Source organism: Ammodytes marinus (genome assembly GCF_949987685.1).
Source record: "Ammodytes marinus genome assembly, chromosome: 17".
In the NCBI taxonomy this organism is placed as follows: Eukaryota; Metazoa; Chordata; class Actinopteri; order Uranoscopiformes; family Ammodytidae; genus Ammodytes; species Ammodytes marinus.
Window position 1 is genome coordinate 15,407,424 of NC_137221.1, and position 55,673 is coordinate 15,463,096.

Here is a 55,673-nt window from a genome sequence, read left to right on the forward strand (position 1 = left end):
CATGTAACAGACAGTCTTGTATGTAACAGTGACAAATACCCGCCCTCAGCATAATAGCCAGGAAAAGAAGAGAGAGAGAGGATGGATGGATGGGGGAAGGAGCAAAGGGTAAAGGAAAAGTGGTAGAAAGGTTGAGTTCTTGAACGGGCGATGGGCTAGGCAAAACTGTGTCCATGCCTCCTTTTCTTTCTTCTTTTCTAAATCCCTCTTTCTCTCGACATCTTTGTGATGGAGTGGAGGGTGAGAGAGTGAAGAGGAGGGAGGACAAAGGGAAGTAGGCAGTGGAAGGTGACGGAGGTGTAGGCAGAGGGGGAGGGAGAGAGAGAGAAAGGAGAGCAGGGTTGAAAAAGTGCGTTGTGGTCCTTCATGTGTCTTGGCCGTCGGCGGCAGGGTTTTCGTTGGCGTTGTCCGAGTCAGTGTCCCGGCTGGAGATGCGGTCCAGCTCCGCCTGTACGTCGCCCAGGCCCAGCTTCGAACCTGCCATCGAAAACACACACACGCAAAAACATAAAAACAAAATTAGAAAATAAGATTACAAGGGGAGGAGGGAAATAAAATCAAGTAGTGACACAAGTGCGTGTTTTTTGACAGCACTGAGTGGTTGAGGCACAGTGCAACATGCACAAAGGCCATTACACCTGGTTGAAAATAAGAGCTGGGGGAAATACCGTCGGAGTCTTTTTCAAGTTAGAAAGAGGTGGGCATACTCTGATAGAGAGATGCATAAACAATAGTTTTACTTAACTTTGTTATTTATTTTTGAGGGATTCAATATTTTTTAACTATTTCAATTGTATTTTGCCTTATTGCAACCATTTATAATTTATATTGCCATACTACAAATGTGATTCTATTTGTGCTTATGTTGTATAAACAGACCTTTGTTGATACTTAATGCATTTTCATTTATTTACAGTTTTTTTTTATTGCGGTACATACGTTAAACACATGCCTTCAGTGTAAAACTGTCCGGTTTCTATGTTGCAGTCGTACCAGTATGATATACAGGAATGACAAATCGTATTTACCATTACTTTTAATGGATCTTTATCTACAAGGAAAAAAAAACTTGTGTTATATGTTAAACACTTTTGTATAATAACAGTATCAAGATGTTTTTTTTCCACCTCTGTATTGCCCAGCCTTAGTTAGAATCATGTGCAATGTTTGTGGCAGTTATTAGTAATGAGAAATGCAACGCAACATGCCAAAGTGGAGCAGATAGGGTGAAAACATTAAGGGTGGAATGGTCATGAAATCATCGGACAATCAAATTACAGAGGGTACTGGCATGGCCGGCACTTTTAGGGGGGGAGGTGCCAAACGGAATATAGGGATGCTTTGAGAATAAACAATGACATACACAAGCAATAGGAAATGAGGAATGTTTCTTTCACACACACCTTAACGTGGCCAGCATCCTCCGACTAGTACACACACACATTATGAGTGATGTTAACAGTGAGACAGACTATGCACAACAGACTATGAACATAGTTAAGAATGAGAGGACAGACAGTCACACAGAGCAACAAACAAACAAACGGGCATATATAACTATGGGGTGTTTGTGTGGATGCTAAATGCTAACTCAGACCCTTTCATCACTTTCTTTACCATCTGATATGTTCATGTCTGGAGTAGAGGACAGGAGAGCAGAGAGGCGATGAGAAAAATGAATGACAGCAGATGGGAGGTTAAAAAAACAAAGAAAAAAGCCAATTTATGAGGAGTGCTCACTGAAAAATAACTAAAAATGGCTTCAAATCCATAAAATAATCACCATACCAGAGCATTGTAACAACAGCCTCTTACACGTAGTATTGTATTCTCACCTGACTTGCGTACTGTTCCTGGAGTGTTTCCGCCGCCTGGCGTCCCCGGTCCCCCTGTCCCTGCTTTCTTTGTCAGTAGACTGTTGAAGAAGTTGGCCAACACGCCCTCACTGGTCTGACCTGCAGCACACAAGGACTCATAGTTAACACACACACACACACACACACACACACACACACACACACAAACCTCGCAAAAGGTGGCTATGTGCAGTGGTAAAATGAACAACGTACCCGACTGCGGCATGGCATTGGCTACGTTGGCCGCGGCGGAGCGATTACTCGTCCTGGGGGAACCACTGGGTGCTCTACTGGTGGTGTCCTGTAAACAACAGTTTATTTCACACGTATGGCAGGGCACACTGCAGGGAACTTTCCCTTTTAACTTATGAGCCAAAAACTGAGGGGGAAAAAAGGAGCACTCACCACTGGTCGCCCTGCCGTCGCAGCAGGCTGTTTGGCCAGCAGCGACTGCAAATTAGAGCACAATATGCACACTCACTCCAATTAGTATTGAATTAACATATCAAGAAACTCCAGTCAGATTTAATTGGGGAGTACCCACAAGCACCAAACCAACTGGCATTAACACAACAGAGAAGGCTTTTTCTGACCTGCAGTTTTACCAGAAACACTTGGTCATCTTCCGCCTGAATCTCCTTTTCGTGCACAATCTGCTGACAAACAGGAGAAAATAAAGACATTTGTTTAAAGTCTATTCTTTCAGACAAGGCTCCCTTCACAGCTGTACAACAGCAGGTGGTGTTTAGGTTGGATAAAACTCTCATGGTCCCTGCAGGGATATTGGCCAAAGCTTAGTACATTGGCTGTGAAAACTAATGCAGAAGTTAATGAATGATAATCAGTCCATTGCACTGGGAGCTTAGCATGCTTAAGAGGACTTAGTGGGCTGTTCTCTTTTCTTAGTGGGCTGTTCTCTTTGGCGGGGGAGCCTGTACCTTTCTGACTGGTGGTTTGACTACTACTTCCTCAAAGCTGTCGTCTGCTTTTACTGTCTGGAAGTTCTCGTGAAGTATGGCGATCTTCTTCTCGTTGTCCCAGCCTGACGGACTGATAGAGCAGAGGAGAGGGGGTTACAAACCAAACAGGTGGCCTCAGCAGTCCTGCTAATTATTATGCACACACACACAATGGGGCAGGCTTACATGAACACGGCATCTCTTTCCACCACTTGTGCCGGGCAGTGAAAGGGAAAGCCGTAGAGTCTGTGGACCAGGTATTTGTACAGAATATCCAGGTTTTTCATCTCCTTCACTGATGTGTAAAGCAGAGATGCCCCGTCTTTGAGATGGCTGTCAAGGACAATTTCAACACCAGCGTTTCTAAATACACGAGCCAAAATAGAATAATAGTAACAGCAGCACCACACAAAAAGAGTAGTTTTAATTGCTGCCAGTTCACAGAAGAAATAAGTCATTGTGTACTGGATTTGGATCATTTTAAAACACAACAACCCTTGATAACATGATGTGTTTTTTTTCCACCAAGAAATAATTCTAAAAATCTTATCTCTAGCAATACCTCTATCTAGCAATATCTGATTTATGAATTTTAGCAAACTCTCTTTGCAACAAAGCAATACAGTACATCGCACAACAGTTCAGATACATCGTACACCTGGCCAAAATACTGCAATAATAATAATAATAATAATAATAATAATAATAATAATAATAATAATAATAATAATAATAATAATAATAATAATAATAATACTGCTGGCAACTTGGCCTTTTGCCTGAAACCAATACATCTTATAATGCCGATCTCTGGGCTCTGATCTCTGTCCGAAAGCCTTAAAATCTGAGCATCTGGCAGGATTAATGCAACGTCAGGGATATTGATCAACAGCTCCCATTTAAACCCCTGTGTATGCTGCACTGGTCGATAGGTTCAGGGCTTTTTCTGACAATCAAAAGTTTTTGGTTTGTGCGCCTTTTTTTTTTTTTTTTGTAGCTCCCAGCAACCGAAAGGCAGAAACAATGTTTTAGTTGAAGGATACACTGCAGACAGAAACGTCTGATGTGAGACTGGATGAAGTCCAGGTGTTCGTCTCTGTAGTCGTGCTCCTTCTCCAACGTGCTGATGGCGTCACACTGAGGGCGGATAAGAAAAGTGTCAGGCGGTACACGAGGGAAATGTGTGTGTGTGTGTGTGTGTGTGTGTGTGTGTCAGAAGATGCCATGCAAAAACAATAGATGTTTTGATAGGTTTCAAGGTCCCAGAATAATTTGGTTTTGTATTACTAGATTTTAACATAAAAGTTCAAATGCTTCCAGACATAGGGGTATGTTTATGAGCATTGAGTGTGTGTGTGTTGTACCTTTGTACAAACCACCACCATTGGTATTCCCAGGTTGTGTGTGAGTGTGTTGTCTCCTAATGGCAGCAGCACACACTCCTCATCTTCACTCCTCCTCTGCGGGGTCCCATCCTCCCCACTGCCCGGCTCTGTGTACTCCTGGAACTGTTTTACAACTACACATACATACACACAACATTTAAGTATGCATAATAACATGTGGCAGGGGTTACAAATGTATACAAAAGTGGCGCTATTATTCTCATAACACTCATAACCAATGTGAAGCTTTTTACAAAGGCTTTGATAGATAGGCTCAGTCTACAAAAACTATTTTCATATAGCTACTGTAAGAGCATTTTTTCGGAGAGACACACCAATGTACACTTTCATTTTCAAATGTATCTACAAGTCAGTCCGACTGCCAAGGGGTGTGACTCACGTCTGTGTTCCAGCTCCCGCAGCGTTTCCGGGGCGACCCGGAGTTTGTCGATGTGTTCCCTAGCGACGGCGGCCCACTTCTGGAGAGAGTCCAGTGCGTTCCACGGCCGCGACATGTCCAACGTCACGAGCAGCAACGTGTTACCGATGGAGTCCACCGGCACAGCCACCCCCTGCAAACCTTTGTGGTAAAGGTCTCCGTCTAACACCCAGGCATTACACCTAGTGTGGTCTAAACAAACACACACACACACACACACACACACACAAAACAGAGTGAGCTAAATACACACACTCCTATACAACCATACCGCAGATGTGCTCTGTAATTGATCTCCACACTTCATGCAAATTCTGGTTACCATCTATGTCGTCATCATGGACATTGAAGTAGAGGTATTCCAGCCCACGCCCTTTCATGTATTCTTCAATCCCCTGGAGCTTTGCAACCAAGGTGGTTTTCCCCGAACCCACCTCACCTAATAAACACACACAGGAAAAAAATCTAATAAATCAGTATTCAGAAGAATATAACAGAGTTCTGGGTAGAATACTTGACCATGCAAGCATCCACTTCTTAAATGATAATATTGCAGTAAGTAATTAAACGCTAAGTATAACAACAACAACAACAACAGGTATAATATATAGGAAGCAGAAAACGATTATTTTTTAAAATGTATTAATCTGAACATACTTTTTTCAATAATTCCTTGATAATTTGATCTATAAAATGCCAAACATAGCGACAATTACCCACCGAAATTCCCTAGAGCCCAGTGTGACATTGAAAAAATAGCTTGTTTTGACAATCCAAAACGCAGCAAACTGGCATTTTTTTTTCTTTGAAAATTGACCTAATTTATTAAGTCTTTAGCAAAAGAGTTGCAGATACATTTTATAATCACCTAATCAATTAATCGTCTTAGCGATACACAAAATGTGTTGTAAACAATACATTCCACTGATAGCTTCATCATGTTGAGTTTGCAGTTAAATGTAAAGGAACAACATACCTAACTCATATACTATTATTGCTTACGTGAGAGCTGACAGCAGCTGACTATTGGTACAGTGTGTGATGTAAGGCCAAGGGCTGCATCCATTCTTGCACCGTGCTATGTTCACTTAAACCGACAGGGGGACTCGATGCATCATACATAAAGCAGGGCTTGCTGCTGTTGTTATGGATAACATAACAGACAAATGGCTTTACGACCACATCGGTAACAATGTCGCTGATTAGCTGGAATGGGTGGCAGGCAGAGGATTAACCCAAGGCGGATGTGGGGAGTGTGTGTATGTTTTGTATGTTGGCAAGCAGCACGAGGACCGAGCGAAGCGGACAGGGAGCCACCCTGTCTGCTTTTAGTCACATAAAGCCTCGTGGTGTTGTTGAGAAAAATAAATAAATAAACCCACACACACAGGCTGATGGTTTTGTCTGGTCCCTTCGGCATCACCCTACCGCCGAGCTGCTAGAATGACTTGCAGTGTTCCAAAGCGGCCCGTTTTTCTCGGTCTATATTTAAGCGAGGTAGTGTGCGCGAGCCCGTGCGCCTATGTAGTCTCTGAGATAAATACACCTGTCTCTCTCTTTGCTAGCCGACGCACCCGCTACAAGGTTTCAAACAAAAGCACCATCGGTCCAGAGAAAGCTAAGCTGTCGAGCAGAATTAACTCTACCAAGATGATGTGATAACCAGCTCCTTGGCTATTTAAGCTAACGATGCCTATTGGCTAGGCAGGAGACTGCAGACATACACACACAGAGAGATACCCACCCATGACCAGGACATTTTTCCCAAACGGTAGCTTAGATCTTGAATGGGTTGACACTTCACTCAGGATGGTGGACCTGCAGAAAGAACAGCTCCGTTACAACACGGCCAAACAGGGCTCCATTCATTCATTAAATATAACAATCGACTGACTGCTAAAGCGAGCAAGTGCCGCTGTGTCACCAGGGTGTCCAGTCAGTCTGGTGCTGATGCTAGCTAGCCCCGTTAGCAAGAGCTAGCTGTCAAACCATCCTCCTCCCGGCACAATGGACCCTCCGCGCCCGCAAACCCCACACCCAACGACCCAGCTCAAATAACACATCGCCCACCACAAGTCCTGTCCGTCATCCTCTTCGGGGTTGGGGTTCTCCAGTGTGCTCTTGGATCCAGTTGACGTGGAGGATAATAGTGCACTCCTCCCTGAAGTCGCCATCTTCGCAGGGTTTGTAAACGGAGCAGAGCGCCCGGATGTAGCAGCTGATTGCTAACCAACCTAGCCTGGTGCGCGTCGGGGCCGGGGCGTGGTCCACCCGCACAAAGCTGCGGGGTCCCTACATCCAAAGATGATCTCATCCACAATGTGACCATCCACACAAAGTTATGCACAGGAAAGAGAGAGTCCACAACTGACCCTGCGTTCCAAATCACATACTTTTTTCATTTTACTTTACTAAAGTAGCCTAGAAAAAAGAGTTGTAGGGCCACAGGAGAGAAAAAAAATCAGCATAAAAGGAAGATTTGTTTTCATTATGTCGAGAAATGTCAAGAATAAAGACGACTAGCTTACTCCAAAATGCTATTGGAGTTAGTGGGGCATATGTATTCTATGTTCAGCATAGGCCCTATATGCTACTACAATTGACGTGCATGCCTTGGGACATCCTAAATTTTTTTCTGGCATTCTAAATAGTAGGGAAGTATGGGGATTGGAACGCAGGGTATTTCATTTTCATTTCATTTAACTTTTATTTATCCTCGAGAGACCAATTGAGGGGTGACCCTCATTTTCAATGACGTCGAGTTCAAACAAATTCAAAGGAAAAACAACAATACATAAACAATATTCAACGCAAATACATCAAATACACAACAACAGGTGAAGAGAAAAACAATTGAAACATTTACACAGTGGTGAAGATTAAAGCTGGGGTGGAGGATTTGGGGAGAAAATGGCATTTGGGATAGAGATTCGAATCCAAATACCTCAACCGCTCCACTTGTTCTCTTTGGGCCCTCCCCTATGGTCCCTCCCTGACATGCTCTACACCAACAAAGTCGTGTCAAAGTGAATGGACAGTCCCAACAGCCAATAAGGACAGAGAATCGGAGCCTCGCTCTGATTGGTCAAAGTGTCAGCTCATGTTAACTTTGACCAATCAGAAATAATATACCCCAGCTTTAAGTGGCAGCAATTAAAATTAAATGGGTGAAAGTACAATATAGCCTAATTAAAACAGTTACAGGTAGAGTTTGGAAGATTTAAGATAGTTTGTTTAAATTGGTTAAAGGATATGAAGTTATTTATTTTAATTTGTTGCTGTAAGTTGTTCCAGGAGTCAGGGGCACTGAAGCTAAAAGCTGTCTTTCCCAGCTCAGACCGGGCTTGTGGGACATAAAGCATAAGCATGTCAGTGGAGCGGGTCTGATAAAGCCCATCTGAGATTTGCAGCATTTCTGTTAAATAACGAGGAAGCTTCCCGGTCAAGGCTTTGTAAATAAAAACATGCCAATGTGCGTCACGTCTCTCTTTAAGGGAGGACCACCCAACCTTTTCATATAAAAGACAATGGTGTGCAGGGCCGACGATAGCCAGGGGCCAGGGTGGGCCGTGCCCACCCAAATGTGGGCTGTGCCCACCCAATCAAAAAAATAAAAAGGTGGAAGTCCAGACCCACTATCGGACGGACCTGTTCATTCGCTGTCCAAGAAAATGTCAAATAAAATTCAGACAATTAATTAATACTAAAGAATATACCATTACCATGCATTGCTTCTAATTGTATTATTGGGTGGGCAGGACAGCCTGCCTCCAAGTTACCCACCCGCTTATAGTGGTCACTGGTCAGCAGAGCCGGCCCGAGGCATAAGCGAAATGAGCGGTTGCTTATAGGGTCCCGACTGCCAGGGGCCCCCCCCAATTTTTTTTAGTTTGTCTGTTTGATATCAACATCATATTATGTAAATATAAATTATCATATAATAAAAGGAATACAATGTAGATAGTTAATAGCTTAATAATTTAATCAGTTCATCTGGGAGGTTAACTGATCACGTCACGTTCAAGTCCATGGCATGCACAGTGTGTATTGAGTTTATTTAAAAATATTTGAAATTGGGGCTGCCCTCAGTTGCCCATGCACTGTGTATAGTCTATAGCCTATTTCAGCCTTGTCTGTGGAAAAAAAGATAACTGGACAACAGAGTTCTTCTGCTTCGTTCCTCTCACTACATTTAAATGAATTCATTATATTACAGAAAAATATGTCCCGTAAAAGAAAAAGAGCACCAAGCCCATCCCAGAGGACCCTGCATAATATTTTATTTCAAATTTATATATGGAAAATCCATGTGTCTTTCTTCAATAGCTTCTAATCTTCTTCATCCGACCCAGTGTCTCCAAATTATTTGTTCACACAAAATTCCTCAGATTTAGCCTCTTAATTTTCCTATCAAAGTGCACCAGATTCATGCATTTCACTTTATAAAAGTGAAATACCCCCGGCATACCCCCGGACCCCCCTAGCAGGGGCGTGACCTCGGCTAGCTACTATTTTCACCCAGCTGGACATCGGAGGCAATAGTGGAAAGACTATATCTATATACTGTAGTGTTTATACTAAACTCAAACGGATTATCGACAACGATTGCAGAATGTGTCTGCGGCAAAGTATGCAAAAACCCGCGTGGCCTGAAGATCCACCAGACCAAGATGAAATGCTTGTTGAAGGAGCAACTGATACAGCGCACAGGGATAACCCCTGGTGAGACGCAGGAGGAGCCAAGCCCGGAGTCACCCCACAGTGCTCGGAGCCTCCACGTACCAGTAGCCCCAGACCCAGGCAGAGTAACCGAACATCGTCGGGTCAAGTGGCCTCCGGCCAGTAAGGAGAAACAGTGGCTCCAGTTCGATGATGATGTGGATACGATCCTAGAATCAGCAGCCAAGGGCGACGCAGACAGGAAGCTCAAAACCATGGCAACCATCATCATCAGCCTTGCTGTCGAGAGGTTTGGTACAGTGGAGAAGTTGGGTACCAAGACCTCCTACATGAACAACCGTAGGGCAGAGAAGATCAGCCAGTTAAGGCAGGAGCTGCGGGTCCTGAAGCGGCAGTACAAGGTAGCGCGAGAAGAGGAAAGGGATGCCTTATCAGAACTTCGCGGCATCCTCAGGAAGAAGCTCACCACTCTTCGAAGGGCAGAATGGCACAGACGGCGGGGGAAAGAGAGGGCCAAGAGGCGGTCTGCCTTCATCGCAAACCCCTTTGGAGTCACCAAGCAGTTACTTGGGCAAAAACGAAGCGGCAACCTCGTTTGTCCCAAAGAGGAGATCGACAACCATCTCTGCAACACATACAGTGATGCTGCTTGGGAGGAAGACCTAGGTCCCTACAGATCTTTGATAGACCCCCCTGGACCCACCACAGACTTCAACAGCAAGGAGCCCAGTTGGAAGGAGGTTCAGGAGGTTGTCAAGGCAGCCAGAGCCAGCTCAGCCCCTAGACCAAGCGGAGTGCCATACAAGCTATATAAGAGGTGTCCCAGACTCCTTCACCGGCTGTGGAAGATCCTGAGGGTTATCTGGAGGAGGGGAAAGGTAGCCCAACAATGGAGATTTGCTGAAGGTGTCTGGATTCCCAAGGAGGAGAATGCTAAGAACATCGAGCAGTTTCGAACCATCTCGCTGCTCAGCGTTGAGGGGAAGATATTCTTCGCCATCCTATCCCGTCGGTTGACGGAGTTTCTCCTGAAGAACGAATACATCGACACCTCTGTGCAGAAGGGTGGAATCCCAAAGGTGCCAGGATGCCTCGAACATACAGGTGTGGTCACGCAGTTGATCAGAGAGGCAAGAGAAGGCAAAGGAGACCTAGCAGTGCTGTGGCTCGATCTCACCAATGCTTATGGATCCATTCCTCATAAGCTGGTGGAAACAGCACTGGACCGGCACCATGTCCCAGGTAAAATCAGGGACCTTATCTTGGACTATTACAAGAGTTTCAAGCTGAGAGTCACCTCTGGGACAGTTACATCTGAGTGGCATCGGCTGGAGAAAGGGATCATCACTGGATGCACCATTTCAGTGATCCTCTTTGCCTTGGCCATGAACATGCTGGTCAAGTCAGCCGAAGTCGAGTGCAGAGGTCCGCTCACCAAGTCTGGAGTCCGCCAGCCCCCCATCAGAGCCTTTATGGACGACCTGACAGTAACCACAACGTCAGTGCCGGGGTGCCGATGGATCCTTCAGGGCTTGGAGAAGATCATCACCTGGGCTCGGATGTGTTTCAAGCCTGCAAAATCTAGGTCCCTGGTGCTGAAGAGAGGGAAAGTGACTGACAAGTTCCGCTTCTCTCTGGACGGCACCCAGATTCCATCGGTGACTGAGAAACCCATCAAGAGCCTCGGAAAGACCTTTGATTGCACCCTGAAAGACGCTGCATCCATCAAGGCCACAAATCGGGAGCTGGAAGCGTGGCTGACAGCAGTGGACAAGTCGGGTCTGCCTGGTAAATTCAAGGCCTGGATTTACCAGCACGGTGTTCTCCCCAGGATTCTGTGGCCCCTGCTGGTGTACGAGTTCCCTATAACAACGGTACAGGGCTTCGAGAGGAGGATCAGCTGTTATCTCCGTAGATGGCTGGGCCTGCCACGAAGCCTGAGTAGCATCGCTCTGTACGGGCACAACAACAAACTGAAGCTCCCCATTAGCAGCCTGAATGAGGAGTTTATGGTTACCCGTGCAAGAGAGGTGCTGCAGTACAGGGAATCCAGTGATCCGAAGGTCTCCAAAGCTGGCATCGTAGTCAGGACTGGGAGGAAGTGGAGGGCGCAGGAAGCAGTCGAGCAGGCGGAGTCACGCTTGCGTCACAGCGTGCTGGTCGGCCCAGTGGCATCTGGACGAGCAGGGCTTGGCAGCGTTGCAACCACGCGCTACGACAAAGTTCTGGGCAAAGACAGACGCCGATTGGTCCAAGAGGAAGTGAGAGCTGGCGTGGAGGAACTGCGTGCTAGCCAGATGGTGGGGATGAAACAGCAAGGCGCATGGACGAGATGGGAACAGGCAGTGGACCGCAAGATCTCCTGGTCTGAGCTTTGGCAAGCTGAGCCTTACCGGATCAAGTTCCTGATTGCGTCCGTCTATGACGTCTTACCCAGCCCATCCAACCTCTTCTGCTGGGGCAAGGTTGACGCACCATCATGTCCTTTGTGCCTCAGGAGAGGAACCCTAGAGCATATCCTCAGCTGTTGCCCAAAAGCCCTGGGAGAAGGACGCTACACTTGGCGCCATGACCAGGTGTTGAAGGCGATAGCAGAAACCATCTTCACCAGCATCACTCAGAACAAGCCTCTCCGACCAGCAAGACAGGCGATTGTTTTCATTCGTGCAGGGGAGAAGCCTAAGCCCCAACCAAGGGGGGCAGCAGGACTCCTTGGAACCGCACCGGACTGGCAGATGAAGGCCGACCTGGGAAAGCAGCTCAGATTCCCAGAGCACATCGTGGAAACCACCCTGAGACCAGACCTAGTTCTGTTCTCAGATTCAACAAAACAGGTGGTCCTTCTGGAGCTGACAGTTCCCTGGGAAGAGCGCATGGAAGAGGCCAATGAGAGGAAGCGTGCCAAGTACGCCAACTTAGTGGAGGAGTGCCGCAGTCGGGGGTGGCGTGCCCGGTGTGTGCCAATAGAGGTGGGCTGTAGAGGCTTTGCAGCGCGATCTCTCTGCAAAGCATACAGCATGTTTGGAATCGCAGGTGCACGCCAGAGAAAGGCCATCAAGACCACCACAGAGGCAGCTGAGAAGGCCTCTAGATGGCTGTGGATCAAAAGGGGTGATCCGTGGGTACATGCTACTTAGACACAAGTTGGGACTTGATCAATCCCGGCTGGGTCGCCTGGGTGAGGGTGTATGATGTTGCGAGACCCGAAACACCCAATGACCCCAGGTTCCATCACTGATGATGTGTCTAAGTGCATCAATAGATGTATACTAAACTATACTATACACACTATATACTATACACTGTATAGTATATAGCTCTGGTCTACCACCATCCAGGTTGCCCAGTCCCAAAGCTTTCTCTTCAATCAGCTCAGGCTGCCTACAGTTAATACTGCGATTAAAAAAATATATACATTATGTTGTATATAATGTATATTATGTTATTCATAAACATTTTGGAAAAAAAACATGCGAGAATCAAATCTCCCACACAGCAACACTCAAAGTTTATTTGCATATTGTGTTCTACACAATTCACAGTAAATGTGACAAAAAGCAGACGCAGAGATCTTACAAGGGCAAAAAAAGTCTGTGCACGCTCGCATCTTCGGTCTCTCTGCCCAGTGTGCCCACCTAAAATTTATACAGGCCCACCCTAATCTGACTGTCTAGAACCGGGCCTGATGGTGTGTGTCATAAGCATCTCCTGTGATGAACCTTAAAGAAGAGTGAAAAACAGAGTCCAGTATAATTACCATTCATGTAAAAAAATTAAATAATAATGATTACATTTTTTTAAAACGCCACATCAAGGTAGATTTATTTTGATAACCTTTAGTGCAATGCAATGTGTGTGTTAATAGCCTAAATAATTAACCAAATACTCTGGTGCTAGGCTATAGCCTTTGCTTTGATACGTTATTATAAAATATTTTTCCTACAGTTGATGTCTGTCCTGGCAGAATAGGCTATTCGGAAAAATTAAGCCTAAATAAGTGGGATTTCTGGTCTCACAAATCCGTTTCTAAATATCCTCTTAAAATTGCTGCCATAGGAATTGGATGCATTTCAAATGGTTCATTATGCAAATACCATATTATGGGTTGGGTTGCGATAAACAGCAATCAATCCAAAAAGCAATTCAGCAGTCGGCTAATAAAGCTCTTAAGTAGCCTAGGCCTTGTTAAATACGCTCAATTAGTTTTGAGCAGAAATCAGTATACGTTCAATATGCTACAGAATCTCCCACACAGGTTAGTGCAATTATTTGCCGGTGATTGATAAGACTGCTGCACAAAAAACTGTAAAAAATTGGTAACCAGTTCAAAAATAAATAGGCTATAAATGATAATGTGAAAACAATATATTATTAAAATGAACAGGTAGCCTACATATTAATACAATAGATTACATAATATATCGTGACCATGTGTAGAGCAACCTTTCTATTTCAATTCAGTTTCAGCAGCAAAATTGCCTCACACACCGTGTTACAACCCAACGTTTTTAAATTGGTCCGGACCGATGAATGTAGGGGACACAGCTTGGACTTTAAATTAACTATCAAGCGGTCTCAGGTGTGCGGTCATCGCTTATTACGAAACCGCTGAGTCGCATCGCATCCAATCAAAGCTGCGAATAAGCAAATTCATTTAACAATGTGTCAGTGCACGGCAAGCACCACGAGATGGCGCTGACGCACCGCGCTGGTGAGGCCGTTGGTCCCTGGTTGCATACGGCGCGCTCTCCTGCGGCCCCCGATGGAGCCAGCAGCGGATTACAAACTCCAGTTAAGTGGCGCACCGTCCTCCTCCTCCTCCCCATCTCTCACCCGGAGTACAGCGAGACGCACGGAGCGCATCCTCACCGTGCTCACCCTGAGGGGAACTAGAAAGCAGCTTCTGTTATCAGACTGTCAGCGCCCCAAAAAGCGGCTGAGCTCTGCAGTGTAAGGGGGACTGACTGAGGACTAACATATAGACAAAGAAGAGAGTGAGGAGAGAGAGGGAGATGGGTCCGGACGCGGTGAGGTATCCGTGATTGTCAAGTGAACGGCGGCGAAGTTATTCGGTTCCACTCGGATCTTTTTCTCCAGGTCGTTGAGGTGAGTTTTCTAATCAACGGTGTATGTCTTGAGAGCTGTATGGGCTGTTCCAAACATTTGTCCTGGACATGTATTTGTATTGTGCTGTTTAGCCTATAAGTGAAAGACAGCTTTGACAACAGATGTTCCTATAGCCTAATAGCTTTAAAAAATACTCTGTTCCATGTTTAGGCCTATATGTTTAGCAGCTTGTGACTTTGTGGGTTTGTTCATTATGCTGTAGAATATAATATATTCTAAAACTATCATGTTTACTAACAGCAATAGTCATTGATATTCATCTAACAATATCCACACTGAGTTGATAGATTATTCCTTAGAGGAGATAATACTGGGAAATACCTTGTAGGCTACTCTTAGAAAGCGTCAGCTGGAATTTTTACTCGTCTGTATGTGCCATAAAACAAGATAATCCCTAGGGGAATATCCACTTCGTTCTCTCTCTCTCTCCTTTTTTCTCCCCCTCTCTCCTCTCTCACTTGCCTGCCTTTCTCCAGCTTTACCTCTCACTCCATCTCTCTCTAATCCCCCCTTCTTGTCACAACCTCTGCCTCCCTCGCCCTATCCTGGTTCTCCCTCCCAATCTCTGTCAGCTCCAGTAGCACTGTGAGTTTGCAACGCCACACTGCTTCACTTCTGATACCCCTCTCTGCCTTCCCTTCAGAGTAGCTACCCATAAAACCGCCTTTTAAGTGTGCACTCTTTTCGACTGAGCATATTGCCTGCCGCTCCCTGCTGTCAACATCAATGTTCCATGTTATGGGAGTTGCTTAACATGCCACATACATATATATGTCTTTAACTTATGCTGCCTGACTGTACAGTGTGCCAGTTTGGATGGCTTTTTGTCTGATAATCAATATTTGACAGAGCGATTACGGCATTAAGGCCCCTTCCTGTGGCTGGATCGTTGATGTCACATCTGTCACAGTCACTTAACACGCGCATACACACGTGAAGGTGCAATGGTCAAACGCATACGTTGACGCACACACACACACACACACGCGCCCGCGCAGTCAAGGGTCATGGCAATCTAGCCCTGCCGTGATTGATTGGTGTCACAGTGTGGCGAATGGGAGCTGACAGTAAGGGGCCTTGAATGATTTTAAGAGATCTTACACCGACCCAGCAATCAATCATTTGGTATTCTGGTTTTGGTTTTGGCTTTAGTATGATTTACTCTCACACATATAGGAGCACACAGAACTACTTTGCTGTAAAGCCTTCAGCCTTTCATTCCCCAATTGTTGCTTTTTTGTTTTATATGGTTGAATTACAATTATTGTTTGATGCCTGTTTAAATGCATACGAATCGGGGGGAAAAGCACCAACATTAAGTCTAAGAAGTGACTGCAAGATCCTGACTAGGTGTGAATTCATTGTCACCACTGGAAAATGTGCGAAACTTGTGACGTCTGATCCTTTGCTGTTACTGTAAAGGCACATCCTGCACACTGCCACTTATACAGTATAGTAGCAGAAATCTGCCACATCCTCCGTCACTACCAAGTGTCATTTGCTGTCAAGCGGAACAGACAGGCATCTGCTGCCTCCTGTGAACACACACACACACACACACACACACACACACACACACACACACACACACACACACACACACACACACACACACACAGTAATGTATACAGAAAGCCAATTAACACTCGCCACCTATACACACAGGTCTGCTGTAATGCTCCTTGGCTTTCGTCCATGTCTGTATTTTTTTTTCTGCATACAAGCCATTTAATGTGCTTGGCTAAAAATAATCACAACCAGCCAACTCACACTTTGAACATAAAATATGGAAGACGGACAGAAGTAGAGAAGGAGAGAGAGCGATAGAGAGAGGAGACATTCAGGTCAGAGCCAGACCCAGTTTTCAAGAGCTTCACTCCCTCAGGACGACATACCATTAAACTACTGCATTCGTATTCAGTTTGTAGCACAGAGCACATCACACACCTTTTATCATGGACCAACTGGACCTGAGGCTATCTAAGGTTCCTGCCAAGTTCACCTTCTTCATTATGTGTTGGGGCATTGCACCCATGCATTTTGAGATGAATTATACATGTAGCAATGCAGCATTTCCCATGTGACAGTAATACATTTATAGCTCAGTTTAAGTAACTGTCAGCTGGATCCTGCTTTTCAAAAGGGTATGCCTGTCGGAAGGGTATTAAAGTGTTATTGACGATGCCACTATGCAGTTTTTTTTAAAGAACACCGATATGACAAGTTATTTACATATATTTAGTAAGAGGCAGTTGTTACCCATTTCTAGTCTTTTTGCTTTGCTAAACTCCTGATTTAAGCTACATATTTAATGGATACATGATAGTGGTATTGAGTGGTATTATATATACCTCTTTAAGCTATTCCTTTAAAGGTCCTGTACACACACACCCATATACAAGTATACACACACCCATATACAAGGTATTTTCAGTACTAGAATTAAGTGGTTGGATATTCATCAGAGTCTATGTATCATTAAGAGCTATGGAGGTGTATGTTATTCCGCACGAACAGGTGTGACAAAGCCAAAAGTAGAGTGAGAAAGATGTCAATCAAGCTGAGTTTGCCCCTGCCTACACACTCCTGAATAGAGGTCTAAATAAGCAGAATAATAGAAAAACACCTGTGTGGGTGGTTGACAGATGTGGGGCCTTTAAAAGTTGAGGCAGTTATCCCCAGTTACACATTAAAGTGTTATTGCAGTGTGTATGTCACATGGACCACCAATGCTCCTGTGAGATGTTTTTTTCTATACCAACACATTTCCTGGATAGAAATGAACCGGATGTTGAGTTTTAAATGATCTGAACAATTAGCTAGATTTTCCCCTGGTGTTGGAAAAACTCTTGCATTGTAAAAATGAAAAAAGCGACAGCAGATATGTTCAGCCTTCGTCGTGGTTGATGGGTTATACTGTCAAACGTGATTGAAAACTAATGTCATGAGTAACAATTCACTTCACATTATCACGGGGCAAAACGTCTGTGTCACGCCGATAAGATGCTCAACGGTATTCTATTTAGGGTTCTGTGAACACTATACACCCTGTGGAAACCTGAGGAGAAACGGGGCCATTTGTTCTCAGCAGAGCACACTGTGTGTATGTGTGTGTGTGTGTGTGTGTGTGTGTGTGCATTTGCATTCCTTTGTATTTGTTCATGCTGATCTGTAAAAGGAATGTCTACATACATGCAAATGTTTCAATAACATTTGTAAATGCATGACAGCTTGTGTAGGTTTTGCATTTAGGATGCACAGTACTTGTGCGTTTGTGTGTATTAGGGGACCTTGTCTGATAGTCAGAGTCCTGACCTTGAACAGTTTGAGCGCCGTCTGCTTAGTCAGGGCCACTGCATCTGCTCATGTAAAAAAACAAAGAACAGTTCAAATGTACTGCAGTGCACAAGGAATTCTACTCAGTCTGTTTATCTATCTATCTATCTATCTATCTATCTATCTATCTATCTATCTATCTATCTATCTATCTATCTATCTATCTATCTATCTATCTATCTATCTATCTATCTATCTATCTATCTATCTATCTATCTATCTATCTATCTATCTATCTATCTATCTATCTATCTATCTATCTATCTATCTATCTATCTAGTAACCCTTTCTCTTCCCTCTCTCTCTCTCTTCTTTCAGTGTGTGATTGTGTGTTCAGCATGAGTAACATCTATGAGTCTGCGGAGGCCACGCTGGGCTTTATCAGCTCTCCATGCCTGGCCAAGGTGGAGCTGCGAGTGGCCTGCCGGGGGATCTCCGACCGCGACGCCCTCTCCAAACCTGACCCCTGCGTGGTGCTGAAAATGCAGTCGCATGGCCAGTGGTTTGAGGTAACGCAAATGGGGTGTGTGTGTGTGTGTGTGTGTGTGTGGGGAGGGGGTTGTTGTAGTGTATCCCCTCTTCTCAAAGACGGTATTTCTATCAGAAAATTATAATGGTCACATCAGTAAGTCTCATTCGCCCATTGTAACAAGTGTATAGTGGCGAATTGGACTCTTTCACAAGGAGACCAAGAGACAAGGTGGTTCAAGAGGAGAATTACGGCTTTATTCAAGCAAACAAAACCGGGGGACATCTTCACACCGATTCCTACAAGTCTCACATTGTGTGTCCCAAATGGTACATTCAAGTTTCAAACGTCTTTATACAATCTTCAAACAATGTTATACTCCCACACACAAGAATTTGCTTTCTGTTCATTGGTCAGTACATTTTGTCAGTCTGAATTTTAGCTTGGCTATTTGGGGTCCAAAAGTACACATACTATTGGGTATGTTTTTTTTTTGTTTTTACTTATCGTGTCTATTTACTTTTCCCCTACTGCTAACTCTTTTTTATATTAATTAATAATTAATATCACAAGTTAATATGAGGGTATTTTCACTCTAAACTAGTTTAGCCACTACAACATAACACATTCTGAATGAGAGCTGCAGGTGTGTGCGAGCCTGCATGCATGTGTGTGTGTGCAATCCAATCTATTCATCTACTCATCCTATATGTTGTTGATCTATTATTATAAAAATATTAAATATAAATAAGGGCAGCCTTTTAACTGCTTCTTTTCTTTGCACTGGGAATCAAAAGAGCCCACAGAACTGATGCCTTCAGTCACATAAAGTTATCATGACCTTTCACAAACCATTTATCTTCTTTGCTTCCATTGTATTACAAAGTCAATCCAACCTTCAATGGAAAAAAAAGTGTGGTCGAAGTGACTTTGTTGTTGTCGCTATTTGCCACTACTTTCTTTGTCCATGCCATTTGTCCATGACCTATAAGTACACTGAAGTAAAAGACACCACGAACAAAAGTGTCTCCATATTCTGTCTTCCTCTACCGTCTCAGATGAGCCTTTTATGAATTTTCTCTGTACACAACTTGAAATTATTCATACTCGTCACCGACTCCTGTTTGTTTAAACGCTTGTGTGTAATCAAAGACCTACGCTGTTGTGCAGAGCATTGATTGTGTCGCCCACCTTCTCTTTCTAAATTATGGACAGTAATTGTCACGGAAGGAAACGGAAATCATCAATTTTGCAGACTGGTGTATTGATTGTAATTATGTATGCGGATGTCACCTCCGGATTGCAAAGTGTGCTGGCTTTGTTTTGTTTTGCTCATCCCTTTCAAAACTTGTTGTCTGCCACAATAGTTTTGATATTGAAAAATGGAATCATGGGCAATCTAATTAGGCTCATTGTACACAATAAAATGTCTGAAATACGTGGAGACCAAATCTTCTCATAAGATAATTCTAGCAATTGAAAATAGGAGAGAAAAAGGAAGATAAATGCATGGTGTTCCACTAACTCTCCTTTTAACTTCAAGACCTAACCTTCTCTCTCGGAGACTTCAGATGTAAATCTCCTGCTTTAAGAAATATTTAATCCTCATGGAAGTCTAACTGTTGACAACAGGACATCTATTAGCTGAACACAACGTGGGGGAAAGATAAATATAGGGGAATTTAAGTAGTGGATCTGTATCTTAATTTTTTTCTTTATTTCTTGGAAAGACAGACAGAGTGCACTGTCTTCCTTTTAAATATGTAGATACTCACACCCACACATGCAGGCAGACACCCCATCACACGAACAGCACTTCAGTGACTCGCTCTAACAAAGCTTATACATGTACAAGGATTCACACACATGCTTCTCGTTTACACAAACTGTCAAAGGCACAAGCGGGACACTGTACACACACACACACACACACACACACACACACACACACACACACACACACACACACAAAGCTTGAGGTTCAACTCAGAAAGAAGTGCAGCATTACTCTGTCTTTGGGGACACCACAACAAGCTACTTTGTTCGGCTGTGTGGGTGAGTGTTTCAATGTGTGTGTCTAAGTGAGGAGGGAAAAAGAGAGAGAATGTGTGGGTGTGTGTATGTGTTACAGTAAGACCCTTTGAGGCTTATTTTGACATGTGGGAATGGATAAATGTTATCACTGCCCATCAGATTAATTGGAAAAGTGTTGATAGAGAGAATGTGTGTGTGTGTGTGTGTGTGTGTGTGTGTGTGTGTGTGTGTGTGTGTGTGTGTTCACAATTCTTTTTGCTTTAATGAGATGCCAGCCTATTGAGTTAAGTGTCAGAAAAAAGGACAAACGGTTTTGTATGAGTTTGTGTATAGTTTTCTGGTGCTCCATCCACTTTTTTGTCTGTCTTGTGTGTGTGTTTTGTTGTGTGTCTGTGCCAAAGAGGTTATCAACAATGAAATGGACCCAGTCATTGCTGCTAGTGTTGGATAGGTTTTGTTGGCTGCGCGTTGAGGCAGACTTTCGGTGGCCTTTTCTGCCTTTTCTGTGTGGGGCAGTTAGTCAGAGGGAAACCTCAGATCAATGTCACAACATTGTCCCTTCTCTTATTAGCCAAACCGCTTGTGGAATTTTGAGCCATCAAGAAAAAATCCATAACCCCACAAGTTTATAAGTGTAAACAATGTGGTAATGGCTATTTGCGGTAATTGCTCCAATGCTGAAAAAGTCTGCTGAGGGCCACAATCGATGCACAGCGACATGGTTTTCGAATGTTGAATGACATCTTCTTACATCAGTCAGTACACTTTAAAAAGGCAGAAGAAAAAACTTCATTCAAAATGAAACTGACAATGAAATAGCAGATGTATTAAAGACTATACTTTCACACAGCAAGAGCCTTAAAAAACTAAACAAAACGATGTATAACTTGTATTTTAGAAGTCTATATAATAATACATGATTAAGATGCTTGTGTTACGATATTTTGACCAGCATGTATGTAAGCCCTTTAGCGGTTTTTGAAATGGTTATAAAGTTGTCAATTAGCTGATATTTAATTGGGCAATAAAAGAAAGGTTACAGACTTAATACATTGATGTCAGCAAGTATATGCCATAAAAAATGAATCATTAGTGTATATTTGATTGGGTAATATAAACCAATTATATTGACTAAATTCATGCAGGAATGCATTGAATTTAAAAATCAATACGCCATTATAGTTTCATTATTTTGTATTAGCATTTCCAACATCCAGAATTTTTGCAATCATTTACGTCCGTGCTATGGAAAAACTCAGCCCTGTGATCATTTAGTAAAATTGATTCCCACGGAAATAGCAGTTTGTTGTTTTTACCCTGTGTGTGTGTGTGTGTGTGTGTGTGTGTGTCCGTGCACCACTGTCTATGTGTAATTCCGCGTGTGTTTGCAGGTGGATCGTACAGAGGTGATTCGTAGCAGTAGCGGCCCAGTCTTCTCCAAGATACTCCTGGTGGATTACTACTTCGAGGAGGTCCAGAGGCTCCGCTTTGAACTGCACGACATCAGCTCTGGCAACAATGGCCTTCGTGACGCTGACTTCCTGGGAGCCATGGAGTGCACCTTAGGACAGGTCAGTGACACAAGCCAGCTTCCATTCATAAACACTCTTTGCTCTTACTTTCTATCCAGCCAGTACCGTATACTCTTTAATAAAACAGAAATCTCCTTATAGTTAGGCCCCACATTGAATATTGAACAGCATGTTTAGGCTGGTCACTGCACCAGTTAAGTGGTGCATGAAGTTTCACAGTTCATACATAGTGCATGCATATTAGAGTGAGTTCACAAGAAGAACCACAAGTATGCCTGTAAAGTAGGCGTGTACAGGTGAATGCTTGTCAGGAAAGCAGCCATGTGCATCATAGAATGAACAATCACAATTACCGCATTCCCACCATTATTATCACATAGAGTAGGTGTTATTAGAAGTCTGTCTCAGACCGATGCATGCATGGCTGGATGGATGCAGTGTACAGGCTTTGACTGAGTGAAAGAGGACTCGAGTGCAGCACACTGTCCTTGGTAAAAGTGCAATTAGCTTGTTGGGATATGAAACATACAGTATGTATCATGTCTGATAAATGTGTGCTTTAATTAGGGTGAAAGAGCAGCTTTAGGATTAGACATGCAAATCCTTGAATGGAATCCTAATACGGTCTTTACACTTGAGGTCAGTTAGTGTCACTATCTGCATTTTTACACTGATATACGCTTTTGTTGTCCTTGAGGCGTTAAGGAAATCCCAGAGGGTGCTTTACACTGTGTTTTAAAGCATTTCTATGTGCGTATGCTAATATGTACCGCCACGGTTCCCACCCAATGGTGTATTTGCCCATCTTAATGATGTAGTGGTTATCAATATATAAAGATTTGCATTTAAAAAGAAAAAGAAAAGGTCAGCAATACTCATTAACAAGCTGAGGGAGTTGATTTCAGGAAATCACCAAGTAATTCCGTCTGCAGTTGCATTAAGTAGAAGGAAAATAGAGAAAAAGCAGAAAGGACAAAGATCCTATCAACGCTATCAACAACAAAAGCTGGTGGATTTACAGGTCTTTGATGAACTGACATAATTGATATGGAAGAGAGAGGATTTTGAAAGTGAGAGCAAGGGAGGTTTACTGAAATGGGATAACATGCTGAAAACAATTTGTCTAGGTCTAAACAACAATATCCCAGATGCTGGGGCCTATCTCGAGCGTTGTTAATAAAAAAATATTACTGTACATCAGTGCAATATGAAAGAGCCAGAGGCGGATATGAGAACTTCAGTTAGCGATTGTAGCTGATAGAAATCCATTAGTGTTAAAATTATGACAGATAACATACAAGTGATGGGTTGCTTTTGTATGAGTGTAGCATAATGCCATTTGTTGCATTACTGTGTGAATTGTTGACCTTTTTGTTTTGCTTGTATGAGGCAGGCTCCCCATAGTTACTGGCGTCATCACTGGGAAATGTAGCCAGGGGCACATGCATTGTGTCAGCAATATTGTCAGAGAAAGCATGTAAGCCATGACACAAGACATGCTGTCGCTCTCACAATATTTACTGTATGTATTACCAATGGTAATGGAGAAATAAAGTCATGTCATACAGCCCCACATTTGTCCCCCAACTCTGCAGTTCCCCAAAGCCAGTGCAATATTATATCCACAAGTGTGCTTTAATGAGTGTATAATTGCTTGAAAATAAAAGTATTGTATTTGTATTTATTTTCCTTAGAATCCTATAACTACATAGGAGTGCGGCACCACTATGTTGCCTCGCCATGTTTTTACAGGAACATAAATAGTTTTAGGGTACATTAATGAACTGTTAATGAATGCTAAGAATACAAGCTTTCAGACGTAAATGGTCTTTATGAGGACATTCATATATTTAGCCCCACGCGCAAAACAGTGTATACTTTTTGCTGGTTGGGCAGTAACACTGAAATGTGTATCTGTAACTTGAAAGTATTTTTATGCCCATAATACATTTCTGGTACGGCTATTGGGTGTTTATTGTATTGGTTCCCCTGTCCATGTGCATTTCCCCTACCTCCCTGCAAACTTGAGCCTTCAACTAGTACACAGTGTATATGCTGCTGTAGCACCTGGCCAGCTCAAAATAGTATAATAGGGGAAAAGAGTCAAGGAACTGACACAACAAGGTAGTGATACAACAATGGGGGGGAAAATTACATTTGACAGGTGTAGAGAGTAAGGTGACTCCACCATGCTGCTTTGTGCTCTATGTCTGTGTAAGTGGGCCATTGCATGCTAACATTAGGGACAAGTACTAGGTGACACTAACAGGGGGCGAGCTGTCCCCTCTGAAATGAAAATACCAAAATATGTCAGCTAATGTTGTGGAGTCTGCGCTTTTGTTTGTTTCAGATTGTCTCGCAGAGGAAACTGAGCAAAGCTCTACTAAAACAGGGAAACACTGCCGGGAAGTCTTCCATAACGGTATGACAGTGTGTTTTTAATCAAAGCCAGACAGCCTACACACACACACACACACACACACACACACACACAAATGTACCTATTTAAAATGGCAATATTCAGTACTTCCCTTAAACTAACCCTAACATTGACCACTGAATCCGTATTTTCCCAATTTGGGACACAGCTTTTGTCCCCAATGGCCAAAGCCGTCCCCAAAAAGTGTGTGTCCCTGAAAGTTATTTAAGTCATTTACACACACACACGCATGCATACACACATGCACACGCGCACACACACACACACACACACACACACACACACACACACACACACACACACACGCACCATCACTTCTCGCACACAGACGCTGAAGATAATTACATTTGATGATGTTGCCTGTTCAATCTGTTCATTTCCTAATTTCCATCTCATTTTCTCTCAACTCCTTCTTCTACCCCTCTGTCTGTCTTTCTCTGTTTCTCTCTCTCTCTCGCTCTCTCTGCCCCCCTTCCTCTTCTTTCTCTCTTCACCACTGTAAAAGGTGACAGCGGAGGAGTTGTCGGGTAATGACGATTACGTTGAACTCTCCTTCAGCGCTCGTAAGCTCGACGACAAGGTATGTGCGGCTGCGTGTGCACGTTGAAAATGATTGAAAATATTTGAAAAAAATGCTTTTATCTTTTTAATATGAGAGGACTTTATATTCAGAGATATCGGTTTGTGTGTGTGTGTGTGTGTGTGTGTGTGTGTGTGTGTGTGTGTTGGAGCGCGCTGCCAGCCAGGTGTGTGTGTGTGTGTGTGTGTGAGTGCGCTGCCAGCCAGGTGTGTGTGTGTGTGTTTGTGCAGAGAACTATGTGGATGGATGTGCTGTGGGAATTTGTGATGCAGCAGCTCACACACACACACACACACACACACACACACACACACACACACACACACACACACACACACACACACACACACACACACACACACACACACACACACACACACACACACACACACACACAATACACAACAGTACAATCCGGCATTAGAAGCGGCCTGTTGAGATAGGTGGGCCTCCCCCTCCCTCTCTCCCTACCGCACACACAGATAACTATATTAATTTTCAGCCACCACAAGCACCATGGATGAGTAATCCAAAACAAGTTGCGCCTTAGGGGGAAAGATGGAAGAAAGCCAGGGAGGGGCGGATAAATTGGAGGGGACAGTAAAAGGCATGGGTGGAAGAAAGAAGAAAGAAAGGGAGAGAAGTGGGGTGAAATAATGATTGTGTTAGAATATGAATGATTAATGGTGATCAAAGGCAAGTTCTGAGGCAATGCCTTATCATGCCTGTTATCCCCCTCTGAAGGATTTCTTCAGCAAGTCCGACCCCTTCCTGGAGATTTTTAGAATAAATGATGACGGGACCGAGTCGCTCGTGCACAGAACTGAGGTAATCACATGCACACACACACACATGTACACACACACACACACACGCGCACACACACACGCGCACGCACACACACACAAAATACCTACTACTTTCAGACCTGTGATTTACAACGAATGTGATGTTTTCTGCACCTGTATGCGGTTAGACCATCATGAACAACCTGAGTCCCGTTTGGAAATCCTTCAAAGTTTCCCTGAACACACTCTGCAGTGGCGACCAGGAAAGGGAGCTTAAGGTGAGCGATGTCATTTTGTTTTTAACCTTAATTACAATGTGCAACAGTCTGAGAGTGGGCGAACACCTTGGCCACCATTTCCCTCATGAGGGAGAGCCCAGCGCAATCATTAGATTTATAGAAACATAAGCATTATTAAAGTATTCTCAGACAATGCCCTCCACCTCTTTCTCCTTCTCCTGATCATGAGTTGATTTCAGTTCATGCGCTCCCTCTCCCGATGTGACAGTGTTATTTAAAGAGTCGGACGGGTGTGAAAGAGCTTGAAGCTCGGCCTAAACGCTCAACTTTGCTTGACAGAATAGATCTGTGTGTGCGTGTTGGCGTGTGCGTGTGTCTGTGTGCGTATCTTTGCGTGCATATTCGCAGAAGTGGTGTCCTCACATCAGCACCAAACAGTTATTTTTTTTCCCATGAATAAACATGAGCTTGTTCATTAAATATTCAGAGTCGTCTTAACTCTGCATGGTTCCTGACAGCAGGGGAAAGGGCTCATACACGTACATTCACACACACACACACACACACACACATACACACACACACGCGCTCGTACGCCATCGGCTATGGTTTCATCAAGCATCAGAGCTATAGTGAGATATGGCAGGGCACAGATTTCTATTCACCAGGCTCTTACCTGACCTGACCAATGCATAAATGTATAAACCTCCCCTCCAGTCTGTCTCTCCCTTTGTATTTCCCCTAATCGTTTCCGCCCCTCTCTACTTTTTCTTTGCCGTCTCTCTCTCTCTCTCTCTCTCTCTCTCTCTCTCTCTCTCTCTCTCTCTCTCTCTCTCTCTCTCTCTCTCTCTCTCTCTCTACCTCTCTGACCAACAGTTAGTATTCTGTGAATGGAACAAAGATTCTACCTTTTTCATTACTTTCTTAGCAACTTGGAAGCGAGGCCCCTTGCTCACAAGAATGACAAAAACACAGACACGCATGTGGTCCACAAATGTTCACAACGCACACACACACACACACACACACACACACACACACACACACACACACACACACACACACACACACACACACACACACACACACACACACACAAACGCACATACAAAAAAAACGGCCGCACACTTCAGGTGCATGCACTTTGAAGCTTAAGTGGGAGGCAGGAAATAAGGGGATTACTGCAGGTCGTTGTTTCTAATCAAACCTTGTTGGAGTGGTTCTGACTGCTCGTTGTTGGGGTGACCTCATGCAAGAAGGTCACGAAACATGACAGCAAAATGACTCAATCACAGCCATTACACCTTTGTCAAAGGAATAAGTGTTTTTCTATGTGTGTGTGTGTGTGTGTGTGTGTGTGTAAACGCATGACCCTGTTGGTTGAATATTATTGTTGTACAAGGTCTGAAGGACAGTCCAGAGCTTCAGGCCTTTTGTCCGCTTTTGAAATAACTGTGTAGTTTCTCAATGATGTGCAAAACCTTGGCCGCTGACCCCACACTTCTCACTGGTGATTAAGGCAATTTCTCTTGTCTAGTAGCTCCTTTTAAAGGAAAACAAACTGTTATCCCTAAATACACACACGCATACACACTCATAAAGCTGTCTCTAAAGCCACGTCCCTCTCAGCATCCTCAGATTAATATTTCACCGCTCCATTGCCCCCCCACCAACACAGCCTTATCAATCATTCAGCATGGCATTTCCCTGCATGCCATAAGCGCATCTGTGTGTGTAATAGGTGACAGTGTTGCTACTGCGCTCTAACTGAATTATGTGTGTGGTTGTGTGTGGTTGTGTGTGTGTGTGTGTGTGTGTGTGTGTGTGTGTGTGTGTGTGTGTGTGTGTATCTGTGTGTCTGTTGCAGTTCACGGTTTGGGACTGGGACTCTAATGGAAAACACGACTTTATCGGGGAGTTTTCAACCACCTTCAAGGAGGTGCGAGCAGAGCAGGAGGGTAAACAGGTAAGCACAAGCACACGCAAATGGATGAAGGGTAAGGACTGCACACTGACTCCCCACAAGTTCATTCAGATGGACAGACAGGTTGATGATAGCAGGGTCTCTGTCAGTTCAAAATGTTTTTTTTTTTTTTTATAGATTTTTTTTGGCATTTTTATGCTTTATTGATAGTGTAGAGACAGAGTTGAAATGGGGCAGAGAGGGGAGTGACATGCAGAGAACGACCGCGTCTGCTGGCCGAGGCCCATGGGGGGGACGCCCTACCAACTGAGCTAAGCGCGCCCCCCAGTTCAAAATGGTTACCGCACCTGTACATATCCTAAATAGTCAAAACATGCTAGAAGAGTAGAATGATTCATGTTTAGTGCATGACAAAAGTGGTTAAGTGATATTTTTACATTACAAAGGTGTGTGTGTGTGTGTGTGTGTGTGTGTGTGTGTGTGTGTGTGTGTGTGTGTGTGTGTGTGCTTTCACAGCTTCAATGGGAGTGCATCAACCCAAAATACCAGATGAAGAAGAAGAATTACAGAAACTCTGGTGTTGTCATGCTCAACCATTGTAAGGTGAGGTCAGGTACAACAACAGTGATCAAATATCCTTCTACTTCCTGCAAAATCTCAAAAGGTACTTGTTACCCTTAGTGTTTCTCATGAAAAGGCAGCGTTGAATGCATCTCTCTCCTTATTTAACATTTAAAAGGATGACTTTTAAAATATTTTTCATCCTGCATTCATTGGTTACAACCATGTGCCCTTGCTGGTGGCCTTCCTTTCCCTTGCCTTTATTGGCACAGCTCTACGCTTCTTTGTGCATAACTATCCCCAAAGTATTGGAATGATGTGAGAGACTTGGCAGGAATGCGTGCTGCATCGCCAGGCATGACCCACTCGGGAAATATTTGCTTCGTAGCACATGCCATGCCTTTTTAATATGCCAATGAATTGTTTGGTTGATTACCTTGTTGCTGTTTAAATGTCAGATAACAGTGTGAAATGCCAGGCTCACATTCCCCCCCCAAAGCCCAAGGGAATGTTTCATGTTCCCTGTTTCGCCCAACTTGCAATCCAACACCAAGGATTTTGGCTGTAGGATGAAATAAAACGGACGAGCAGAAAATGCTCATATTTCGGAAGCTGGAACCAGGAACTGCTTGGCCTTTTTTTGTTTGTTGCATGATGCTAACTTTGTGTTTGCAAATCGATTAGTTCAACATTTTCATCCGCAGCACAGCTACTGTACATCCACCTCATTCATCTTTTAGCAAATAAAGTCTTAAATCGGTTACATGGCCTCACTTTCAACATCTCCCCCCTAACAGATCATCAAAATGTATTCCTTCCTGGATTACATCATGGGAGGCTGCCAAATTCAGTTCACAGTAAGTTTGCTTGCGTTGCTCTCTCCCCTATATTTACAGCAGCGTGCCTCTGCCTGGCCTTGCCCACTCATGCTGTGCGAGCATATATGTGTGTGTGTGTTTCTCTGTCCCAGGTGGCAATAGATTTCACAGCGTCCAATGGGGATCCCAGAAACAGCTGCTCCCTTCATTACATCCACCCCTACCAGCCTAATGAGTACCTCAAAGCACTGGTAGCTGTGGGGGAGATCTGCCAAGACTATGACAGGTAGAAATCTCTCCATCCATCATGTGGCTAGCTGACACACACAAATACACACGCACGCGCATACACGCCATCAGCTATGGTTTCCAGGGCTACCTAGATTTTCCCTCTCAGGGATGAATATTCATGAAGTCATTTCTAGGTGTTGTTTAGCATGTGTCCTTTTTGTCCTTCTGCATTTTTTTAATAAATCACGTGTGTGTCCTTTTCTCCAGCGATAAAATGTTCCCCGCGTTTGGTTTTGGAGGACTGATACCGCCTGACTTCAAGGTAGGAAATGTGTGTGTGTGTGTGCGTGTGCGTGTGCGTGTGTGTGTGTGTGTGTGTGTGTGTGTGTGTGTGTGTGTGTGTGTGTGTGTGTGTGTGTGTGCATGCACAGCTTGCTTTTGATCCATATGAAAAAAGAAAATCTGTCAGTTTGTAGTTTGCTTTAAACTGGCTTTGTGTCCTCTGCCCCATGTGAAGGTTTCACACGATTTTGCCGTAAACTTTGATGAAGACAATCCTGAATGTGTTGGTAAGCTACACACGCACACACACACACACACACACACACACACACACACACACACACACACACACACACACACACACACACACACACACACACACAATCATTTTCACATTCATAGGACCAAAGCAGTCCTCCAGTATCACTGCTGCTGCTCGCCAGTTATTCCTCCCTCGCTGTCAGTCCTATTTTCTTCCCTCTGTATGTGTCCCAACCCTCTTTATTTCTTCCCCTTACACATACATAGTACACACAGGCACCTAGCACACACACACTTAAAGACACATGCAGCTGGAACACTGTGCTGCAAGATAGATATAAAGAAAAACAACACTAATCTGTATGTGTGAAATGGGCTTCTGCACTCTTCTCCCTGCATTGCTGTGTCCCTGCCGTGAAGGACTGTGTGTGCGACAGTTTGCGTTTGTGTGGACTAAATGCGGGATGCTTTTTGAAAAGAAAAATGCCCAAACACTTTGGAGTGCAATCACACGCTCCGAGTCTGTTTTTTTTTTTTCGTCGAGGGTACTTTTGGCGAGTACAAGAACTTTGACCTAGCGAGGTCAGCGCAGTGCATCATGCGGACAGGTGGACAAATAAACGAGCTGCAAAAGAAACCTGTGTGTGTGTGTGTGCGTGCGTGCGTGCGTGCGTGCGTGCGTGCGTGCGTGCGTGCGTGCGTGCGTGCGTGCGTGTGTGTGTGCGTGTGTGTGTGTGTGTGTGTGTGTGTGTGTGTGTGTGTGTGTGTGTGTGTGTGTGTGTGTGTGTGTGTGTGTGTGTGTGTGTGTGTGTGTGTGTGTGTGTGTGTGTGTGTGTGTGCAGGGATCCAAGGCGTGGTGGAGGCATATCAGAATTGCCTCCCTAAGATCCAGCTGTACGGGCCCACCAACATCGCTCCAATCATCCAGAAAGTGGCCTCGTCTGCCTCCGAGGAGATGCACACCAAAGAGGCCATGGTGAGAGAGAGAGAATGGAAACAAAAAAAAGTCCTGGAGCAATTTTTTGTTTCCGCTGTGGTGACCGTTTTTGTGATTGCGCTGACACACAGGGAGACAAGGGAGAAAAGACAAATAGCCATGGAAAAGACGAATGTATGTGAGACATCAGACAAGGGTAAAAGAAGAGCAGAAAGAGATGGATTGAAAAGATAACCGGATAGGGTGATTGATATTAATTTAATTCCAGTCATAAATTTTACAGGGCAGATTGCCTCTCAGCCTCAAATCCTCACCGCTTCTCTCTGCCTCTCTTGCTGGGTTTAGGGAGTTTTATTCAAATGAGTCTCTCTACACCAAGAAGGCACTTTCAAAGAATAAAATGCCTCTAACATAATGACCTCTTCGTACCCCCTGTTCCCTCTCATAAAACGTCTCCTTTTCCCCATCCAGGAATACTTTATCCTGCTGATCCTAACTGACGGCGTCATCACAGACATGGCGGACACGAGGGAGGCCATCGTGCACGCCTCCCACCTGCCCATGTCCGTCATCATTGTCGGCGTCGGCAACGCAGACTTCACAGACATGCAGATACTGGACGGAGACGACGGGATCCTGCGCTCGCCGAAGGGAGAGCCCGTCCTCCGCGACATTGTCCAGTTCGTCCCCTTCAAGGACTTCAAACACGTGGGTGTCAGGGTATAGGTTTAGAGGGGGTTAGAGAAGTTTTTTTAATTGCTAGAAGAAGAAAAAAAAACACCAGCGCTTTGATAAATGCTTTGTAGACAGAAAAATGGCACGCACATGTCAAGACACGTACAAATGAGGCACTGTACAAGAATGCAGCAGAATGGGGTTTCGGTAACTGCACTAGTTGCTTTTTTTTCCAGCTATATGTCTACCTTGTGTTGTAGGCTGAAGGACAACATCAAAAGGCATGAAAAAATGTGAGGCAAATTAATAAAGAGTATAGGCCTATTGAGTCATGTCAGGGCCATATCTACTACAAAGGCTTTAAGTGGGCTTAAGTATTGATTTAAATCTTGTAATAGCGTTGCCAGTACCCGAGGTTCTGTGCTTTGCTGAATATTAATTTAAATTTTCTGCAAAGCTCATTTTGTTCTCTCTTCTTTTTTTTGTCCTGTGGTTCAATTTGGTGCCCTTGAAAGTATACTTCAGAAAACAGACTCATGTTAATCCAAATAAATTGGATTTCATAATCTATTATAATAAACACTGCCCCCACATGAGGACAAGCATACAAATGGCAAACACTATATCTTGTGTGGCACCAGGCTAATTGAACACTCCGTGGTGCCGGAATGAAGTCTAGTCTCAATTGAGCAGATGAATAACGCCGATAGAAATACAATTCAAAGTGCAACTATGTAACATCTGAAAGAACACCAAACTCGACCCTTCTCTTACGAAATGAAAAGTGGAATTCATAGGCAATAAAACAAACCCTTGTTCAAACGCATCTCAAGGCAAGTTTATTTTATAGCACTCTTCAGACACAAGGCCTTTACAGCGGCATAAAAATACATTAAAAGATAAGACATTGAAATCGCATCCAACCCACTGAGGGTGTTTGGCTAACACAGCCTCAATTGGTCTGGTATGACCAGTAATAGGTCAAGGTGGCTACATTGCTATGTAACTGATATTATTGACTAAGTTTGCTCAACTCCCCATTAACCCAGTAAGTCGCAGTAACCATTTGAATTGTTTTTGTGTGTTGTTTTTTTATAAACATGAGATGTTTGGACTATTTTTGCCCTTACTTACCAACGGAGAAAAACATCTTCCAGTCTGGAATTAGATTAGAACTTTTGATTTCAATCTTCATGTCATGATAGATTTCCCTGCTCAGTGCTTGATACTATTCGATATCCTGTTACTAAAAACTTTTCCAGGATCAAAACCAAGCTTAGATGTCAGATAAGGACATTGACTCTTTTTTATTTATTTTTTTGCGAGCAATTCCCATTGGGGCAGTCCAGGAAACATCAGTTAAAAAGTTCTACTTCAACGTTGGCTCTGCGTGTGTGTTTGTGTGTGTGTGTGTGTGTCTGTGTCTGTGTCTGTGTGTGTGTGTGTGCTTGTGTCTTTCAATCCATGCTGCATCCGGGAGCAAACAACAAGTGTGAGACTGTGGGTGTAATATACTTGGTGTGCACGTCAAAATACATCAGCTATTTGCTCACTGTGTGTATATGTGTGCGTGTGTGTGTGTGTGTGTGTGTGTGTGTGTGTGTGTGCGGTTGAATGCGTGTCAGCATTCATTGTGCCTAGCTCTGACCGGATTTGTTTGGCTGGGTCTGTTATGGTGAGTTTGCTCTGTGACAGCTTGAGAAATCAACCAATTACATCCAAGCTAAACAGAAAGAGAGCAGGGAGAGAACGTATGGAGGAGTGAAAACATATAGTCTACCAAACGTACATAGATAGGGGGGGGGGAAGAGTGTAGGAAAGAATAAATCTGGAGTAACAGATAAGGAAGGGATGTTGGATGGATAGAGACAGGGCCCGGTGGAGGGGGGGGGGTCAACAGGAGACCGCAGCTAAAGACAAAAGGGAGCGAGGGAGTATGTGACAGAGGTGGAGAGGTGATTTTCTGCTCTGTCGTTTCTTTTCAGAAGGGATTAGCTGGACGGAGCTGCTGTGTGACAAGCAGAATGGGGGGATAGCAGGTAGATAGCAGCAGAGGAGAGAGAGAGAGAGCAAAGGGTGGGTGGAAATGAGAGTTGATGGGGTGGTTGGGGGGTGCACTTTGATTATGCATTGTCTCAGGGAATTATGTGAGATGGAGTACCACAGACTCTCTGACTTTGAGGATTCGGAAGTGTGCGCGTGGTGTGAGCATGTTTTTCATGTGTTTTTGTGTGTGTGTGTGCGTGTGCGTGTGCAGATAAGTGGCTGGTCTGTAATGTGTGTGTAATTGTGTGTGTGTGCGTGTGTGTGTGTGTGTGTGTGTGTGTGTGTGTGTGTGTGTGTGTGTGTGTGCGCGTGTGTGTGTGTGTGTGTGTGTGTGTGTGTTAGGGTATGCGAAGAGATGTATTTGTTTTCAATGCTGAATGCCAGAATAGTTTGTTAATGTATGTTTAGCGCGATCAGAATGTACTTAAAAAGGAGTGGTCTTCCATCATTTATTCAGTGCATTATTCCTCCAGTGGAAGGGTTGTTTTGTGACTAGCTGTTTCTCATTAGTAATTTATTTCACATATAACAAGAAAGCAAACCAGAGAATTCATATAGAGACACAGGGAAATATAATGATTATTGTCCCAGTGTTGAACAACCCATATCCTGAAAACCCATCTGAGCGTTCACAGAATACCATAGAATGGCAATACATAATAAACGCTCAAAAAAGATTATAATGTCAAATCAATGTATTTGAATAAAATAAACTGCAAGGCTAGAATATCACAACCCTTAATCAAGCCATCATAACTGGGGTTGCATCCCTACCAATAAAAGCAAAATAGGTACGAGCAAACACAACTGGACAACTCTCCGATATTAACCTATACAGCATAATAATGTGAACTAGGATTTAATGTGAAGGATCTTTTACTTTTGCATTGTGTGAAGAATTGACAGGCTCTTTTTCTGTTTAGCACATACATAGAAACCAATGTATGGTACTAGAGGACAAAAAGGTGAAAGCAGGGATGTTCTGAGGTTGTCAAATGAGCTTGTCTGTACACATTAGTCTCAAAGGTCCACACTTGATAGCATCAGGCTCAACAGTAAATACTAGCAGGCATGGTTGGTGATTTGTGACCCCTCTCTCTCTCTCTCTCTCTCTCTCTCTCTCTCTCTCTCTCTCTCTCTCTCTCTCTCTCTCTCTCTCTCTCTCTCTCTCTCTCTCTCTCTCTCTCTCTGTCTGTGTGTGTTTCCAGGCCTCCCCAGCCGCACTGGCTAAGAGTGTTTTGGCAGAGGTCCCTAACCAGGTGGTGGATTATTACAACGCTAAAGGCATCAAACCCAAGTGCATGTCAGACTACGAGTCCACAAGAGCCTTCAGCCCCTGACAATGGAACTACATGCAAATGAACACTCAAATACACACCCAGATATATATAATATATATATATACTTTATGTACTGTATAATACATATACACATGGAAAAGCACAAGCACACATACGCACACAAGCAAACATGAACACGTAACCATACTACATACAGTAGTCTAGCTCAGAGAATTTAGCTCGTTCTGGTGAAAACAATTTTTGAACTACTCCATTGATGACTATTGCATGTTTGGCCAAAATGGCATCACCTGGGGAATTATTAATATCTACTGTATATCTGAAAGAAGTTTATAGAAATAAGAGCAGTCTCCTGATCCAGCATGCAGACTCAGACCATAGCCCACCCAAAGATATGACATTCCTACCTTATTTAGATAACTAGCAAGTAAATACCAAAATATATCTGTGGGTAGGTATATGCTCCGAATTAGCATTGCAAATGTTATTTATAGGAATGGTAGCTTCCCTGTTATAGTGTATTGCATAAATGCATGCATAATGCATCTCCTGCTAATATCCAATCTCCAGCCGCCGCTTGCTAGTTATGAAATAAAGTATCTCTGTCATTCAGGGTTGTCTTGGGTGTGTCGGGTTCTTTTCTACGGATTTATTTGGGATTTTGCTAAATGGAAACGAACAACTGAATAATTGTAATAATTTCTTAATAACCTTCTTATATTGTAAAGAGTTTTCGGGAGGATAGCAACGCGTGTGTGGTAGGCACTCATCATCTGTGAGTTGAAAACTGTTTTTTTCGCCCCTGTATTCTGCATGATGATTATAATAAAGACATTTTGGTTTTCTCATTTCCGTGTGATCTGATTGTTTGTGTGTAAGTTTACTTTGGGGACACATATGTTCACACTGTCACAAAAGGGGGACTTACTTCCCATATGGGCACAAAGAGCTGGTCGCCACTAATAAACCCATATATTTGTTATTATGACTTGGTTAGTGTTAGATTTGGGGTTTAGCCTGTAGTGATAATAATGCAATTTCCTAATGGAAAAAAACAACCTGTGTGTGTGTGTTCAGGCATTCAATGAGGACGTTTAATCTATAATAACAAAGAAAGAAGGCTGCAGTCTGTTAGTTAATTCATTTTTTTCTCGGTCCTGGGGGCTTTTGTCTCTTTCTGTCTCTGAATATGCAGCCTGTTTGTATTCAGACCTCAACTGAGGTATATATCACATGTCTGACTGTCTCTCTTGCGGACAGCCCTGCCATGTTGTCAAAAAAAACACAAGTCTTCACACTGCCATACACATTTCCTTAACACGCAGACATAACACTGTCGGCTCACAGACATCTTCATTCGAAACATCTCTCTTTCAGCCTTTCTACCTCTCCCTGACTGACATTAAAATGCAAGAATAAATTAATTTCACTAATCTCCATATAGTTAATTAGGGCAAACCAAAGTTGGGCTGTCAAGAGGGTACATGCCTCAGTCCTTGGTGGTCAGATCAGTATTCAACACATGGTAAAATGGTAAATGGACTTGACTTATATAGCGCTTTTCTAGCCGATTTTCTCAGCCCCAAAGCGCTTTACATATCTTACCACATTCACCCATTCATACACACACTCACTCATAATAATAATGGATTGGATTTATATAGCTCTTTTCAAGGCACTCAAAGACGCTTTACAGGGTTCCAGGTTCCACTCGTGGTGGTAAACTACCATAGTAGCCACAGCTGCCCTGGGGCAGACTGACAGAAGTGTGGCTGCCATTCAGCGCCTACGGCCCCTCCGACCACCACCTCAAACATACAGCAGTCATACACAGTCACACGAGGCAAGGTGGGTGAAGTGTCTTGCCCAAGGACACAACAACCATGACACAGGTGGGAGAGCGGGGATCGAACCGCCAACCCTTGGATCATTGGCCGACCCGCTTAACCACCTGAGCCACGGTCGCCCCGTACATACACCGATGGCACATGAGCCTCCTGACATCTGTGTCAGAGGGTATGAGAGGAAACCACTGAAGTAGGCTATACAATACATCCTTGTCCAGTAGGCTTTTGCTCATTATTCATTATTTTTTATGATTGTTTAATATTGTTTTGTTTTGTTTTATAATGCCCCAAAATGGAAATTTAAAACAAAAATTTGGTGAAAAAGATCTAATAGGATGATGAAGTCAAGCAAGAACTTTGAAATTCAACATGTATAGCCTAATTGTTTTTGCTGGATTAGATGTAAACAACTTTACATTTTAAACAAACATGTGCACATTACAAAGAGCTTTATCGTTTTGTGAGTATACATTTTACTGGGTTTGCAAGCGACGACGTTTGCTTTAATAAAAAAATAAACAATAACACAACCTATGGAAATCTTGGAGTAGTCATAGACTCAGACTTGAATTTCAAAAAACACATTAAATCAATTACTAAGTCAGCCTACTACCACCTTAAAAATATATCAAGAATTAAAGGGCTACTGTTTCAGCAGGACTTAGAAAAACTTGTCCATGCATTTATTTTTAGTAGACTTGACTACTGTAATAGTGTCTTTGCAGGCCTTCCTAAAAAGTCAATCAGACAGCTTCAGCTAATTCAAAACGCTGCTGCTCGAGTCCTCACTAGGACCAAAAAAGTGGATCACATTACCCCAGTTCTTAGGTCTTTACACTGGCTTCCTGTCACTCTAAGAATTGATTTTAAAATATTGATGTTGGTCTATAAAGCCCTAAATGGTTTAGGCCCCAAATACATCGCTGACCTGCTGATCCCATATAAACCAGTCAGAGCTCTCAGATCATCTGACACTGGGCTACTGACAGTCCCCAGAGTAAGGACTAGACAGGGAGAGTCAGCCTTCAGTTTTAATGCACCAAAGCTCTGGAATAAACTTCCACGGGACTTGAGGTCCGCTTCAACACTCGGCTCTTTTAAATCAGGTCTGAAGACTTTACTGTTTCCGTTTTAACCTGTAATTTTAAATTTTTATTTATTTTTATTCTTTTTAAATTTTTAAATTATTTTATGTTTTATTTATATTCATGTTTCTCATTCGCTTTTTTTATGTATTTTTTTAATGTGTGCTCTATTCTTGATGTGTTTTTGTTTTTGCATCTGTAAAGCACCTTGAATGGCCTTGTGTCCGAAATGTGCTTTATAAATAAACTTGCCTTGGCTTGCCTTGCCTATGGTTGTGCGGTGCGGAACCTTTGGCACGAGCTTCACTGCTGCGGAGCTATTTTGAACATGTACCGGAAGTAGCCAGGGTGACATTAGGAACAGGACGAATTCGAAGGCATGGTTGTGCTTATGTCGTGAGACCCCATGTCCTTCTAGTTTAAGTGTAGACTTTTTTTATACATATATTTATTTGTACGCGTATGTAGTGGAGAGCGCAATGGCGGCGTGGAGCTGTCGCTTTCTTCTTCAGCGTGGAACTGGACTGTTTTCTCTCCGAGCAGCAGCTGAAAGGTAGCTAACGCTAACGGTCTAGTTGTGCTAACATAGCCTACCCTACCTGAAGTAAACTTGACAGCGTGAAGCTTTGCTAAACTTAGTCGCTGCGTGGAAATAGCGGTACCGTTATGCAGATCAATTCAGTGCTGTCATAAGGCCCGTGCCTGTTATTACCAAACGATTAATGATATCATTGTTTTCATTAAAGAAAACAGGAAAGCAAGGTAAATCTCTGCTGCTTTCTATTGAGGCACTGAGCTGTCCCTCTCAGCACTGTTACAAACGAGGGATGTACTTAAAGCCAAGGCAAACTGTGCCTCCAATGACACAGTGGCAAAGCAAATGTCAATGTAGGTGGTCAATATGCAGTGAATGTAAAAAAAATTACCCTGAAGTGTTGATCCTCAGAAACATTAAGGAGACAACAATGTTGATCATTGTTTAATTTGTGCAATGATTCACACATTTAAATCATTCGGCAAAAATGTCCTCAAATGTGAAAGTTGGCTGTTAGTTTCTGTTTGGTATTTCTGTAAACTGAAATTCTGATTGACATGTATCCCTAGTTATTCTCACATACATTGTATTGACCTAAATGTATAGACGAAGACCAGACAAAATGGTAAATAAAAAATAAAAAAATTAGTCTAACTCTTTCCTTGCAGTCCTGCCCATTTGGTGGCTTGTGTTAGGACGGTGAAAACCACCACGTGGTTCGATGAACACATCTCCGAAGACAACCAGGAGTACATGAGGAAGAGCGCGGCACAAGAATACAGAAGACAAACGGCTGAGAAGCTCAATCCGCTCAAAGATGAGCCCTGGCAGCAACACCAATGGACGGAAGGTAGGTGGCGTGATTAGGGATGATTATTATTAGTCCTCTTCCTATTGCCTCGCACTGCAACCGTTTTTTTATCTTTTATTTTCATTTTTAATATATCTGTTCCCCTCCCCAGGTAGTCGAAGAGCCGGGCTAGTAGCCGTTAAGTTGGGGATGGCTCCTATCTGGACGACAACAGGAGAAAGACATGTTGTCACCATGTTGCAGGTAACACAAACACACACACACACGCACACACACACACACACACACACACACACACACACACATACACACACACACACACACACACACACACAGACAGACAGACACAGAAGTTGCCTTTTCTGTCGAGACTCTAGCTTTGCATCATAACAGCAGCAGCAGATATTCTTCTGGAATGGTAATATGTGTTTGTGATTCGTAATCCATAATAACATGAGTAGCAGGTAAAAAAATATATATATATAAATTGGATTGTTCTGTGTATTGAACACATTATATTGAACACCTTTTTAAACCTTGAAATTGATGGTGTATTCGAGATGCCTCAGTGTGTAAACAGGAAGTATTTGATGTCCGGTTTATTTAGACCACCTTAAGTCCTGCCGTCTAATATGTTTTGTGTTCACGCTGCTCTTCATTGATAATGACACAGTGCAGTGGCTGGCATAACAAAGCCTTAGTTTCAATTCCACTAAAATGTCAACGTTAATAGTCGGGCAATTCTCAGACGTTCACCTCCACTTAATGTCAGCTTCAAGGCTACACCGAACCTCCTGTCCCCATCTGCTGTTGCACTTTAGCACATTTAGTCCTCTCGTTTTTCTTTCCCTCTCTTTTCACCTGCTGGAACTACAAAAGCATTTCAATGTACTCTCTCAAGGTCAAAGCACTCCGACCACTTTGGCATGACAGGGTTTATTTGAAGTGAAGCCGAAGGTGTGCGATGAATAAATACAGCAAACGGTTTTATTTAAAAAAAAAATGTAGCCTCTGTGTGGGATTCTTTCTCTTTCTTCTTTATTCGTTAATATTTTGCATTGTATAATTTTTGCTAAATATAGTGACTGGACCTGTATTAACTTGTTCTACACTGGGGGATTTCATCTAATTGCAAACATTTTTTGTTGTTGTTGTGGGCAGGACGAAATGAATGGCACATTGTTAATCTAAAGTCAAATTGTTGTTTCTTTGTCTTGTGTATTCAGGTGCAGGACTGCCATGTGATAAAGCACTTGTCGAAGGAGGAATATGATGGGCACACCGCCGCCCTCATTGTAGGAGGCAAAAACGTATCACCATTCCACGTAAGAAATAACTGCTGATGTCATTTGTCTTACAGCTGTGGAAATGGATGAGTTGATATTTTGTGATGTTTAAAAATGTCTGGTAACTTTGACCGTTTTGGTTAACTCTCACTGCCTTCTTACTGTTCGTAGAGTCGTCTTTTTGACGCATAGAATTATCTTCAGCAGAAACAAAAGTGAAGAAGTCCTAGCATTAGCCACCATGAGCTAATGGTCATACCACAACAAGTTTGTTGAAATTAGGAACAGTCCATTTTATTATTTCTGAAATTCATCTATTCATTTGTTAGAGGTAGACTGTTACCTAGTCCAGCTATGCATGAAAAATGGGAAGCATTATGGTTTTGGTAAGAAAGTATTAATGAGAAGTTATTGGGCAGCAGTATTTATAATCCACAGCTAAATCCGCAAAATTCTTATTAAAATACAAAAAAAAAATTAGACAATTGCCTAACATTCAACAGTTATTACATCCTAAACGGCCTAAAACTGATGACTTGAACTGTTACATTTGTATTGAATTGTAATGTTTCGAAAACATAAAATCTTATCATACCAGTCACCATGCTTTTAATAAACGCAGAGTAGCCACCTCTCATCAGCCAGTAACACATTTTTGCTCATTTTAGTCTCTGGCTACATTTTCTAATCAAACCGAAAAATCAAATCAGTGCGACACCTTTATGGAAACATAACTGCATTTTGACATTGCCCTGTAGCATTGAGCTCATATCAGATCTCCTAGGCGTAAGACCCTTTTATGAATACAGACCCTCAGTCAGGAAATTATACTTATCCAGGAGCCGTAGCCTCCCCCACTGAATACATTTCATCTCGGTTTGTCTAAATAAATGAGATTATAAAATGATGATGTGTTATACTGTATATAGAATAGATTCCATTGCAGCTGACAATGGCAGGCACAGACACACACGTACATTTCAAAAGTGTCTTCCAATGCTCGTAATAAACTCTCGACTGCCTCAGAATACACATCACCCTCTTGTATGCACACCGGGAAATGTTGTCCTTTTTGAATATGTTATCCATCTGTTTATGGTTAAAAAAAAATTTTTTTAAACAAGCAAACAGAAAGGGAAAGCATAAATCATATGTAATTCATTCAATGGGTGCTTGATGGGGCGGTGTCAGGCGGTCTCACTTATCGGATGTGAGGCTGTTTTGAATCCCTGTCACGAATTCTCCTCTCCAGTCAAAGCAGGAGTTTGTCAGAGTGTGAAGCTTGGCAGGCAGTCAGATATTCAGTCAACAGAGAGAGAGAGAGAGAGGGAGGGAGAGAGAGAGAGTGAGTTAGTAACTGGAGGGGCTGAGAAGAGAGCGAGCCGAGTGAAAGCAAATGTCAGAGACACTCGGTGTGTGTGTGTGTGTGTGTGTGTGTGTGTGTGTGTGTGTGTGTGTGTGTGTGTGTGTGTGTGTGTGTGTGTGTGTGTGTGTGTGTGTGTGTGTGTGTGTGTGTGTGTGTGTGTGTGTGTGTGTGTGTGTGTGTGTGTGTGTGTGTGTGTGTGTGTGTCTGGCTCCCGTACAGTCATCACAGGCCCACGGTAAATTTTTTCAAAATGCCAGAGTCTTAACTACTGCTCATGTTTGTTTTATCACTTCATTTTCCTCCGTCTCATCTTTATGTATATATTCTTTCTGATTGACAGAGGTCTGAAACGTCAATGGAACTGTTCAGGAATGCTGGAGTCCCCCCAAAACAGAAAGTGGCCACATTTAAAGTCTCCGACAACGCCATCATAAAGCCTGGTATATACGCAACATCTTTTAACTTAACACAGTCACAGTCAATCACAACACTGCCCACATATCATGGCTAGACTGAATCTATGTTGTGGTTGCCAGCAGGGCAAGATTTTAGACACATATTTTGTATGTCATCTTGTTTGTGTTGTGTTCAGGCACGCCTCTGTATGCGGCACATTTCCGTCCTGGCCAGTACGTGGACGTCACAGCCAAATCGTGAGTTCTACTCTCTGCCAGCTTTTCCTCCACGCTGGCGTTCTCTCCTTTCATTTCATCTTGCCTCCAATCATGTTTTTGACGATAGATTACTTATTGACTTTGCAACAAACTTGTAAACCTCTTATCTATATCATAATCCGCTGAGACAATTCACCATGAATGTAATCTAAACATTAAAACAAATGATCCTGTGTATTTGTGTGTAGCATCGGTAAGGGCTTTCAAGGCGTTATGAAGCGGTATGGGTTCAAAGGTCAGCCTGCCACCCACGGCTCAACCAAAACTCATCGCAGACCGGGAGCCTCTGGACCTGGAGGGGTAAGACGCAAACACACACACACACCCACACACACAGTGTGAGATTCTAATCCTGGCCAGACATGAACAGTTGGCTTCCCCATAATCCAGTTATGTGAGCATGTGTGTCATTCATCATCTGTGTCAAGGATCCAGCCAAAGTTTTCAAAGGGAAGAAGATGCCTGGCATGATGGGCAACATCTTCATCACAGCTCATGGACTGAAGGTACGAGCACATTCGCAAACACACACACACACACACACACACACACACACACACACACACACACACACACACACAAGGTCTTGAACTTGGTTTGTCCTTGACGGCAGTTTCAGTTTAATATTGTCTCCTTCCCTCTCTCTCACTTGCAGATATGGAGGGTCAATACCAAGTACAATGTGCTGTACGTTCACGGCTCTGTTCCCGGGCACAGGAACTGCTTACTAAAGGTAAAAAATAATCATACACACACGCTCCAAGTGAAGTCGAAGGTCAACCAAACCCCAGCATGCTTAGTGTTCTGACAAAGGCGCGTGACCTTGCACCTGTAAAAACGCCACCGCAACCGCAAGACAGTGTGATCTATCTCCATTGACACCGTGCTGGTTCAGCAGTGTCAATGGAGATCTGTGTGTTTTCTTACGTGAGTGTAGTGATGTTAGTAATATTCACAGCATCCATCTCCATACTCAGCATGTTGTGATCCGTGTGTGTGTGTGTGTGTGTGTGTGTGTGTGTGTGTGTGCTCGCGCATGGAAACACAGCCTATTATTTGTTTAGCTGCCAAGCGATAATGAATACAAATGTGCTTTGCATTTCACCCAGCTCAGCTCTCTTGCTTGCGCACACACACACGAACACATACACACCACACACACCAGATTATACGAGGGGCACATGTGCAGGTTAATAATGTTAGTACATTATTGTTTGTTTTTATTATTCTCTGCAGCCCTCGTGCCCCTGAGTAAACAAACAGCCACGTTTTATTGAATATAAATGAAGAATAGGGCTAGAGCTGCTGATCATTTTCATTATTGATTAATCCGTTGTTTGTCTGGCTCAGTAGTTTTAAAAGTGAGTTTCGGGTGCGCAGTGCCACCCTATGGAAAAATGTTGATTTGGCGACACCTGTGGTTACCATGGTAGCAGCAAGCAAGTGCGCTGTACAGCAGAACACTCCTGGAGCAGCTGGGTTTTCTCAGGAACACAACAGAGCAGCAGCTGGCCTATCTGTGTACAGTGCAGCCACGCAATCTCAGGATGTTCTTTAATAACAAGTCGGATCAAAAATATTTTGCGACCGTGATGAGGTTTCTTGCCTCTCGTGACAGACGGTAAACGGGGTCACGTTGCTGAGGAGGTGTTCAGCCTCTACTCCATGGCTCATTGTGGCTGTAAAATGCTAAATAAAATGCCTGTTTGTCTTTTGTTGTCTGTGCTAACCTCTGTGACAAAACATATCGCCTCTCTGCTTCATTGCGCCTGCTGCACAATTAAAGCCACCGCTTTGTTATGACAGTTGAACCGCTTTTAAAATGAAGCCGAGGCAGAAGGAGGATAAAGTAAATGAACAGTAAATCATTAAGGCTGTTTTGCTTCTGACATTAAAAAGAAAAAAATTGCATTCTGCTGATGACTATAGAGAATTTTTCGAAAAATACACGTTTTCCTGTGCCCAAGGTAACATTTTTCAAAGCGCTTGTGTGGGTGTCCTCACAGCTAGTCCTATAACTGTGTGTGTGTGTGTGTGTGTGTGTGTGTGTGTGTGTGTGTGTGTGTGTGTGTGTGTGTGTGTGTGTGTGTGTGTGTGTGTGTGTGTGTGTGTGTGTGTGTGTGTGTGTGTGTGTGTGTGTGTGTGTGTGTGTGTGTGTGTGTGTGTGTGTTTTAGGTTAGAGATACTGTGCTGCCAAACCGGAGCTCCACCCTGCTCGACCCTCCTTTCCCCACGTACTTCGCCGAAGAGGAAGGCGACCTGGATGAAGACCTGTACGCTGACAACTTGTTCGTTCACACAGAGCCATCATTAGCACTGACCTGAACACACACACACACACACACACACACACACACACACACACACACACACACACTTGTCACGTTTTCACTTAAATCCACAGCCTGTGTCTGGTTCCTGTAATAAAGAGTAATTCCTGTCATAAGCCCCTCCCTAGTTTTTTTTTTCTCTTTCTTTTTCTGACATACAACAGCACACAGCCTGCCCGTTTGTTCCAAACAGTTATTACAGTCCTTTTCCCCCTTGAAACCATGGTAACTGTAAGAGTGATGTCATTATGAAGGATTCCCAAGCAGAGGGAGAGTGAAGAAAGAAAGAAAAGGCAATAAAAACAAAACGAGACAGAGGCAGATATTGTTGAAAAAATGTGTAATATCTATGCAGGAGCGCAGGATGGGGGAGAGAGAAGTGGAGAGCTGGAAACAATGAGCTGCAGAAAGTACAGTGAAAGAGTGAGGAGAATGCAGACATCAGGGAAAGGGTATGTAGGGAGGGGGGAATGGGGTAGAAGGCATGGAAGCAAATACAAAGGAGTTGAAACAAGCAGGGTGGGAGAGATGAGTTGGCGAAGGTGTGGAGGGACAGAAAAAGGGAGGCTGACAAAGGTTGACATTTGTGCATAAGAGGATAAACGAGGACATTAATGATGCAGAGGGAACCACTGGGCGCTTAAGTCTGCATGTTTGTGTTCGGCAGTATTTAAATGAGAGAATCTCTTGGTGTGTGTGGGGGGGGGGGGCAGATCCCCATCCCCCCTTTTCCTGCACAGTGTGGACCCTCCTCGCCTTCTCTGGCAATTAATAAACAAATGAGAATCATGTCCTCCAAAGTGTCCCTCTCTTAAATGTATCCTCAGAGGCCTGCATGTGACTTTTTCTCTCTCTCTCCCTCTCTCTCTCTCTCTCTCTCTGTTGGATCTGTGCTCTACATCTGCAATGGGAAGAGACAAGGCTTTTGTTTCATTAAAAGGAGCGGCGATGGTGCAGTGATGATGCCTCACAGGATAGCCCGCAACAACTGTGGATCTGTGCTAATTAAAACAAACACACAACCGGGATACTCTAAACCAAATAGCATACAGCTGTCATTTAGACAAAAAAAAAACGGTGTATGGTGATGATTCACTTTGTGGGCAAACTACGTCCTGCTCCGTATCACATGCCACAGTGTGTGTAGGTCCATAAGGCAGCAAGCAGGTTCTTTGAAATGCTAATGATATTGTTTGAAAGTCAGGGACTGCACTGTACATCATCAGGCTCTTGTGGGGGTGGACAGGGAGAGGGGGACGTTGCTGCCTGTTAAAGCAACAGAACAGTCAGGAAATACAAGTTGTGTGTGTGTGGTAGAAGACCAGTATATTTGTCAGTTTTCAACATGGCAATCCATCTGATGAACTAATGACTGGATACAAGAAAGAAAAAAAGCCCCCAAGATTCAAGCACAGTCTATAGAATGTGATACTATATTTAGAGGAATCAATACAACGTGCTTTGATATCAACTGCTGGATTGGAGCCCAGTGGTTTACACTACTCCAGCGCTTTCAAACACTACTGCAGGGTCATAGGGCCAGACCATTTAAGCTGGCTGGCATTCAGATGAATGTCATTTCTAGACTGAAAGTACATAGCAGAGATGGACTTGGTAGCTAACTTTAAAATGGATTTTCTATTAACTTCTTGATATGACCCAACATTAACACAGTTTGACCAAGTCAGTCATTAAGTTGTTTTTATGTTGCCAGCACTGTCAATCAAACACAGAGTTGGTTAGATATACATAACTAAATTGACTAGCACTTGCTTTGACAAGACTTGAGAATGGACTTGGCCCCTGACCAACTGGAAAACAGCATGTTGGTGAGCAGCAGTGACAGCAAGAGACAACAACATGCCTGGGGCCAGTAGTCCATGCGGTGGCCCACATAAGTCACAACTCATTGGAAAACACACACAGGTTTGAAAATCTAGAAACTCAAGTGCCCATACACAGACACCCCAATCCTGTTCCATAAGTGATCGCTAAATGGATTTGAATTCTGCAATAAGGAAGCTGGCCAGGTGTCGACTAAAACACAAATGTTTTAGGGAAATTACCTTGAGTGTCTGATTAAAGGTCGGCCTGCGCGTCTGACCCCAGCTTGACTTGATGGATCTACTGCTCTACCTCTTGCTGGCTCAACACATGAGAGATCTGATTTCGATTAAGGAAGAGGTCAGCACACACAAGTACAGCCTCTCGCCTATTATATACCACACACACACCTACTGTGAGCATCTCTCTCTCTCTCTCTCTCTCTCTCTCACACACACTTTTATTGCCTCCTTAGTGGGCAAAGATTTGGTGTCTAAGACTAGTCAGCACTTATGTTGCTACTCCCTTGCTGATTTCACACAAAACATTGTGGACTGGCCTTCATCTCAAGACACACACATACATACACACACACACACAGACATACATACCAGAGCCGGCCCAAGCCTTCAGGGGGCCCTAAGCGAAATATGATTAGGGGGCCCCTCTCCAATGTTAGCGCTGCTGAAACCGTAGATCTTTGTTAAATATCATTCACACACCCAGTGTTTTCTGCTAGTGCCTCCACTGTGCAGCTGTGCGAAAATATTAGACAGCTGAGATTCAGACCCTCCTATGGGGGTCCGGGTATGCCCCCCCAGGAGATTTTTTTAACCTTTTAAAAGTGAAATGTATGAATCTGGTGCACTTTGAGAGGAAAATTAACAGCCTAAATCTGAGAAATTTTGTGTGAACAAATCATTTGGAAACACTGAGTCAGATGAATTAGAAGCTATTGAAGAAGGACACATGGATTTTCCATAAAAATATTAATATAAACTAAAATATTATGGAGGGTCCTCTGGGTTGGGCTTGGAACTGTATTTCTTTTACGGGACATATTTCTCTGTAATATAATGAATGCATTTAAATGCAGTGAGAGGAACAAAGCAGAAGAACTCTGTTGTCCAGCTACTGTATCTTTTTTTCCACAGACGAGGCTGAAATAGGCTATAGACTATATACAGTGCATGGGCAACTGCGGCCAGCCCCATTTCCAATTGTTTTTAAATAAACTCAATACACACTGTGCATGGATGTGAACGTGACATGATCAGGTAATTTCGGATTACCTCCCAGATGAACTGATTACATTTTTAGGCTATTAATTATCTAGACCAAAACATGTTATTCCTTTTTTTGTATGATAACTGACATTTGCATAATATGATGTTAATATATATATATATATATATATATATATATATATTTTTTAGGGGGCCCCCCTGGCGGTCGGGGGCCCTAAGCGACCGCTTAGTTCGCTTATGCCTCGGGCCGGCTCTGATACATACACACACACAGATCAGCATGTGTTTGTGTGATGTGTGTTCCTTGCCATATGAATTATTGAGTGTGTTATTTGAGGGACAGCTGGCTCGTGAACACATTAAGTCCCTCAGTCAGGCAGCCAGTCGCAAGTCTGCAGTGACGGGCGCGAGCCACTAAACAGGAGAGCAGGAGGAAATGAATGTTAATGCAATTTCACACTTTGACTTTAGAATTGTCAGTCAGTGATATTATATAAGCTCAAATATAATTAATCGGCTCACCAGAGAGAGATCATTAGGCCTAGGTTATATTTTTGGACATAACGCAATCACTGACTGCGAATGGACGCGTCTGAGTAGGGTTTCTAAATCGAGTCACTTGCAAAAATTGATTGTTCTGACTCGAGCCATCGCACCGCATCGTGCGTTGCATAAAGTTTTATCTGGCACCTTTTTCTGATAGGGAAGAAAGTTGCACAAGTAGGCTAATCATTGATATTATTTACATACACTCAACAAAAATATAAACGCAACACTTTTGTTTTTGCTCCCATTTTTCATGAGATGGACTTAAAGCGGCAGTTGAGAGTTTTTTTACTGTAATATTTGGCAAAACTGTCATAATAGCCATTCAGCTATATGTAGGTGAAGTGGTCTGAAAATATTTTTTTATCACTTTGCTCCCCCCTGCCTCTGTGTGCTGCCCCCCAAAATTGCCACCGCTCATGTTAATTTTGACCAATCAGAGCGAGGTCAGATTCTCCGTTCTTATTGGCTGTGGGACCTTGGCAACGACGTTGATGCGTCAGTTGCGTGAGCGTTCACGACCCTAGCAGTCTGACACTAGCCTACTGTTTGGTACAAGGCTACTACGGCGGACAGCGAGTGGCAATGTCTTCACAAACGAACCCTCAATTTACCATTCCCAGGATACTAACAACTAACACCGCTAAGACAGCAAAAAAACGAGGAAAGACGAATATTGAAAAGTTAACTGCTGAAAGGGAGACGGAGAGAGCTTGAAAAAAAGTACACCGGCCATGTCTTCTTGCCCTTTCACATCAAGACCTCTCCGACCGCGACCTCGCAACTTTTTTTTTCAAAACAGCGACAAGCGACAAATCTAGCTTTTTTTTCTGGTGTTATTGGTGACTTTTTTCGCCAAAGCAAGTATCATCTCTTCTCAACGAGCAGCGGGAGCCCCGAGCTGAGAGGTGTAGGCCTATCTCCTGCTCTGACCGCAGCTGGGAGGGGCTGGTGCGAGGACCGGGCCGTCTGTCAGTGCTCTGTGACGGGGGACGGGCCAGGAGGCTCCCGCTGCTCGTTGAGAAGCGTTAAAAGTGATATTTGCTTTGGCGAAAAAGTCACCAATTACACCAGAAAAAAGCTAGATTTGTCGCTTGTCGCTGTTTTGAAAAAAAAAGTCACCAGGGGGGCTGAAAAGTAGCTAAATATAGCGACAAAATCGCTAAGTTGGCAACACTGCCCGAGCAGCCCCTCCCAGCTGCGGTCAGAGCAGGAGCATAGATAGGAGATACACACACACCTCTCCGCTCTGTTACAATTAGTTTGCTATCTTGCCTGGCTGTTACAGCTACTTTTGTTAGGCCTACCAGCACACTTACAATGATTTTAAGATAACATACATGGTATGTCTGTGATTAAAATGTATGCTCAATATGTACGTATGTAGTTATCATTACTAATGTTTAATCACCTCGGAATCGGACATGGTGTTTGTCTCCTGTCAATGTAACTGAATTCACATGAACGCGCGAAGCTGTCGTTCAGAGGGAGGAACTACAGCAGGTAGAGCGTTGGGAAAACAGCCGTTGGGATCCCAACGGCTCAAATTATCAACTGCAGCTTTAAAGATCTAAAATTCATTCCAGATACACAATATTACCATTTCTCTCAAACATTGTTCACAAATCTGTCTAAATGTGTGATAGTGAGCACTTCTGCTTTGCTGAGATAATCCATCCCACCTCACAGGTGTGCCACATCAAGATGCTGATCTGACATCATGATTAGTGCACAGGTGTGCCTTAGACTGTCCACAATAAAAGGCCACCCTGAAATGTGATTTTTTTTGCTTTATTGGGGGTCTGGGGACTCAGAACCAGTCAGTATCTGGTGTGACCACCATTTGCCTCATGCAGTGCAACACATCTTCTTCGCATAGAGTTTATCAGATTGTCAATTGTGGCCAAAGAAGTGCTCACTATCACACATTTAGACAGATTTGTGAACAATGTTTGAGAGAAATGGTAATATTGTGTATCTGGAATGAATTTTAGATCTTTAAGTCCATCTCATGAAAAATGGGAGCAAAAACAAAAGTGTTGCGTTTATATTTTTGTTGAGTGTAGATTTCTTGTGAAGAGTGGGCTATTTGTATTTATGTTGTATATTATAATTTGATCCAATTAGAGGGCTAAAGAGGGGAAGAAGAACCCTGCTAGCAATTTCACATGCCCGACGATCACCTCACAGCCCTCTAAGCCCCTAACTGCCGGTGGTCCCACTGTGGCAACCCCTCCCAATTGTGCACACCTGCGTCTCATGAGTGTGTGTGTGTGTGTGTGTGTGTGTGTGTGTGTGTGTTTGTGTGTATGTGGTTTGTGTGATGCCTCCCACCCACGTTGATAAATTTGGGTTCCTTCCTTCCAGCACCACTGGGTGAGAGCAGGGTGCAGCCTTTGGGTCCCCACCTTCCTCTCTGCAGGTGTTCCCACCCTCTGATGTGTGTGTGTGTGTGTGTGTGTGTGTGTGTGTGTGTGTGTTTGTGTGTGTGTGTGTGTGTGTGTGTGTGTGTGCCCGTGCCTCTACCAGTGGCGATTCTAGGAATCTTACTGGCCCCCCAATTCGGATGTTTTTTTTTGTTTTTGTTTTTTAGAATTTTATTTTCCTGATATGTAGCTTAGTTCAGAGATTGTATGTATGTATTTATTTTTTTCTTTCTTAACTTTTTTTTCATAGGTGTTGCCACGTTCATCACACTCCAATCCACTGATATGAGATCAGTTTGCAATTTTCAAGTACTAAATTAATGGTAGGACTGTGGCCACTAGAACTGGTCTCTGGTCAGCAAAGGTCTTGAAAACAGCATAAGTGTGCTTGTGACACGCGTGCCACCCATGCTGGTGTATGGGCACGTCACGTGTATGGGCACGTGCCCCAGCAGATTTTTGAAATCTGAATAAAAAGATAAAAGTTTGTAGTTAGCAAGTGTAACGTTTACCCTGCCCTTACTAATGTTCTTAGTAAGGGCAGAATTTCATAAATAAAGGTTTATTTTTTTAGCAAGATATTTGGTCAAAAGCTAGCGGTCATCCTTCCCTCTGTACAGTTGTTAGTCATCTGGCTGCTAGCAACTTATGATGTCTTGCTAATTTTACTATTCACCCGAACTTAAATAAATGTTGACTTTTTCCTTTATTCTCTTTGCCAGAATGCACCAGAATGCTTAGATTAGCCTACATGTTAAAAACACAAAAAAATCTTCTGGGGGGGATGCCCTCAGACCCCCATTCAGGGGTTTAGTTTTCTGACCAACATTACAATGGATATAGGCTACTAACATGATTTGGGCATTTGGGATTATAAATCATCTTTGAATTGGTTGTAGGCTACAGCATATGCTATTCATTCAGGTGTGCGATGGCCACCCCACTCTAGCTCTGTGGCCCACCTTGGCCATCCCATCCCAGTCAAAATTTCCTGGAAACGCCACTGGCCTCTACTTATTTGACCTTACACGAGAGCAGTCTTTCTAGTTACATTTCATTGCCTCTTACCGTCTCCCGCTCTTCCCTCGCAATTAAAACCAACCTTGGATCCCAGACATCTCCATGGTAACAAGGACGGGCGGATGAGCCAAAGAGTTGGCGGGAGAATAGGGAACGGGGAGAAGGGAAAGTTTTGAGAAGAACCGAGGTGTTAACTGAACCGATCAGGCCCTTTTCGACTCACAGTTTTCAGATGCAGCCAAGCGGTTCATTACACTGTTAGAAACGGTCTGCAATCATACCTTTTGCTTCCACAGCGTCTGCGTGCGCTGTATTGGTGTTATTGCTATTATTTTCATTATTCTAAATGAGCCATGTTGTGAGTGGGAGGTAGGCTAAATGTCAAACACTTCTCAGCCGGAAATCTTCGCCACAAGAATGTGACCACGGGATATTGAGTAAATCAATATGGAAGCCGAGGGAGGAGGCTGGCGGTGGGGGGTAAAGAGAGAGAGAGAGAGAGATGTTACCGCAGGCAGGTGAAAGACAAAATGACAGCAGCAGAAGAAGGAGGAGAAGGGGAGGGATGGGTGAGGACTGAGGGAAGAAGTGAGAGTTGATTTATCAGAGGAGTTAACTCCTCTTCCTGTCTGACCTTTGAAACTCGCAGTGTGGGTTAATCTGTGTGTAGGCCTATAAATAGAGGAGTACATTTGACTTTGGTGGAGGACTATTATAAGGGGATTTGTTTTACAGTAATACATGATATAGCCTAATATCGCCAGACTTGATTTCTCCAAAATCACACAATTATCGATAAACAAAACATAGCCGTGTATATGCAGATACTCTTATTCGGTTAAGATTTGGAAAAGAAGATGAAAGGAATTTGTTTGTGTGGCTCAAACCATCAAAAAGACTTGCACAAAATATATTATCTGCATGGCTAGATACTGTATGTGTTTGTGTAAGTGGGAAGTTGTCCTTTTTTGATTGTGATTTGGGTGAACTGAACCTTTCCGAGGCTGTTTTTCAAAGAAACGACATAGGCTACTCTTCTATTGCTCAAAGTGATGACATTTCTCACTCCTGAATAGGAAGCCATTCAGCCTTACTCCCAGAGAGGAGCGGACACAAAAGGGAGCGACAACACATAGAGTCAGGGGGACGAGAAAATGTGAGTAGGGGGTCCCTTAACATTGTGAAGAATAGAATATAGGCCTATACATTAAAAAGCATCTTTCCAAGAAATATAGAGTTAATGCGTCTACTGAGGGTGAACAACACAGGCTACTGTACATTGTCTCTAACAGAATATTCATAATATATTGGGTTTTATTATATATTTTTGGATTAGACAGGGCTCTTTTTGTTGCTGCTGAATGTAAGTGAACTTGATTATGTGTGAAAACGCAGACAATTCACTGCACTGCGTTGGTATGCCACTAATTATAAACTAAACTTTCATCTTCTGTGAAGACATCTCAGGAGACCTTGTGTGTGTGTGTGTGCGTGCGTGCGTGCGTGCGTGCGTGTATACTACAGACAGAAGGGAGGGCAGAGTGGTAGCAAGCGAGAGAAAATTACATCTGTTTTGGGTCAGCAGAAATACTTCAGGGCCCTTACTTAAAGAGGCAGTAAGGAAACTGCCAAGAAGCAATGCACACACACACACACACACACACACACACACACACACAATCTACATATACAGTATGCAGACATATCATCTTATCAACCCCCCAGCACAGCAATGCAGATCACATATCATCCATCCTGCAAGCAAGCAAGCACACACACACACACACACACACACACACACACACACACACACACACACACACACACACACACACACACACACACACACACACCTGTGCCTTATCCCAGTTCTCATCTATTTCCCTGCAAAGCTTTTCTACGCGCCTGAGATCCTCAGAGATCATCCAGATATCTGCATGATAACAATATCAATTATCACAGCATCATGTTGAATCAGCACACATTCCCCTGGTCGACACAGAGCGAATGCTAATGTAGATGCGGATCAATGGTTTCAAAGTGCCAACGCTGTCTTATCTGTAACTACAGTAGCAGTGCGTGCTACACTGCGAGACAACACTGCCTCTCAGTGGTTGGTTCTCAGGAGCACAAACATACACACACACAAAGTGGGTTTTCTAATAGCATGCAAGGTTGTGTTCACACATACAGATTGCTGATTAAGTGTTTGTGAAGAAAACAGTGTGTCAACAGAAAAGATATGACAAATCTCTCTGCTCAGTAGGCCATAAAAACAGCTGAACATGCAGAAAACCAGGGGCGGATTTCGTCATTTTGGGGCAAAAGGCTAATGCAGGCATGGGTCCCCCCCAAATCCCTTGTTCTCCCCCTTTTAAAATCCTTTAATCTAGAAAGACTTATGGTGTAACCTCTTTTCTTTTGGTCTTCCACACGCTCCCACACTGATCCCTTTCTTTTTTTACGTCTGTCTTCTGCTGCTGAAGACATTTCAGAGGGGCCTTGGTAGCTCATGGGCCCAAGGCAATTGCCTACCTTTGCCTAATGATAAGTCCGCCTCTGCATGAAACTCTGCACATTTACCAATAAATGGAAATATTTGACCATGGACCATTGTCCTTTGAGGTCTGGGCTGTGTGGTATCAAGTAGAGATGGCCTATACAGTATATAGAAAAACAGAGATATCTTCTGCGCTTTTGCTCCATTTCAAACCTTTAAACCTCTGGAATGATCCACGGTATAGTGTAGAGATTGGGGCTAGTGAAAGGAGTATCACATGTCGCGTCTTTATTTCTCCTTTCGTTGGTTGTTCTTTTTTGTTTCTATTACCATCTCTGCCAAAAACTTGGAAGCCATATGGTCAAAATTGCACAAACGTAGGATGATTTTATTGCAGAGTACTTCAGTTTGAGGGTCACTGCAAACTGAATCTATTAAGACCACTGATGTCTTCTGAATCCTTGTACAAGAAGTGCTGAGACATTTCTCGATGCTACAGTTCCACGGCTTAAATGAACTGACAACTGAGGACATATTGAGGACAAGTTCAAAAGCATATTATCGCAGGTGGAGCAGGACAGGAGAGCTCTTGAGATGGGCGGTGGGTCGGCGAGAGACAGAGACAATCCACTTTAAAAACCTGTCAATTACTCCTTTCATGTCAGCATGGCCTATTTGTGATGAATGAGAGCTGCGGGCGGGAAGGATAACTTCACCTTCACCTCATCCATCTGGAATGAGAAGAGGGCTTTTCATGCGCAGGAATAGTCGGGAGAGTCAAAAAGCGCTGAGCCTCGGCAGCCCTACAGCTGTTAAGCACCGTGGAGGAGCAGGTCACACTGGGGGAAATTTATTCAATGTTTTAATTTGAATTGCCCCGAAGAAGCAGGAGAAGTGGTTGCTGCCGGAGATGAGCCCTATAGTTCACGTCCCGAACACCAAAGAGGATAGAAATACTATAGCCCAAAAAACTAGGCTATATTATACAGTAACAGCGTTGTTATCTCGTGATTATGAGAGGATGGAGTTAAAAAGTAGATAATGGTATGGCCGCTATCAGCTTCTGTAGGCTACACCTTCTCTCTAGGTCTGAAGTGGAGGAATTTTGCTTGATGAAGTCTTGTAAATTCAGTTGGGGGGTCAGTTTCATCTGTCCCAAATGAATATAATATAGCCTATGTTTTTGTCACGTGCACTCCCATGAGAGAAAATATGTGAACTTTAATATGTAATGTTCAGATTATGTTTAATTGTATATATTTATTTTCATTGATCA

General features: G+C 43.4%; 3 protein-coding genes across 4 annotated transcripts in view; 2 read left to right on the forward strand and 1 right to left on the reverse strand.

Annotated features, from left to right (window-relative positions):
• dync1li1 (dynein, cytoplasmic 1, light intermediate chain 1) overlaps positions 1 to 6,827 on the reverse strand; it is a 7,703-nt gene extending 876 nt beyond the window's left edge. The window contains exons 1-13 of one of the 2 annotated variants that reach the window (XM_080045986.1): positions 6,710 to 6,827; positions 6,384 to 6,457; positions 4,962 to 5,078; positions 4,601 to 4,831; positions 4,180 to 4,334; positions 3,859 to 3,952; positions 3,002 to 3,137; positions 2,795 to 2,906; positions 2,450 to 2,509; positions 2,262 to 2,306; positions 2,070 to 2,157; positions 1,836 to 1,955; positions 1 to 477 (exon numbers count right to left, since the gene is read on the reverse strand). The exon at positions 1 to 477 is cut by the window's left edge and continues 876 nt beyond it. In XM_080045986.1, the coding sequence (XP_079902112.1) occupies positions 365 to 477; positions 1,836 to 1,955; positions 2,070 to 2,157; positions 2,262 to 2,306; positions 2,450 to 2,509; positions 2,795 to 2,906; positions 3,002 to 3,137; positions 3,859 to 3,952; positions 4,180 to 4,334; positions 4,601 to 4,831; positions 4,962 to 5,078; positions 6,384 to 6,457; positions 6,710 to 6,813 (1,449 nt within the window). In that variant the 5' untranslated portion in view covers positions 6,814 to 6,827 and the 3' untranslated portion in view covers positions 1 to 364. Of the gene's footprint in view, positions 478 to 1,835; positions 2,158 to 2,261; positions 2,307 to 2,449; positions 2,510 to 2,794; positions 2,907 to 3,001; positions 3,138 to 3,858; positions 3,953 to 4,179; positions 4,335 to 4,600; positions 4,832 to 4,961; positions 5,079 to 6,383; positions 6,458 to 6,709 lie in introns of both variants that reach the window. The other variant, XM_080045985.1, reaches the window with a different exon arrangement.
• Positions 6,828 to 18,120: 11,293 nt separating this feature from the next.
• Positions 18,121 to 34,939, forward strand: cpne4b (copine IVb; the record flags this gene model as incomplete). The annotated part of the gene is made up of 15 exons (XM_080044942.1): positions 18,121 to 18,291; positions 21,677 to 21,856; positions 24,168 to 24,239; positions 24,763 to 24,837; positions 25,582 to 25,665; positions 25,814 to 25,903; positions 27,732 to 27,830; positions 28,305 to 28,391; positions 29,147 to 29,206; positions 29,320 to 29,453; positions 29,666 to 29,720; positions 29,916 to 29,967; positions 30,784 to 30,917; positions 31,350 to 31,586; positions 34,808 to 34,939. The coding sequence occupies 15 exons, from the start codon at positions 18,121 to 18,123 to the stop codon at positions 34,937 to 34,939; spliced, it is 1,662 nt and encodes a 553-aa protein (XP_079901068.1).
• A 3,235-nt stretch (positions 34,940 to 38,174) lies between these two features.
• On the forward strand, positions 38,175 to 45,002 carry mrpl3 (mitochondrial ribosomal protein L3). The gene is made up of 10 exons (XM_080045192.1): positions 38,175 to 38,385; positions 39,036 to 39,217; positions 39,330 to 39,421; positions 40,405 to 40,503; positions 42,171 to 42,270; positions 42,423 to 42,483; positions 42,693 to 42,804; positions 42,933 to 43,010; positions 43,160 to 43,237; positions 44,680 to 45,002. The coding sequence occupies exons 1-10, from the start codon at positions 38,312 to 38,314 to the stop codon at positions 44,827 to 44,829; spliced, it is 1,026 nt and encodes a 341-aa protein (XP_079901318.1). The 5' UTR covers positions 38,175 to 38,311; the 3' UTR covers positions 44,830 to 45,002.
• Positions 45,003 to 55,673: the final 10,671 nt, after the last annotated feature.

Bases quoted from the DNA above. Each gene is read 5' to 3' on its own strand.
- mrpl3 (XM_080045192.1), top strand. From the start codon at position 38,312: ATGGCGGCGTGGAGCTGTCGCTTTCTTCTTCAGCGTGGAACTGGACTG. The intron at 42,271-42,422 runs GTATATACGCAA...TGTTGTGTTCAG, and splicing joins CAACGCCATCATAAAGCCTG to GCACGCCTCTGTATGCGGCA. The intron at 42,805-42,932 runs GTAAGACGCAAA...ATCTGTGTCAAG, and splicing joins GAGCCTCTGGACCTGGAGGG to GATCCAGCCAAAGTTTTCAA.